This window comes from Magnolia sinica, chromosome 1 (assembly GCF_029962835.1).
Source record: "Magnolia sinica isolate HGM2019 chromosome 1, MsV1, whole genome shotgun sequence".
Lineage (NCBI taxonomy): Eukaryota > Viridiplantae > Streptophyta > Magnoliopsida > Magnoliales > Magnoliaceae > Magnolia > Magnolia sinica.
Window position 1 is genome coordinate 138,509,064 of NC_080573.1, and position 57,812 is coordinate 138,566,875.

At 41.1% G+C, this 57,812-nt stretch overlaps 4 protein-coding genes across 4 annotated transcripts; 2 read left to right on the forward strand and 2 right to left on the reverse strand.

Moving 5' to 3' along the window:
- The first annotated feature begins 11,337 nt into the window (after positions 1 to 11,337).
- Positions 11,338 to 17,967, forward strand: LOC131249795 (3,9-dihydroxypterocarpan 6A-monooxygenase-like). The gene is made up of 2 exons (XM_058250557.1): positions 11,338 to 12,225; positions 17,296 to 17,967. The coding sequence occupies exons 1-2, from the start codon at positions 11,338 to 11,340 to the stop codon at positions 17,941 to 17,943; spliced, it is 1,536 nt and encodes a 511-aa protein (XP_058106540.1). The 3' UTR covers positions 17,944 to 17,967.
- A 1,884-nt stretch (positions 17,968 to 19,851) lies between these two features.
- On the reverse strand, positions 19,852 to 20,509 carry LOC131220633 (histone H3.2). Its single transcript, XM_058215439.1, has one exon. It carries the CDS (start codon positions 20,437 to 20,439, stop codon positions 20,029 to 20,031), a length of 411 nt encoding a protein of 136 aa, XP_058071422.1. The 5' UTR covers positions 20,440 to 20,509; the 3' UTR covers positions 19,852 to 20,028.
- Positions 20,510 to 26,531: 6,022 nt separating this feature from the next.
- On the forward strand, positions 26,532 to 28,004 carry LOC131249802 (uncharacterized). Its single transcript, XM_058250562.1, has one exon. The coding sequence runs from the start codon at positions 26,841 to 26,843 to the stop codon at positions 28,002 to 28,004; it is 1,164 nt and encodes a 387-aa protein (XP_058106545.1). The 5' UTR covers positions 26,532 to 26,840.
- A 10,054-nt stretch (positions 28,005 to 38,058) lies between these two features.
- Positions 38,059 to 45,501, reverse strand: LOC131220645 (uncharacterized). The gene is made up of 4 exons (XM_058215443.1): positions 44,625 to 45,501; positions 41,390 to 41,673; positions 39,437 to 39,661; positions 38,059 to 38,989 (listed from the first exon to the last, which is right to left on the reverse strand). Exons 1-4 carry the CDS (start codon positions 45,064 to 45,066, stop codon positions 38,513 to 38,515), a joined length of 1,428 nt encoding a protein of 475 aa, XP_058071426.1. The 5' UTR covers positions 45,067 to 45,501; the 3' UTR covers positions 38,059 to 38,512.
- Between the last annotated feature and the right edge of the window lie 12,311 nt (positions 45,502 to 57,812).

Consider the following 57,812-nt stretch of genomic DNA (forward strand, 5'->3'; position numbering starts at 1 on the left):
CAACGGTACCTACCACAGTATCGTACGGCAGCACCGCAGAACTTTCCTACCCTGCAACTTTTCAACCCTGCATCCTTGTAATGATCTGAACCGTTCATGTTGTCATTGCTATGATATAGAAACTAGGATCTGATAATCACGCTTCATTCATGATCTTAGCCTTTGAACCTGTGTTTTGAATCTAAGCCATTAAATAGTTTCTTCACACAATCACCGATTAAACAAAGAGCTTTTTCCTACTATACTCCTCACTTATGAGCCACGCACCTTACTAAGCCCTTCCATACTTACCTTCCAAGAATACTCCTCTGCTACACGGACGCCTTACTCACAGGACCAAAATGCCCATGCTTTATCAATTTCACTCCATTCTCTCCCTTGCACCCAAATATACATCCCAACTCATCTCTATCATCCATAGTCCTTCTTTTCACCCATTTTCTTCATTAAATCTCCATAGAATCTTCATCCTACTATCACATTACATGTTCCATCTTCCATCTTACTCAAGGCTATCTTCATTCTTTTTACGAGAGAACGTGGATGCATTGATAAACATAAAATCTTGAAGGCTTTTCTTCGAAGATTGTGTTTCACATAAACGCACTCTTCTTCTTCTTCTTCTTGAACACGGATTTCACTGATACGGCAGCTATGAGAGGTAAGGATGTTTAAAATCTGAAGAATTTACTTAGAATTCACAGTCAATTTCATGCACTTCTAAGTCAATTTCACGCAGTTATCTATGAACTTAGAGAAGTTCGCAATCAATTTGACAAAGTTTTGCGATAAATTTCATGAAGTTCGCTGTCAATTTGATGAAAATAAATTTCATGAAGTTCTCGGTCAATTTTACGCATTTTACTATCAACTTCAAGAAGTTCATGGTCAATTTGACGATGTTTCGTGATAAATATAATGAATTTCACGGTCAATTTCATGCACTTCTCGATAAATTTCACACATTTATCCGTCATTTTTATTCAAATATGACTGACTCATCGGTTAGTTCACTCAATTCGCGGTTCAATTTCACTCACTTCGCAGTCAATTTCACTCACTTCGTGGCCAATTTCAATCAGTTTATGCTCAAGTTCACATAGTTCGCGGTCAATTTCACTCAGTTCGCGGTCAATTTCAATTAGTTTGCGCTGAAGTTCACTCACTTCATGGCCAATTTCACTCACTTCACGATCAATTTTAATCACTTCGAGGTCAATTTCACTCACTTCGCGCTCAAGTTCACTCACTTCGTGGCCAATTTCAATCAGTTTACGCTCAAGTTCACTCAGTTCGCGGTCAATTTCACTCAATTCGCGGTCAATTTCAATTAGTTTGTGCTCAAGTTCACTCACTTCGTGGTCAATTTCACTCACTTCACGATCAATTTCAATCACTTCAAGGTCAATTTCAGTCAATTTGCGCTCAAGTTCACTTAATTCGTGGTCAATTTCACTCAGTTCGCGGTCAATTTTAATTAGTTTGCGCTCAAGTTCGCTCACTTCGTGGTCAATTTCGATCACTTCACTATCAATTTCAATCACTTCGAGGTCAATTTTAGTTAATTTGCGCTCAATTTCACTCACTTCGCGGTCAATTTCACTCACTTAGCAATCAATTTCAATCAGTTTGCGGTCAAGTTCACTCACTTCGCGGTCAATTTCACTCCGCGGTCAATTTTAATCAGTTTGTGGTCAAGTTCACTCACCTTGTGGTCAATTTCACTCACTTCAGGACTGAGAAGTGAGAGAAAATGAATGTGAAGTGAGTGAAAATCACCGCGAACTGAGTAGGAATACATTCTTGCAATTGATTGATTGAGAACTTCAAATTTTTGACCAATAAGTTGATCATACTTGACATAGTATAATGGTGGATTTCCTACTACTCAGTCAAATCCACCTTATACATGTGAATACTAAATAAGTTATATTATTGTGTTTGTTTTCAAAAAATGGCTTCGATAATCATCCTATGCTCATATGGTGGGGAGTTAGTAAGCAAAAACAATGGATGGGTGTACAAGGGTGGAAACTCGAAAACGACTGCTGTGGGCGTCGAGAATACATATGATGAGCTTCTATCTAAAATGTATAGGATTGTGAAGAGTACGCTTGAGGATTATGATATTAGGTTGAAAACATTATACCCTTGCTCAAACCAATTAATCCTTCCGACTATAATTGAAGACAACGAAGATGTGAGAATGTTCTTGGCAGCACAGTCGGTGCATATGGATCACTACATCCCTTTATTCATCGAGACACTGCAATGCGTTAATGAGATAATACCCGAAAACCCGATGGCCTACAGTGGTTTCGAACATGACGCCCCAGCAGTTGGAAGTTTGGGTGAGGAATATGGCGTTAAATATGAATATATGGGATCACCTTCACAAGTTCCTCTAAGCAACACTCCAGCACTCGAGCCAGCGCAAACATCAAACTTCATGACAAGTCAAGTGAGTGCGTCGACTGACTTCAAGCTCAGAAGTGAATATACGGCATCACCTCCATCTACAAGAGTAGATTTGCCTTCATCATCCAATGCCAGATATGTACGTGGAAGTGACATTCCATTGCCTGAGCAGGCTCAAACACCAGACTTCATCACTGGCCATGCCATTGTGCCTTTCGAGGATGTGCATTCACCAATGCAAACCTGTTATTGCATTCATATCCACCTGATGACCTGATTGATATAGTCGTTGGACAAATGTTTAAGAACAAGAGCCGGTGTAAGTATGTTTTGAGCCAATTTATAATTCGTAACAACTTTCAATACAGGGTCCTATATTCCACATACATCATGGTGGGGCATGTGGGATGCTTGGCTAAGGTTGACTTTCACGTAGTTTTTGAGATGAATGCATTCTAATGGAATGCGTAAGATTAATGGATGGGATGGCAAATATGCCCCACCATCGACCCCACAATCTACCCAATTTCAAATGTGAGCATCCCATTTAAACTATTGTCATGGTGGCGGCGTTCAAATTACATGGAAGCCGACTGTGGGGTCAGGACTTTATGGGGCCATCATAGTGTATGTGTTTTTTCCACACCGTTCATCTGTTTTTCCAACTCATTTTATAATATAGGCTTGAAATTGGAGCATATCCAAAGCTCAAGTAGACCACACCAAGGGAAAGAGTGGAGAATGAACACTTGCAATTGAAAACTTCTGAGGGTCAGGGAAGTTTTGCCAACTCATATAAGTTTGTGTGACCTCATGAGCAAGTTGAATGACAAATAAACATCACTGTGACCCTAGAAAGGTTTCAATGCTGGGCGTCATTATCCCTACAATTTCCTATAGTTTGGTCCACTTGCATTTTGGATATACTTCAATTTTAAGGCCATGCCCTTAAATATCAGCTCAAAAAATGGATGAACTGCCTGGATAAACACATGGATCCCAATAAAGTCTTGACCCCATGTAGCTAAATGGTGTTGGGGTTCCCACGGTCCCAAACTCGGCCGCGTTGGGAGGTATGGAATTTGGTTGAACGTCGCAATACTATCAGAAATAGACCTGTACTTGTAGGGGTGTCAACGGGCCGAGCTATGGCCGAGCCAAGTTCTGTCCAAGCTTAGCCCACATTATTTAAAATAAGTCCTAACCTAGCTCGGCCCATGAAGGTTCAAAATAGTCCAGCTGGAGCCTTGCTCAGAAAACGCGAACATGGCTGTCGATCTCAAGCCATTAACTGCCTCGCCACCTCCTTCAATCCCAGTTGTCAGATCTGACCCAGGCCACCCTACTCCCTCTCTAGATTCTGACGATGACAATCTCTTCTCCCGCCTCAAATCCCTTCAAAGCCAGATCGATTTCATTGACATCCAATAGGAGTACGTCAAGGATGAGCAGAAGAACCTAAGCCAAGAGATCTGCTACAGACCTAGGAATAATTGAATCAACACCAGTCAGTCCAACTCCCGAGAGGTAAGATACGGGACAATCAAGATGGATCATATAACTTTAGAGGTAAGATACGGGATCCATGTTTAGAGGTTGGAGAGAGATGTAGAGGCGAGGCATTAGATAAGGGGCTTTTACAAACCTCAACCCCTTTTAAACATATAGTCTAAGCTCGGCCTGATTTAGAAAGCTCAAACCTAGCCTTGGACCTGATACTTCATTTCAAGCCCAGATGAATGTAGGCCATGCACTTAAGCCCAATGGGCTAACCCGGCCATTGTCACTCCTACGTACCAGACCTAATAACTTACATTGGTATGTGGCCAATCAAATCTCACCGTGTCCGCACAATCCTTGTCCAAATTAGAGAGTGGCAAACCTAATGGCCGGGATGATCTCATCACATGCGGTCCTTCCTTCCGACGTGTGAACATGCAAGTGGCACAATCGTTCTCAAATTTCCCATCACGTGCCGCCTCTACAATTGGGTAGTTGTGATTCTACGCTATATACGTTCTGGGAACACAATCCATCTCACGAGGCACATAACCTAACTCTTTTAATAAATATTGCCATGCCCATGCTCAGCTCTCCACACAAAACCCATGTACCTTTTTGTAATATAGCAATGGCTCATATATCCTATGCCATTCTCTTCCTTATCTCCATCATCTCCATCCTTCCTAGCTTGATTCTCCAAGACCCGAGCCCGCAACCACCACCTCCAACCAGGCCCATTAGCCCTACCTATTATCAGCCACGTGTTCATTGGTTCAAGCCCCCACCATGCTCTCTTCAACCTTGCCCAGCTTTTCTTATCAGATGTTTAAAATTTGTCGGTAATTAGGCCATCGACAGACCACTTGATCCCATCAAGCAGCTGTCGATTCAATCAACAGTCTAGCACTCAGTCTTATTGAGAAAATCCCGATTTATCCCTTTGCTTGCAAAACTACTTTTGGATCCAAATCGATATAATCAACCCCATCAAAGAGTCTTTGATGGTTGTCAATCCCATCAACAGAAATGCACGGTTTTGCAGAACTGTCGGAATTGTTTCCCTTTCCAAATGCGAAACTATATATGTGTGTAACTATGGGATTATGGTTTTCTTTTTTTCTTTTTTTTTTTGACCTTTTAAAACTTAGCCCAAAGTCAAACCTTTTTTTTTTTTTTTAAAGCCACAATTTCTATTCATAATAGAAAACCTTTACAACCAGCTATACATTCAGGTACGAGTGGAGACCAAATCCCCCACCGGACCTATCATATGACGCAACAAAAAGGAGGCTGCATGCCGACGAGAAGGAACTATCTCCTGGGCGTGCCCAGACCCAACCTATCCAGGAACATGAGGCCCTTCACTTCTCTTGGAATGGAGCCAACATCGAGAAAAAACTTGGATGATTGAGTTGCGCTCCCCAGCTTGTCCATCCTGTCAGCCGGCTTGTTCCCCTCTCTCAAAATGTGCTGGAAGGTCACCTCCCCCATTTCCTTCAACCCCTGAATCCTGCCAATCTAGTACTTTCACTTCCAACAGGGGAGGCTGTTGAGGGAAAGGAAGTTAACCACCAGCAGCGAATCAGATTCAATAATAACTTTGCGAAGGCCCCTATCGTAACAGTGATGAAGACCATCGAGAATAGCCCTAATCTCAGCCCGAGTATTGGACGCGACCCCATACCCTTCACAGAAACCGAACAGGAATTCCCCCCTCTTGCCTCTGCAAATACCTCCCCCACCTACCAGGCCCGGATTTCCCCTAGCCGACCCGTCCACATTCAATTTAACCCAACCCGAGGGAGGCCTACTCCATTTAACAACCTGAACTTTCGAAGACGGGGCGTTCGGCCTGCCAGTCCTCAGCCCCAGCTGCTCGAGGGCCTTGTTGTGTGTCCCCGCCTTGGCCGACTGAGCGGCGCCCCAGATGTCAAAAATGATTCGCGCCCACCCTTTGATCCAGGCCACTTGGGTCTAGATAGAGAACTGTGGGACTATGGTTAATTGCAATGTTTCCTAGGCTATTCAAAAGAAGGCAAAATGTTTTTGAGTGCTTGAGAAGTTGAAAGAGGGTTTTACAGATTACTGTAACTGATTCCATTTCTTGTATTTTTACTTTTAAAGTGATTTGATCATTTTATGTCGTGATTTTTTTTCTCATAAGATTTCTTCACGTAAAATCATGTGCACTTTGTGATTGTTTGTTTATGTTTGCTTAATCACATGATATCTAAATTGGAGTTAGTTACCGTGTATTCCCAACAGCTTTATGGTCCAATCATTACATGATATAGCCAATCCTCCAAATTTACATCATTGAATGATTCACTCTCCCACTTTCTCGAGATATACACCTGAATTTACGAAAGAAGACAATCTCTTCATATCATTTTCATTGCTTCACACTGTAATTACAATACTTTGTAATTACAATACTTCTACAAAATATATAAACTTATAAATGATATTTAATTGTCTGAAAGCCCTTTCTTAAAGTGTTAAATATAAGTCCCAAAGCCATCTCAATCAACATCTCACGTCCTGCTCGTATGACATTTTCTGTTATCATTGTAATTTCTCCAAAGTGGTTATACTACTTCGAACAAGATACTGTCATTTCCAAAAGCAGTATTCTAAGAAAGGACAAAAACCATTTCTTGTATATTCGTCATGTTATGAATTCTTCTCAAATCTTGTCTTATGTCGGTATGGCTAACCCAATCAACATTATTAGTTAAATGAAATTCTCTAATAAATCATAATGGGTGATTTAAGGACACTTTTCTTATTTGATACTTAAAAAGTATATATTCAAAAATATATTTTCAAGAAACAAATATCCTTGGACAACCAATTACATATTACAATTCCTTTACAAATCACATTTTTAGGCCGTACTTACTGACAGTGATTTCGAAACTATAGTCCACTCAAACAATTTTACTTGGCCAGAGAATTATGTAATTAAGTTTTGGATCGAGTTGATATTTAGATTTTTTTTTTTCCTTCATTTAGGTCTATGTGATCTTATGAACAAGTTGGATGGCAAATAAACATCAAAGTGAGCCTAAGAAGGTTTCAGCAGTGGACATCATTATCCCCGCTATTTCCTATGGTCTGGTAGACTTGAGCTTTGGATATGCTTCAATTTTAAGCCCATGCCCTAAAATGAGCTCACAGAATCGATGGACGGCGTGTATAAACACATACAGCACAGTTATCCCAATAAAGTCTTGACACCCTATAGCTAAGTGGTGTTGGCGTTACCATTGTCCAAAACATTGTTGCATTGGTAGGTGGGGGAATTTGATTGGCCGTCATGTTACTGTCAGAAATGGCCCCTATTAAACCTAACAGGGAGTGGATAAGGTGAGACCCTGGTCCCACCAAAGATGGTGCGGACCTTACCATGGGGCCCACTTTGATATATGTATTTTGTATCCACACCATCCATCTGTTTTACCATATTATTTTAGGGCAAGATCCAAATCTCAGGTGGACCATACTCTAGAAAACAGTACTGATTAAACACCCTACTATTAAAAACTTCTTAGTAAAAACCTTAATGTTTTCTTAGTGTTATATTTCCCATCTAAATATCAGCTTGATCTAGAACTTTTATGATCATTAATAGCCAAACATGATTGTTTCATATGTTAGGATTTGCTTATTTTTTGGACAATGCCATAAAACGATTTGGAAAATGGATGGATGGGGTGGATACATAATACATATATCATGGTGGGCTCCACGGTAAGGGCCGAACCATCTTGGGTGAGGCCCGGTTCTCACCTAATGCCCTCCCAACGTAACAACTAACAATGGCATGTGGCCAATCAAATCTTGCCACGTCCGCACAATCTGTGAATTTAGGTCCCATATTGCAATTTAAAGAAAAAATTACTAATTTTAGAAAATCTTATTTTTATCGTATTTTCTTATTCTTGCAAGTTTAAAATTTTCATATATTTGTTTTAAAATTACTTACAATAATGTCAAGAAAGTTTCGATAAGATTTATTTGGATTTTTATTTTTTAGCAACTTAGGTTATATAGGAGTTTTACTATTTTGGATAATTTTTGAATTAAGGTTTAGGCTTTTTTTTATTAGTGGTATAATCAAAAAATCTCACACACATTATTTAATGAAATACTCTTCTTTTTTTTCGTTTTATTTTCTTGTGGATTCAAGAACTCACTTTGTATATTCAATGTTTTAATCACTCAAGTAAGACAATCTCTCTTTTATTATTTTACACTCTTCCCTACGTCACTCTTCTATAGCAAGGAAATGTGATTCTACACAACATGCTAGCTAGTTCATATTTGTAAAGTTTTCTACATTATAAGTGAGCAGTTGATTTTTTATGGTGACAATTAGGCCTCAAGAGCATATAAGATCTCTACAGAAAAATAGTTTTGTTACGAGTTCTTCTCAAATCTTATGGCAAGTGGTTTCTCGAAAGCGGACTGCATGGAGTGAACCTCAGTGGCGTGTTGAAGTTACCAAGTTCTATAAGCTCCACCATGATGTGTAATATTTAGATGGTCTAACCATTTCACAAGGTCAAAGTTGTAAATTTTTGACGGACCAGATCCATTGTAAAACAAATTAACAACTCACTCGGTCGGTTGCATAGACGGTAACTGTTTGTCTCCAAGCAAAAATTAAACGACGGATCGAATCCGTCGAACTTTTGCGACGGATTCTACCCGTCACAAAAATGACATCTCTATGGAACAATCCACCAAAATTACTTAAAATTTTGCAACCGATACGGTCTGTATCTGAGCACAAGAGAAGAAATGGATTTCAATTCCGTCATCGATTTTTGACTTGTTCAGAAATTAGCGACGGATTTGGTTCGTCGATAAAATTTCTACAAAAAAATCACATTTAATAAATTAATACTAAAATAATCTAAGAAAAATAAACTACTGAAATTCTATTAACAAATACATCTTAAGCTAAAATAAAAAAACAAATTTCCACCATATTTTACACAAAAAAAGATGTAGGTAGGGGCAAAAGTAAATTAGAGACGGACTAAAACCGTCGTTAAAGATAATAAAATCTGTCGTCAAGGGTTCCAACAGTTTTTTGAGCCGTCCTTTGCGACGGCCAAAATCCGTCGCAAAATATCAATTTACGCCGGAGTAGATCCGTCGTCAATTTCATTTTTGCAACGTATTTTGTACCATAACTAAATTCTGCCACTTTTTACCGCCATAATTTCATGGTGGGCCGGACATTTTCCATTAGCGACGGATTACGCCCATCGTTAAACCAAGCTTTTTAAATGGACTGTACCATAGAAAGCAATGAGAATTGATGTCTGCTATTGAAAAATTTTTGGGGGCCACAAGTTTTGGATTGATCAAATATTTGTGTTTTTGTGGGTCTATGATATTATGAACAAGTTAGATCGCTGATAAATATCATGGTGGGTCTTAAGAAGGTTTCAACATTGGGAATCATTGTCCCCACTAGTTTGTGGTGTGGTCCACTTAAGCTTTCTATCTACTTTTTTCATATCATGGCCTCACTAAATCAATGGACTATCAATATAATAAATACATCATGGTGAAGCCTACGGAACTTGGTGACATCAACACACCACTGAGATAGGTGGTGTGTGGCACACCATGCAATCCACTTCCCGAATTGTGGGAGGATGGCAGTGTCAGTATGCAATCGCAAGTGGACCACATCACAAGAAACAAGGGTTATAATGATGCCTTCATCATAACCTTCCTAGGGCTGATTCATAAAGTCTAACCGGTTCATAAGGTCACATAGACATCAAGGGAAGTGAAAACACAAATATCAGTTTGATAAAGAAACTTGTGCCCCTCGAGAAACAGTAAGTGTTCTATCTTCACTGTTTTCTATGGTGTAGCCTAGCTTAGATCTACCTCTATTTTGAGACCGTGCCTTTAAATGATCTATTAAAATAGATGGAAGTTGTTGATAAAACACAAACATCATGGCAGGCCCACGGAGCCCCTACCAGGACCGACTGGGTAGGACAATCTGCGTCCCTACGTGAGCAGGCGATTCTAGGACGGGGATTGCATACGTGACACAGCACCTGTCAACTGGATGGTATTCTGTGGGCCCCACCATGATGTGTGTTTTATCCAGGTGGTCCATCTATTTTTTTCAGCTCATTTTAGGGTAAGTGTCCAAAAATGAGGTAGATCCAAATCTCAGGGCTACCACACCACAGGAAACAACAGTGTTGGATGTCCACCATTAAAGACTTCCTATAGGCCCACTATAATGTTTATTTGCCATGGATGAAGGGAAAACACCGATATCAGCTTAATCCAAAACTTTTGCACCCCCAACAAGTTTTTAGTGGTTGGTGTTCAATCACCACTGTTTCCTTTCGCAAGTACGCTTAATAGTTGAATCTACTTCATTTTTTGGCTCATGCTTTAAATGATCATGAAAAAATTTGGACGGTAGATAAAACACATACATCATGGTGGAGCCCACAGAGCAACGTCCAGTAGCATGCAATCCGCGTCCATGTTTCTGACCGTGGTGATCCCAGTGCCAACAACCCGCCTGGTGTTAGGACTCATTGGGGCCCATTGTGATGTATGTGTTTTATCCGGACCATGCATTCATTTTGTCAATTCATTTTACGCATGAGCCTGAAATTGAAGCAAATAAAAAACTCAAGTAGACCACACCTAGGAAACAATGGGGATCCAATGCTTCCGTTGAAAACTTCATAGCGGCAGCTGATATTTAGGTTTTCCCCTCGTATGTGAACAGGTTGGATGACAAATGAACATCACTATGACCATAAGAAAGTTTCAACGGTGGATGTCATTATGGGACCATTTCCTATGGTCTGGTCCACTTGAGCCGTGGATATCCTTCAATTTTGGAGATATACTCTACAATAAGCTTAAAAAATAGATGGAAGGCGTGGTTAATTAAACACATTACTACGGGGATCCCAATACAGTCTTGTCGCTGATATTGGTGTTTTCTGTTAGAAATGGCCGTACCAGACCTAGCAACTTACGGACGCGGACTGCCCACATAGAATACGGAGTAAACTATGTGGGGTCCACCGTGATGTATATGCCTTATCCATGCCGTCCATCCGTTTTACTAGATCATTATAAGCCATTATATATAGTCAATACAGTCTCTGGAAGGGACTGTATTGCATCCAGACCTAAAATGAATGGTCAGGATCATTAAAGAAGTATGAATTTCACGAGAGTTGCAATACAGTCTCTGGAAGAGAAGAATAATAAAAAGAAAAGTAAACAATCAAGACATATTTGGAAAACCATCCATCTCAGGTGGCCTGTATCCTCCCTTTATAAATATGGCCATGCCCATGCTCACCTCTCCTTACACAAAACCTGCGCACCTTGTGCAGTGTAGCAATGGCCCTTCTATCCTACACCATTCTCTTCCTTATCCCCCTCATCACCACCTTCCTAGCTCGAACCTTCTTCTCCAAGACCCGACCCCAGACCCGTCACCTCCCACCGGGCCCACTAGCCCTACCTATTATCGGTCACATGCACCTCTTTAGTTCAAGCCCCCACCATGTTCTCTGCAAACTTGCCCAGCGTTATGGTCCGATCATAAGCCTCCGCCTTGGGTCAGTCCCTCATGTCGTTGTCTCCTCCCCAGAAGCGGCAAGAGAATTCCTTCGGACCCATGAGCTCGCCTTCTCGTCCCGTCCTCAAAGCTTCACAAACCATTACCTCGGATATGGTGGCCATGGCTTTGCTTTCTCTCCCTATGGCCCCTACTGGAAGTTCATGAGAAAGCTCTGCATGTCTGAGCTCCTGAGCGGCCGCAGCCTCGGGAACTTGCTGCCCATAAGGCGGGAAGAGATGCACACGTTCTTGCTATTGCTGTCGAGAGCTTCAGATGGTGTCAAGGCAGTGAATGTCAGTGAAGAACTTAAGCTGATGGTGGGTAATGTGATATCTAGGATGTCGATGAGCCGGCGGTGTTATGGGACGGAAGCAGAGGGGGTGGAGATCGGGGGGCTGGTTGATGAGGTGTCTAAGCTGCTCATGGCACTCAACGTCGGGGATTTTATCAGATTGTTCCGTGACATGGATTTGCAAGGGCTGGGGAAGAGAATGAAGGTGACCCATAAGAGGTTTGATGAGATCATGGAGGAGATTGTTAGAGAACATGAAGAAAAGAAGGAGAAGGATGGTGTGAAGGATCTGATGGATATTTTGCTTGAGATATCCGAGGATGAGAGTGCAGAAATGAAGCTGAAGAAAGAACACATCAAGGCTTTTATTCGGGTACGTAATGCTGGTATCCGTTTTTCCTTGTCGGGTTTCATGCTCATCCATGTCAAAAACTCCTTTAACACTCTTACCTATGCAAACAAGGAATTTAAGAAAAGATGACACTCTTAATTAAACCTTATAAAGAAATATAAAATTTACAAATTGTTGATGTTCAAATCTGGTTTACCCTGCCTCACCTCCTGTGAGCTGCTGAGTATATGCAATTTAAGGAAAACACGAGAAGACATTGGGGGCACCAATTAAGGTCGGAGACCCTCCGATGCCTAAATCAGGCGTATAGATTCACAATAGGCATATGCAATTTAATGAAGAACAAAAGAAGACACTGGGTGCCAGTTAAGGCCAGAAACTCTTCGATGCCTAAGTCAGGCGTACAGTGGGCGTAATAGAATCGAGGTCAGTACCTGAGGTCGGGTCAGGGGCCAAAGTGACAACTGAGGCCGAGGTACAAAGTAGCCGACACCAAAGGTCGGGGTGATTTTTCTGCACTCAAGCAATAAAAAAAATCACCGAGTCTCGATGCTCGGCTCATCTGTCTCATACATTTGTTTAGCTCCATTTTACCCATAATAGTGGCCCTCATACTTCTGAGCTCTATACTTTATGAGCTCGAAAAATAACTTTTGAACTAATGTATGAGCGATGAGTCTTGATTATTTAACTAGAAAAGGTCATCTCATTCCATGTATATTCCTCAATTTTGTTGCCCAATGATTAAGGCGGGAATTAGAAAAGGATGGCGCATGTGAATTAGTAGATACAATATTTAAATATATAAATTGATAGTCGACATGTAGATTTTTAGTCAATAGTTGAGCATTGATTTTTAGTCGTGAAACCAGTAAACAAGATATTAAGAACGAGGAACATTTTTCCTTCAAACTGGGGAAGGTTCCTCATGATCGAACGTATAAGTCACGAGCATAGTATGAAAAATCGTAAGAACAAGAAAGAGCACCTTCATCTCTTTAACTGAGGGAGGTCACTCACAGTCAAGCATGTAGATAAAAACGGTAGATAAAATAGTAGAAATAAATAGGAGAACTTTCTTCCCTTTGACTGAGGGAGGTTTCTCATAGTCGAGCACGAGTAGCTTCTACCAAGGCAATCAGTTAAGTATTTCACATGTCAAAGTTCCTTATGGGTAGTAGATATTTAAATGTTCAGCGTCTCATGGGTGAGGTAAGAGCTTACCGTCCATGTCTTCTAGTTGATATGTCCCTCGTAACGCCTTCATGTCTTCTAGTTGATATGTCCCTCAATACCTGCGGTCGAGGTCGATACCCTAGATTAAGATTGGGGTTTTCCAATGAGCCTTATTACCAAGCTTGGTTGACCGGTTCAGATCCGGCTTAGTGTTCAAGGGAGTGTACCAATGGAAGTGACTTTCTGAACGTCGGTTGGTACGCTAGCCTTGGTTTTGGTCGTCCTCCTTTCTTTTGGTGGTAGGGATAGAGGGCTCCCCTTTCTTTCTTTTGCTTCTTATCCTTAGCCGAGTTGTTTCTTCCTTGAGTAGCTTTTCGTGAACTAAAGATCAGTTCATCGGCATTGGAATATTTTTTAGCTCGGTTAAGTAGGTCGGCAATGGTAGTCAGGGGGTTCTTTCTAATAGAGAAGAAGAACTTTCCTTGTTTAAGGTCGGCTACCAAGGCGACGAAAGCTATCTGGTCAGAGTAACCATCGACATGGATAACTTCATCATTGAAATGGATGATATAGTCTCTTAACAACTCGTCCTCCCTTTGAGTGATCATAAGAAGTTGAGTTGATGGATTTCTCCTATCTTTCCCACCGATGAACTAAGTAATGAAAGTCTTGCTGAGTTGAGTGAAGGAAACTAATGGATTTCGGCTTCAAGTGTCTGTACTATTTCCGCGCAGCTCCTGACATTGTCAAGGAGAATGCCTTGCACAGTGCGGCTCCAAAAGCATCATGGAGCTCCATCCAAGCTCTGAAAGATTCTAAATGTTCGACCGGGTCTTTCGACCCTGTATATGGGGTAATTTGGGGCATCCGAAACCTATATAGCAATTGAGATCTCATGATGTTATTCGTGAATGGGGGCTCGGCTTCCTCTAGAAATGCATCAATGGAGGCAGGGGGCCTTCGCTCGGTATGCCTGCTGGATGTCTCTGAGTTAGTCTCAAATCTGCATCAGCTCTGCTTCCCATGGGACTTCGCTTTCTTCTGTGGCCTCGGGAGCCTTTCCACGTCTCTTCTTCTCTAGGGCGTGGTGTAGATTGGACTTAGAGAGCTCAGTTGCTTCCACGGTTTGCGCAGGGATTCACTTTCTTCGTGTCGGTCGATCCTTCATCACATACGAGTCGCAATGCAGTTGTAGAGGTTAAGGTTGGGCGGAAGCTACTCCCAATGTCACGCCCTGGTCGGGGAGGGGGTATTGTCGTTCTAATATACGCATGATTCGATCGACATTTTTGCACAGGGCCTCGACTTGATTTTCTAAAGAAACTAGCTGCCCTCCTCGATTTCAGGACCTCTGCGCAACCAGTGGTGAAGGGAGGTCAGGCTGATCTAGGCTAATCTTCTGGTACGAGTATTGGCTTAGTAATGTCAACCAAATCCTTTTTCTTTCCTTTAGTTATTAATGAGTAGATGAAAGGCTGATGATTCTCTTGATGTAAAGGGAACTTTTAAAGTGGTTTTGTTATTGTTTCCACATACGGCACCAAACTGTTAATACTCAAAACTAGTCAATCTTGCTTCACCTCCTGCGAACCATTGAGTATCTACAATTTAATGGAGAACAAAAGAAAACATATGAGGCGTCGGTTAAGGTCGAAGACCCTCCTATGCCTAAGTCAAGCGTATGGACTCACAATAGACGTAGTAGAATCGGGATAATTTTTTGTACCTTTTTCTTAGGTAAGATGATGTATTTATAGGTTAGCTAGGCAGCTTACATATCTAAGTAGATCTGTAAGATATGTTGGAGAGGCCCGCATTGGAGTCAGGTTATTTTTTGCTATCCGACTTTACATCTATCGGTGTTATTTTTTGCTAAAATTTGGTCGGATCGATCCTATCTTTATATGTTGCAAGATTCTCTCTAGATATTTCTATTCCGAGGTCGAGGTCGGTATCTGAGGTCGAAGTTGGTACCTAAGGTCGGGTCGGGGAGCCAAAGTGACAACTTAGGTCAAGGTAGAAAGTAGCCAATACCAAAGGTCGGGGTGATTTTTGGCCCTCAAGAAATATATAAAATCACCGAGTCTCACTGCTCGGCTCATCTGTCCTATACATTTATTTGGCTACATTTTTCCCATAACACAAATAATAATAACTTTTGAATTATGGTGGTTTGTATATAGCTTACTAAATATAACGTCTTAACCAAGTATTAAACATAACTGTGAGTAGAAAATTCAAAACTCATAAAAAAATCATTATAATATTAGCAAATAAATTTTCAATGTATATTATGCGCACAATTTCAATGACTAATTATAAAATTAGAGTTGTTAAAAGTTATTGTACACATTGCCTGATTTCTTCCTATTCTAACCCTTCATAAATTCACTCATAACATGTCCTGTGTCATACTCGCATATGGATGCAGTTTGGCTAGCGATGCTGCACTAGCCAAGTGGCTAGTGGTCTGGGCTTGATCTAAAAATGAGATCTAAATCTCAGGTGGGCCACACAACAGATTATAATAGTAACCGGAATGACCACCGTTAGAAACCTCCTAAGGTACACTGTAACGTTTGTTTGACATCTATCCTATCCATTGAGTCAAAAATTTGGATGAATGGAAAACACAAATATCAACTTGATCCAAAACTTCTTTTGCCCTTAAGAAGTTTTTAGTGATGTTCAATCAATATTATTTCCTGTGATGTAGTCCACTTGAGATTTATATCTACCTCATTTTTGGGCTCATGCCATAAAATGATCTAGAAAATGAACGGTCATGGATGAAACATGTACATCATGGTGGGGCCAATAGCACCAGCCACTAACATTGGCCTATGGCAGGGTCACTACCCAATCCATGTCCCTTGCAATTACTGGATTGTGTTTGTGTCGCTGGGATAAACGGACAAACGAAAGTCATTCCAAAACTAAGATGGGCCTAGCTAATACCTATGTTTTAGGCCTAACTCAAATGGACCAATCCATGTGAATACATATGTTTTAAGCGTGATTGTACATTCTCACATTGCTCCATGTGGTGTCCCACCCAAGCTTTTGGATTGAGGAGATTCTTCAAGTGTACGGTAAACCAAATTCACATGTCTAATCTACAAATACATCATGAGTGAGCCCCACAAAGCTAGAATACCATTTGTGATCATTCCGCATGTCTTGGAGATTGATGTGTTCTAAATCTAGAAAAGATACAAAGAAACAAGATGTGAGTCTCCGCATACGGGACCGATTGGTACATGTTTTCATATTTAAGCTACGTGATTATGGGCCTTGAAATAGAAATTTCATTTTCGAGAATCAGGGCCGTATATTCATCAGGTAGACAGCCATGTTGAGCATAGACCATTAGTGTTTTTCTTTTTACTGTCCACTTTTCTCATTCTACCGTGGCCTAATACGAGTGTGTTTTGGCCCAATACATGAGACGATTGATATGGATCTAGCAAACGCAACGTGTGCATAAACGTGTACCGAGATTCACAAACTGTCTTGGACACTCCAACCGCACAAATTGCTTGTTATCTACGTCCAAGAGTGGCACACATGAGCGAGATCCTATCCGCTCAGCTGGGAGGCTCCACTGTATGCACCATGGCCCAATTCAAGTACCACTCATATATCTCGGATGGTCAGGATTATCAATGGGTATCATGAACCGTCCATCCGATTAATGGCATTCAAACCGGACGGTTCAGATGTATTTCTAGTTAAATGCGGACAACTTTCTTTATTTCAACCGTCTATTCGAGTACCACTAATCCGATGGCCGGGAGTATCAATGCACAATCATGGACCATCTGTAACGAGACCCACCAGATGGAGGGTTCAGATCATCTGGCAAGGGATCAAAGCCCATGCTTGAAAAATAAATATAAATTAACGACCATGCAGGACATCTTTGTGGCGGGAACTGCTACAACAGCACTGGGAATGGAATGGACACTGTCAGAGCTCATCAAGAATCCAAGGATAATCAAGAGAGCAAGGGATGAGATCGATTCAGTCGTTGGAAAGAATAGGGTGGTGGAAGAATCCGACATCCCCAATCTCCCATACATCCAAGCAATAGTAAAAGAAACACTTCGATTGCATCCAACTGACTCGATAATCCTAAGAGAATCAATCGAAGACTGCAAGATCAATGGCTATGATATCCCTGCTAAAACGGGCCTCTTCATCAACATCTGGGCCATTGGAAGGGACCCCAACTACTGGGAAAACCCGCTAGAATTCCTTCCAGAGAGATTCATCGATGATAACGGACGGGCCCAAATAGACCTCAGGGGCCAACATTACCATTTCTTGCCATTCGGAAGTGGTAGGAGGGGCTGTCCAGGCAAGACCTTGGCTGTACAGCTCATCGTGACGACGATTGCAGCGATGATCCAATGCTTCAAACTGAAGATCGACGGTAATGATGAAGAGGAGGGTGGCCCGATTGATATGACGGTGGCACCAGGGCTGACGCTCTATCGGGCCCAGCCGTTGGTTTGTATTCCCGTGGCCCGCCTAGATCCATTGCCACTTGTTGCTTCATGAAAAATGATAAGATGGGAGTCCTGATTCACGTTGTGTTGTTTTCAGGATTTGCACTTTAATGCAATATGTTATCGTGCATACAGTTTTTTTTTTTTAATGTTATATGGGAGTGTGCAAGTAGCATATATGCATGTACTCAATGATTATATATTTCACCGTATTCTTATAAATAATATGTTATCTGTTGTTATTTTATTTTAAAAAATTTTACAAAATAATACCTCAAAATTTTAATCCACTTATTGCCGCAACTTCCGTTAGTTTAAACTATGATTTTTTTTTCTAAAATGGAAAAAGTACCCGCCTATTATATTCTCAAATAGATAGTAGAAGAATTTTATTACTGAGATGTTATTATTAAAAAAATATTGGAAAAAAAGTTTTTTCTTTATGTCAATTGCACTGTAGTAATGATGTGACTAATGGGTACTTTATGAGACCCACCATGATGTATGCGTTTTATCCGCACCAGCCACATGACTAATGGGTACTTTATGTCATTTTAAGGCATAGGTTCTCACATGAAGGAGATCCAAATCTAAGTCAGACCACGCAATAGAAAATAGTGCTGCCATATGAAAGTGTTGATTGAATGCCCACCATTACCATAGGTAATCATAGTAATAATAATTTTCTACCATTGGAGCCTTGCTAGGGCCCATAGTGATGTTTAGTTGTTATCCAACCTATTCATAAGATCACACAGGGATGAAGGGAAAACACAAATATCATCTTGATAAAAAGTTCCTGTGCCCTCCCAAGAATTTTTTAATGGTAGACATTCAATTCACATTGCCTCCTATGGTGTGGTCCACTTAAGACTTGATATGCTTAATGTTTTTATTGAAGCCATAAAATTAGCTGATAAAATGAATGGAAGAATTGGATAAAATATATAAATAACGGTGGACTCTACAGTTGATTCAGTAAGCAATAAGCCTTAGACCACGAGGTTCGTGTAGTCGGAAAAAATTGTGTATCCAACAGATATGCCTGTCACAAATCCACACCGTACATCAGTTTTGATGTACAGTAAAAAGATAAGAACCTAAAAAATAAGGCACATACAAGACTCATGTGGGCCACACTACATGAAACAGTGGGAACGGAACGTCCCCATTGATACCTTCCAGGAGACTACCATGATGTTTATAAATGATTCACAGGGTTATAACGACTCAGATAAACTGCAGGCATAAATCTCATCCCAAAACATGAGTTACTAGAGGTCCATAAATCTATGGAATCAAATCAGCCCATGCCAAATCATGTAATTACAGCTTTAAATGAGTTCAAAAAGAGCTCTTTCCAAGCATATACTATGAGCTAATAAAATACCCAAGATACAATAAATCCCACAAATAACTCTTATTTATCTTCTGTTCTTCCCGAGACGTTCCTATCATTTGGAACAGTCTAGTCTCTTTACAACTATAAGAATTTGTATCAATAATCATACCCATACATTTGATATCTATAGCGTTGCATAGAAGTTGATCTAAAGATGGTAACGGTTAGATCCATCCATCCAATGTAAGTTTGTTTTTAAAAGAGGTCAATAAAGAATACTTTCCACGACCTGGCCTGTCCCATGCACGGGCCTAAGTAGACAACAACAAATGTTATTTCTTAAACGGGCCAGATTTGCTGTTCTGGCCAGAGTATAAAATGCTCGGTCTGGGCCTCAAGCCGGATTTTGAATTTCTAGGCCCAAGCCCAGCCCGTTGACAGCCCTGTCTTTGGATAGTACAAAGCCAGCAGAGATCAGCTCCCATACATCATTTAATCAGACCCCATCTTACGGAAAGTATAGATCAACACGTGTGCCATGTTGGAACACATACCTCTTCCCATTTTCATAGAGAGGCGGAAAAACATGAGAGAGAGAGAGAGAGAGAGAGAGAGAGAGGCGCCTAACACTTGAATAATCCATTTCACCGTAAATTTCAAAAGGGGTTACGAAAGAAGAACGCATCTACATCCACATCCAACACTGCCACAAGATGTAACAAAGAAAAAGGGGATAAAAACTAAGAAAACCCTAAAAATTTCAGAAGCTTTGGAGAAATCACAACCGTTAATCATCTAAGCCCTCTCACCACGGATCCTACGGGCGAGCTGAATGTCCTTAGGCATGATGGTGACCCTCTTGGCATGAATGGCGCAGAGATTGGTGTCTTCGAAGAGGCCTACTAAGTAGGCTTCGGATGCCTCTTGGAGGGCAGCGACAGCACTGCTCTGGAACCTCAGATCTGTCTTGAAGTCCTGAGCTATCTCACGGACGAGCCTCTGGAAAGGCAGCTTCCTTATCAGAAGCTCTGTGCTCTTCTGATACTTTCGGATCTCTCTCAGGGCCACTGTCCCTGGCCTGAATCGGTGCGGCTTCTTCACGCCTCCCGTCGCTGGAGCCGATTTCCTCGCCGCCTTCGTCGCCAGCTGCTTACGTGGAGCCTTCCCTCCCGTCGATTTCCTGGCCGTCTGCTTCGTGCGAGCCATTGATCTCCCCTTGGTTTTTCGCTCTTTCACACGCTTCGAGGTTTGAGAAAGTGTTTTGCAATGAAACGATTCGGGGGCCTTTGGGGGTTTTTATTTGTGAGAGCTTCTACTAGGCGGGAGATGAAAATTTCTCCCTTGGAAATTTGGGGATTCTCGAGAGCCGTCCGATTTGAAATACAATGAACGGTTGAGATTCACCCGACCAGAGGCACACGGATTGCAATCCTTGAGCAGACAACGCGCCAATCGCTGCTTTCCTTCTCGGTGAGTTATTTGATACTGTGCTGAGTATGACGCTTGATACACAGGCACTCATATAATGTGGAACCCACGTGTTTTTTTTATATTAAAATTCCCAAAATTAGATTTTTTGAACAATTTTAACCTCTGATTCGTGCCAACTTGTTTGTTGTAATAGGAGCAATGGATGTTTTTCATTTCCAACCGTCCAATAAATGTCCAGAAATCCGATAATCGGATGATCAAATAAGCGTCGTTTTTTGTTTATGATACATGGCACACATAATTTGAATATTAACTAGAACTACTTATATGAAACCTATGCAATTTAATGAGTAATTTCTAAGTGCCTGCGTATCATCCTTCGCACTCAGCCAGAGTATCAAAGTTTTTTTCGAGTCTCTTGACTGGAGAAAAACCTTAATACGGACATTGGAATGGTTAGACGCGGGTCTCCCTGATTGTGGAGCCCACGGTGATGCATGTGTCTTATATCCACGCCGTCCATCAATTTCGCCAGCCTATTTTAAAGGTTGATCCTAAAATCAAGCAGATCTGAATCTTAGGTGGATCCCACCACAGGACAAAGTGGAGAATGACCATTAAAAACTTTTTGTGGTCTACAAAAGCTTTGGATCAGGCTGATATTTATATTATCCCTTCATACAGGTCTGTTTGACCTTATAAACAGGTTGGATGGCAAATAATCATTCCCATAGCCTCTAAGAAGTTTTTAATGATAAGCATTCAATCACCACCGATCCTGTGGTGTGGTTAACATCAGAGCTGGATCTGCTGCATTTTTGTGCTCATACCTGCCGAAACAGATGGTCGCGGTGGATACAAGACACGTATATCACGGTGGGCTCCACCGAAGAAGCCTTCGGAATGGTTGAAAGCGGATTGCGTACTTAGTAAACTCTGTGGACCTCTCCATAATGAATGTATCCTATCCACACCGTCCATCCGTTTTATCAGATCATTTTAGGGCATTTACCAAAAATGGAAGCATATCTAAAGCTCGAATAGACCACAAAATAGGAAACAGTGTGAATAATGATGTCCACGTACTCGTACGGAGCCCACATGAAATGGGAGTAGTTGGGCCCTTGAATGTGATCACGCACCCTGTCCATCAACGGCCAGGCATACACACGTCTGTCATGAGTTCCTATGCATGAAGTAGGAGACTCTCGTTTGACACTTGTCACGTGCAAACTTTTCATGATTCACTAATAGTAGCCTCACACGCGCGTCTATCAGATGGGTCCCACGATGCGGATGACCTTGGCCAGATTCACAATCCGGAATGAGTTATCAGGCGTAAAATATATGATTTTGGGGTAAAACGAGCTACTTTAGCCAACCAACCCTGCTACGTCGGGTTGCACAAGCCGAATTTGCAAAATAACCCTGGATCGACGGTCATTTCCCTGTTTTAATTTTGTTTTTACTATAAATAGTAAGTTTTAATTTGATTATAACTCTTCATCCGTCGGGCCTTAGGAACCAACGTGAAAAGAGCTTAGAATAATTAGGAGAACGGTTTGGTGAAGCCAAATAGGACACTTACTATTTTTGGCCGAAAACCTTGCGCACTAGTAGACATCACAACCATCTATAAATAGTAAGTTTACTATTTATGGTAAGTCGCGGATTCTAGGAGTTTTAGTTGTAGTTTGATTCTGATTTCTTTCCCATTGCTTGGTCCCCCTATTTAAAGGGTTGTGAACTCATTTTTATTCATCAATTAATCAATTTTGAATTTATTAGAATTTATTCCTATTTCATGCTTTCTTTCCTCGTGGATTCGAGAAGTCTCTGTGAGGAGTCTAGAGAAGCTCCGTGGATTCGGAGTTCCTATGCATGAAGTATGAGACTCTCGTTTGACACTTGTCACGTGCAAACTTTTCATGATTCACTAATAGTAGCCTCACACGCGCGTCTATCAGATGGGTCCCACGATGCGGATGACCTTGGCCAGATTCGAGCCTATATACTGGTCAGTTGAGCTACGGGCGTACGTAACAAATGGACGTCTTTACTGATCATCTTGCGTGTGGCCCACCTGAGTTTCAGATTAACCTCATTTTTTTTGCCTTATATTCTCTTGGTCAAGCCGGGATAATGGACGGAGTGGATTTAAATTATTGTTAGTGGGACCCACTATATCTTAAAAATTAAAAAGAAAATAAAAATGAAAGTTATATCTTCCGCACGGCTAAACCACTTTCTCCACTTTCCTTCCGTTTTGTACGGTAATGGCCGCCAAACCCTCCCACGAAATGAAACTGCCCACATCTCCCACTCTTCCGCCTCTTTCCTCATATCCATTAAAAAGAAAGGAAAGATATAAACAAGTTTCAATCGTATCATAAAGGGAGAGTAAACCGGATAGATCAAGAGAGAGGGGGAGAGAGAAAGCTCTGTAGATCAAGAGAGAGGGAGATTAGAGCGGAGGCGGATCGTCAAACTTTAAGGTAGGTGATCTCTCTTGAGATTTAATATTTTCAGTTAATTATTATGTTTATTTTTTTGGAATATTATTATCAGTTGATTTTTATGTAGGAAATCCTACCTATTCATGAATTTATATTTTATTTTTATTTTTATTATATATATATTCCTGATATTTAATGTTGAAATAATAATTATATATATATATATATATATATAATAAAATAAATTTACCGAATAAAATAAACCAATTATCTAAGTTTATATTTTGATTTATAAATTCTATATAAAAATAAATTTGCAAAATAAATTTATATTTGTGTTATCATATGCCTCATTTGCAATTTCAGAGTGTGTGCATGTCAATCGTCGTACTCCACCAGAGTATCAAATAACTCCTCATGAAAAGTCAGGAGATATACCATGAGAAACTACTTTAATGGAGAATGTTTCAAGTCCATCAAGCTGGACCACAAGTTCGGTCCACCTAGCAATAGATTTATGACATATTAAGTTCATTCAAAATCCAACCCTTTCAATTCGTTTAAAACAACATGAAGAACATTTATATGAAAAATCAATCCTATATACTAGTCAGGATATCCACCAAAAATAGAAAATAACTTATAACTATTGATAAATAGTATTATCCATTTAATGAGTGAATGTAAGTGTTTTCTTGTAAGTGATCCTAATAGTATAATAAACCTATTGAATGGGTTAGATTTTACTTGTAAATTAAAGGTTAGAAGTTATTTACTTGATGGACCGTAATGTTTCCAACCAGTTGAACTGGAGATCTTCTTATTATAATGGGACCTTGCTAGTGCAGGATAGGCGAGTATGACTACAATCTTACTCGTCTCCATATGCGAAACATAGCACACAACTGTAAGTCTGAGAAATCTACCATGCAATCCACATCTTCAACGTGCCCAGATAAATATAATAAATAAATAAATAAATAAAAGAGCACGGTCTATCCATTTTCTTAGGCACCATGAATAAATGAAAGCTAACAACGTTCCTTATTCAACTTGCAAGTATGGTCCACCTATTTAGTTTAATTGCTAAATTTTCAAGTAATGGGAGCATAGAAAACATGACCTCTCAGATGAATGGAATAGATATCACACACGTGTCTTGTGTGGCACATGACCCACGAGTAGGATTCAAATCCTACTCGCGCGAGTAGCTTTCCCATTTTCCATGAAAAATTGAATGGTGGGGCATTGGAGTTGCTGCATGTATTCTAGAAATCAACCAACGGCTTTGGATTTGTGCAAGTGGTCATGACCCCTCCAGCTCTGTAGTGTATACATTCATCATATACCTGCATTTTTAATTATTACTTTGGGATACACCATTTACTCGGTTTGTTGTATGGATTTATTTCCACAATCTGCCTCTTTATTAAATAATAATATCATGATAGTTTACTGCCATTTTTAATATGGTGGTGACTCCTCAACCGTCCACCATGAAATGTTGGTATGATAATCAGACTGTCCAAATTGCCGAACCAACTTTTGATGGTGGGCCACAAAAATAAAATAAATAAATAAAAATATTTGAGCTGAGAATGCGAAAGTAACCATGAATTTTAGTATGCCCTTCCACTCAATGTGAGATTTATTACTCAAGGGTGGAGCTCGTATAGAACTTGATATTTTAACAAATTTATGTACCTCATATAGAACTTGCATTATAGTGTAGAAATTGAATTTATTAAATTATTAATCATTTATTTTTGTTGATATTAGAATTGTTCATGTTATTCATGCTTATCTATTGATTAGTTAAATTGTAAAAAAAAAAAAAAAAATGTATATATGGTTGTATTAGCAAGTAGGGCGATCGTGTCCCTTGGGTGAGAGACCCTAAAGTCAGCAAGTAGGGCAATCGTGTCCCTTGGGTGAAAGACCCTAGAACCCATTGGATCCTTTGGAGTCTCCTTTGTGTACGGCGTATGAGTACAATTGTGTGCGTGGACATACGTCAGGAGTACAACTGGAGCAGTAGTCTGACCAGCTAACGTATAAATGGGTCCCTCACCATGAGGTACCAGTGCATGGGCGTTAATGCAACGTGACCATCCACTTGGATACGGTGTTGTAAGAAATAATACAAATGTTAAGAGTATTCATGAAAATATCACATGTATTGCATTTTATAAATTCTGTTGTTAAATTTCATTATCTGTTTTCGATTCCTTCTTTTAAAATTGATATTATCTGAACATGTTAAATTTTGGGTAAGAAACGACCCTACTGGGCTGTTATGCTCATCCTACTAAAACAAATGCACAGGTGCAGAGCTGGAATATTACGAGCAGGCGGGTCTCTACTATTAGCTTTATTTTTATTTTTTTTTAATCAGGTTTAGTTTTAATTCAAATCATTTTGTTATTAGGTTTAGTTTATGTTCAAATTTCGATGTAGAAAGGGTTGAATTAAATAAACATTTCAGTTGTATTTCCTTTTAGATGATGTTGAGTGTTGATTGAATTTAATTAAATCAATTAGATTGTAATTAATGTATTATATTTAACTCACACCTTGAGATTCGGGTCCCGAAGACCTTATTCAGGTACTCGAATTTCGGGGCGTGACAGCTTGGTATCAGAGACAGGTTAGATTAAAATTGTGGACCTAGGGTTGTCTTTAGAATTAGTAACCCAAACATAAATCCCTTTACTTTTATGATAAAAAAATAGAGGTATAAATTTAGGGCATTACATTATGTTGACATCATATATAATCTTATTTAGACTTAACACTGAACTAATAACCAAATCTGGACCTAAAGGAAGTTTTAAAGATTTTTAGCATATTACGTTAAATTGGACATCAATAGTAGGCGGAAATTACTTAACTTACAAAAGTCATAACTAATTAATTAAAACTCCTTTTAAGTTGATTCAAAATCTCAGTCGTATATTAACAAGTATAGTTTCATTAAAAAAATAATTTAAAAATATAAATATATGCTTATCCTTTACCAATATTAAGTTATGTGTATACTAGTTAGAAATCGTTTGTTTCTGTACAGACCTAATTATCCGAATTTTAGAAATTTTTGTAGACTTTGTATTAAGCTAAAATTTTATATAATTATAGTAGACTTATATATGTATCTTCATAAAAAATTTTAGATCAATCCGACACTTATAAATACCAGAATCATTAGTGGGAATAGTAGCATAAGAATCTGAATTTTCTGCACTACAATTTTGATATATGTTATTGTCTGAATTCTCTTAATCTTCATGTATTAATATTTTATATCATCAAATCTTTCTTACAATCCAATAAATTTTCATGCTTCTATGGATGTTAAATAGTATGCATTCTATTAATGATACGCAGAATTCAATTTAGTTAGTACAACCTACCTTGGTTGTCACACACTAAGCTTATATGTTTAATTAATCGTAGATTATGGCGGATCAAAACATTGATGTCGGAGCCACATCAGGAGTTCCTGGTCCTGATACCACTGAAAATGGGTCACTTATGGGTGGAATTCTTAGGGCCATAGGTGATCTTACAGCTCTTGTGGGCTATCAGATAAGACAGACTCAAGCACAAGGTCAAACCCAAACTGTTCATGTAGCTAACGAAGGGATATGAAGTTTATTGGAAAGGTTCAAAAGACAGAGGCCGCCTGTATTTAAGGGTGGGCCTGACCTATCTGAGGCCGAGATGTGGAAGAAACAGATTGATAAAATATTCATGGTTATGAAGTGCGATGAATACCAGAAAGCGGAATTGGCTATTTACATGCTAGAAGGGGAGGCAGATCATTGGTGGGACTCAGTCATTAGGATGAACCCGAGAGTTGAAGTCTGGACCTGGGCTCAGTTTTGTGAGAAGTTTGATGATAAATATTTTCCTTTGTATGTGAAAAATCAAAAGGCAGGAGAATTCATGAAATTAGAGCAGGGTGATATGACGGTGCGCCAGTATGATGCTAAGTTCACGGAGCTATCGCGATTTGCAACTTTTCTGGTGTCCGATGAAACCCGTAAGGCACAAAAATTTGAAGAAGGTCTGAGAGCCTCTATTCGTAGCCGATTAGCCCCTTTCGTACAGAAGACCTATGCCGAAGTGTTGGAGCGTGCCTTAGCAGTGGAGAAAGACATCAACGAATATTGGAAGAATCGTGATCAGAGGAGGGACGTAAAGAGTGGTGCTAGAACTGCAACACATATATCTCCAGCCCAACAAGATGCAGCTAAGAGGCAGAGAACAACATCGATATCGATGGCCAGACCGACGACAGTACTTCCTCCACCACGATTTTCAGGATTTTGCTATAATTGTGGACTCGAAGGCCACACTTCTCGTTTTTGTTCCAGACCACAGCGCACACAGTATCCACAAAGGTCAGGATCTTCACATCAGTCTTTCAGGCCTCCCCAGCAACAGACGCCGCCGTCTATGTCACAGCGACCTCCACTACATCCTTCTGCCTCACAGCCTTCATCGAGACCACCTCAGCCATATCCACAGAGGCCGCTACAGTCATACTCGAGGCCACCACAGCAAGGACCTTCATCGGTATATCAGAGACCACCGCCACAGGTTAAACCTCAGCAGTACCAGCAGTCAAGGCAGGGAGTTCATGCACCACGACCACAAGCTCAAGGTCGAGTCTACACCCTAGTACAATCAGGAGACGACACAGTGCAGCTGTACAAGAACTTGGCGCAACAATATGAGGGCCCAATTCAAAGTTATGATGTTCCAGCACAGTCTGAGGATGGAGCGACCCAGATTTGTGATGATGCCACACCCTTATATGAGGATCCAGCATCGCCAAAAATGACATTATTCAGCTTGACATCGAGGGTAGCAGCGATGTAGTCGAAGGTACCATCGTCATTTATTTATCCTTAGCTAGAGTGTTATTTGACTCTGGAGTATCATATTCATTTATTTCTTACTGCCTTTTATGCTCGCTTGAGTTATCTCCTACTCCCTTAGATAAAAACTTAACGGTAGCAAACCCCCTTGGTAATTCAGTGGACCTAAGTCAGATTTGTAAATCCTGTCCGATCACTATCGAGAACGTAAATTTATCAGCTAATCTCATAGTTATGCCGATGCGAGAATACGATATTATATTGGGGATGGATTGGTTATCTTTATATCGGGCAAAAATCGATTGTTTTAGGAAAATGGTCATATTAAATATCGATGGGCGAGCACCGTTACAATTTCATGGGACGCGAAGGAAGGGAGCACCGGTTAGTTTGTCAGCCATCTCGAAAGTTGAACCTCAAGGAGTGGAACAAATTTTGATTGTTAATGAATTTTCAGAAGTATTTCAAGATATCCCTAGATTACCGCCAAAGAGAGATGTGGATTTCACAATCGATCTGGTACCTGGGACTGCACCAATCTCCAGAGCACCATACCGTATGACACCTGTTGAATTGAGGGAATTAAGAGAGCAACTTCAGCAGCTCCAAGACCAAGGCTTCATTAGGGCTAGTACGTCGCCGTGGAGTGCACCGGTATTATTTGTAAGAAAGAAGGATGGTTCTTTGAGGTTATGCATCGATTACCGTCAACTTAATAAGGCGACTATCAAGAACAGGTACCCGTTGCCGAGGATAAATGATTTATTCGATCAGTTGAAGGGAGCTAAATATTTTTCAAAGATAGACCTACGGTCTGGATATCATCAGTTGAGGATTAGAGATGATGATGTACCCAAAACTGCCTTTAGGACTCGATATGGCCATTATGAATTTCTAGTGATGCCCTTCGGACTAACGAACGCTCCAGCAGTATTTATGGACCTCATGAACAGGGTCTTCAAACCGTATTTGGACCGATTCGTGATAGTGTTCATAAATGATATTTTAATTTACTCCAAGACGCAAGAAGATCATGCTGAACACCTTCGAATAGCTCTTCAAACTCTAAAGGACAATCAGTTGTATGCCAAAGCTTCAAAATGTGACTTTTGGAAGAACGAAGTAAAGTTCTTAGGGCACGTGGTATCGGAAAAAGGAGTGTCAGTAGATCCATCGAAAGTCGAAGCAGTGTTAAATTGGGAACAGCCCACCAATGTGACAGAAGTGCGCAGTTTTCTCGGATTAGCTGGATATTATAGAAGGTTTATTGAGGGATTCTCTAAGTTAGCAAGGCCATTGACTAACTTGACCAAGAAGGGCACTTCTTTTAAATGGAATGAAAGTTGTGAGCAGGCTTTCTCTGAATTGAAGAAGCGATTAACGGAAGCCCCAGTACTTTCTTTACCAGCAGAAGGGGAAAGATTTGTAGTATATACTGATGCATCTTATCAAGGGTTGGGATGTGTGCTGATGCAAGGTGGTAAAGCAATAGCATTCGCGTCAAGGCAGTTGAAATCTCATGAGCAAAATTATCCCACTCACGACTTAGAGCTTGCAGCTGTAGTGTTTGCCTTAAAAATTTGGAGGCATTATCTTTATGGTGAGCAGTTTGAACTGTACTCGGATCACAAGAGTTTAAAGTATCTTTTTGATCAAAAGGACCTAAATATGCGGCAAAGGAGATGGATGGAATTCTTGAAGGATTATCATTTCGATATTTGCTATCATCCAGGCAAGGCGAATGTTGTAGCTGACGCGTTAAGCAGGAAGGCGCGCAAGCTGGTGGCAAGTTTAATGATTAAAGAATGGGAGATGCTTGATATAGTTAAAGATTTTGAAGTCAGACTACGTATCGATGAACCTCGGGCTTATATCAGTAATTTAGTGGTGCAACCCACTCTGGTTAGTAATTTCTAAATTATCCATTTATATTAACCCTTTAATTCTTATATTAGGATGTAGTTATTCAGAACTTTCTTTTCTAGGTGCGACGAATAATAGAAGCGCAGAAGAATGATGCATGACTACAAGAGAAAATAACAGAAGAAGCGGGAAAGGACAAGTCGGAGTGGCGAGTAGGCTCTGATGGTGGGGTTAGATTTCAAGGGAGGTTATGTGTTCCAGATATATCTGAATTGAAGCAAGAAGTCTTAGATGAGGCGCACCGTACAAAATTCACCATCCACCCAGGAGAAACCAAAATGTACCATGATGTATGACGTCAATATTGGTGGAGTAATATGAAGAGGGAGATAGCCAACTACGTTGCAAGGTGTCTTATTTGTCAGCAGGTTAAAGCGGAACATCAGAAGCCGTCAGGACTTTTACAACCGTTATAGGTCGTAGAGTGGAAGTGGAAGCACATATCGATGAATTTTATTGTCGGACCATCGAAAACAAGCCATCATCATGATGCGGTATGGGTGATCGTGGATAGGCTAACAAAGTCAGCACACTTCCTTCCTATACATATTTCTTCATCTTTAGACGAGTTAAGTAAACAGTATATCAAGGAGATCGTTAGGCTTCACGGCATTCCTGTGTCCATAGTATCCGATTGAGACCCTAGGTTTACATCACGCTTTTGGAAGAGTCTTCAAAAGGCATTGTGAATGACGCTAAACTACAGCACGACTTTTCATCCGCAGACTAACGGGCAAATAGAGCGGGTAAATCAAATCCTAGAAGACATGCTTCACAGCTGCATTCTTGACTTCAAAGGAAATTGAGATGACTACCCTATTTAGTAGAATTCGCCTACAATAATAGTTTTCAGTCCAGTATTGGCATGGCGCCATTCGAATATTTATATAGAAGACCTTGCAGATCACCAAGTTGTTGGACCGAAGTAGGTGAAAGAACATTGTTGGGACCGGAACTAGTGCAAGAGACATCCGAGAAGATTGCCATCATCAAAGAACGTATACGTACTGCTCAGAGTCGCCAGAAGAGCTACGCCGACAATCGCCGAAAGAACTTGGAGTTCGCTATTGGAGACCATGTGTTCCTTAAGGTATCCCCGATGAAAGGAGTTATGCGATTTGGGAAGAAAGGAAAATTGGCACCACGTTACATTGGACCATTCGAGATCTTGCAGAGAGTAGGCCTCGTAGCCTACAGACTAGCCTTACCTCCTCAACTTTTTGGCGTCCACGACGTATTTCATGTATCTATGCTTCGGAAGTACGAAAGAGATGCATCGCATATCATTGACTGGGAGCCGCTGGAAATCCGTGAGGATGTTTCATACATAGAGCAACCGATTCGCATCCTCGACAGGAAGGAGCAAGTACTTCGAACAAGATCGATACCACTCGTGAAGGTTCAGTGGAGGCATCATGGCATGGACGAAGCTTCGTGGGAGCGAGAGGATGAAATCCGAGAGAAGTACCCTCATCTCTTCATATGATAGGTATGTTAAATTTCGGGGACGAAATTTTTGTTAAGGGGGGTAGAATGTAACAACCCAATTTTTTTTTGTGGGAACTAACCCCGCCGTCCATTTGCGTGTGGCCCACCTGAGTTTCAGATTAACCTCATTTTTTTTGCCTTATATTCTCTTGGCCAAGCCGGGATAATGGACGGAGTGGATTTAAATTATTGTTAGTGGGACCCACTATATCTTAAAAAAATTAAAAGAAAATAAAAATGAAAGTTATATCTTCCGCACGGCTAAACCACTTTCTCCACTTTCCTTCCGTTTTGTACGGTAATGGCCGCCAAACCCTCCCACGAAATGAAACTGCCCACATCTCCCACTCTTCCGCCTCTTTCCTCATATCCATTAAAAAGAAAGGAAAGATATAAACAAAGTTTCAATCGTATCATAAAGGGAGAGTAAACCGGATAGATCAAGAGAGAGAGGGAAAGAGAAAGCTCTGTAGATCAAGAGAGAGGGAGATTAGAGCGGAGACGGATCGTCAAACTTTAAGGTCGGTGATCTTCTCTTGAGATTTAATATTTTCAGTTAATTATTATGTTTATTTTTTTTTTGGAATATTATTATCAGTTGATTTTTATGTAGGAAATCCTACCTATTCATGAATTTATATTTTATTTTTATTTTTATTATATATATATTCCTGATATTTAATGTTGAAATAATAATTATATATATGTTTATATATATATATAATAAAATAAATTTACCGAATAAAATAAACCAATTATCTAAGTTTATATTTTGATTTATAAATTCTATATAAAAATAAATTTGCAAAATAAATTTATATTTGTGTTATCATATGCCTCATTTGCAATTTCAGAGTGTGTGCATGTCAATCGTCGTACTCCACCAGAGTATCAAATAACTCCTCATGAAAAGTCAGGAGATGTACCATGAGAAACTACTTTAATGGAGAATGTTTCAAGTCCATCAAGCTGGACCACAAGTTCGGTCCACCTAGCAATAGATTTATGACATATTAAGTTCATTCAAAATCCAACCCTTTCAATTCGTTTAAAACAACATGAAGAACATTTATATGAAAAATCAATCCTATATACTAGTCAGGATATCCACCAAAAATAGAAAATAACTTATAACTGTTGATAAATAGTATTATCCATTTAATGAGTGAATGTAAGTGTTTTCTTGTAAGTGATCCTAATAGTATAATAAACCTATTGAATGGGTTAGATTTTACTTGTAAATTAAAGGTTAGAAGTTATTTACTTGATGGACCGTAATGTTTCCAACCAGTTGAACTGAAGATCTTCTTATTATAATGGGACCTTGCTAGTGCAGGATAGGCGAGTATGACTACAATCTTACTCGTCTCCATATACAGAACATAGCACACAACTGTAAGTCTGAGAAATCTACCATGCAATCCACATCTTCAACGTGCCCAGATAAATATAATAAATAAATAAATAAATAAAAGAGCACGGTCTATCCATTTTCTTAGGCACCATGAATGAATGAAAGCTAACAACGTTCCTTATTCAACTTACAAGTATGGTCCACCTATTTAGTTTAACTGCTAAATTTTCAAGCAATAGGAACATAGAAAACATGACCTCTTAGATGAATGGAATAGATATCACACACGTGTCTTGTGTGGCACATGACCCACGAGTAGGATTCAAATCCTACTCGCGCGAGTAGCTTTCCCATTTTCCATGAAAAATTGAATGGTGGGGCATTGGAGTGGCTGCATGTATTCTAGAAATCAACCAACGGCTTTGGATTTGTGCAAGTGTCATGACCCCTCCGGCTCTGTAGTGTATACATTCATCATATACCTGCATTTTTAATTATTACTTTGGGATACACCATTTACTCGGTTTGTTGTATGGATTTATTTCCACAATCTGCCTCTTTATTAAATAATAATATCATGATAGTTTACTGCCATTTTTAATATGGTGGTGACTCCTCAACCGTCCACCATGAAATGTTGGTATGGTAATCAGACCGTCCAAATTGCCGAACCAACTTTTGATGGTGGGCCACAAAATAAAATAAATAAATAAAAATATTTGAGCTGAGAATGCGAAAGTAACCATGAATTTTAGTAGGCCCAGCCACTCAATGTGAGATTTATTACTCAAGGGTGGAGCTCGTATAGAACTTGATATTTTAACAAATTTATGTACCTCATATAGAACTTGCATTATAGTGTAGAAATTGAATTTATTAAATTATTAATCATTTATTTTTGTTGATATTAGAATTGTTCATGTTATTCATGCTTATCTATTGATTAGTTAAATTGTAAAAAAAAATGTATATATGGTTGTATTAGCAAGTAGGGCGATCGTGTCCCTTGGGTGAGAGACCCTAAAGTCAGCAAGTAGGGCAATCGTGTCCCTTGGGTGAAAGACCCTAGAACCCATTGGATCCTTTGGAGTCTCCTTTGTGTACGGCGTATGAGTACAATTGTGTGCGTGGACATACGTCAGAGGTACAACTGGAGCAATAGTCTGACCAGCTAACGTATAAATGGGTCCCTCACCATGAGGTACCAGTGCATGGGCGTTAATGCAACGTGACCATCCACTTGGATACGGTGTTGTAAGAAATAATACAAATGTTAAGAGTATTCATGGAAATATCACATGTATTGCATTTTATAATTCTGTTGTTAAATTCCATTATCTGTTTTCGATTCCTTCTTTTAAAATTGATATTATCTGAACATGTTAAATTTTGGGTAAGAAACGACCCTACTGGGCTGTTATGCTCATCCTACTAAAACAAATGCACAGGTGCAGAGCTGGAATATTACGAGCAGGCGGGTCTCTACTATTAGCTTTATTTTTATTTTTTTTTAATCAGGTTTAGTTTTAATTCAAATCATTTTGTTATTAGGTTTAGTTTATGTTCAAATTTCGATGTAGAAAGGGTTGAATTAAATAAACATTTCAGTTGTATTTCCTTTTAGATGATGTTGAGTGTTGATTGAATTTAATTAAATCAATTGGATTGTAATTAATGTATTATATTTAACTCACACCTTGAGATTCGGGTCCCGAAGACCTTATTCGAGCCTATATACTGGTCAGTTGAGCTACGGGCGTACGTAACAAATGGACGTCTTTACTGATCATCTTGCGTGTTTCATGTAATTTTGGACGCCATATGGCTCAGTAATCCAGACTGTTGATCTTATGGGCTCCACCGTCGATGGATCATGCACCGAGAATCAATAGACATGACAATCTTGATCCTTTGATCTTGGGCTGCTAATGGGCAAGGCCCAGGCCAAACCAAAAAGTCTCAACAGGGCCAACCGTACAACCAGTTAAAAAGCCAGGTGAAACACAACCCACATGCAGGCACGTTGGCGGTCCTAGTTCAATCACTACTACACATTTCAAAGAGAAAGAAAACATAAAAACACTACTACACATTCAACAAAAAGGAGGGCAATGATTCGATGGGTGTACAGGACTTTCTGGGAAGATTTTCACCTTAGGCATGGTACCTCGGCAGCTGGGTCTATCAGATCAATGGACTATATCACCGAACAATACTCCCTAACCATAATGATTAGGGATGGTTTGGTGGTTAGGATTTTGAGTCCAGATCCTGTTTGGCACGTTAGATTTCGGTAGATTTTCAAGTCCACTTAGGATTTAAAATCCTCAAAAGGAGGTCTTTTTATTTTCTCTAAAATGTGGGTTATTAAATTTGAAGTTTTTCAATCCTCTCCAATGGGCATTACTGTTCTCGCCTTGATATAAAGCAGTCTTTTTAGACAAAATTTTTACAAAAACAAACCTACTTAATTAACATGATATTTAAATTCCAGTACCATTTTCAAAAAGATTTTTAAAAAGTTATCTCAAATCAATTTAATTATGGTTACATTATCTTCCATTGCATATCTTTAATGGATAGTTGAATGGACGAGTAAATGGTTCAACCACTTGAGTAAGTCCCACTTCTTTTTTACTTCTTTTTTTTTTTTTGGGTTAGCTTGTTAGTACACACCCATGTCAGTACACACACTCCATGTTAGCCACCCCCGCTGGGGATCGATACCAAGACCTCGAGTGTTGAAACAAGGTATCTCCACGCCAATTGAGCTAGGATTTGGGCGTTGAGTTAAGTCCCACCTAGATAGCACCTGGCTAGTTGGATGGACGAGTAAATGGGTCAACTACTTGAGTAAGTCTCAAATAATTTTAATTATGTTTATGATGTAGAGCGGGTCGCAGACAATTTCATGTCCAAGATGGATCAGAGGAGGCCCGATCAGAGGTAGAAGTTATCAAGACCATTAGAATCTTAAAACAGGTATATCTCACAAACCAGAATGAGTTATTAGACGTACTATATATGATTTTGGGGTAGGACAAGCTACTTTAACCAACCAACCCAGCTATGCCAAGTTGCCCACATCGAATCTATGAGACTCCATCAAATCGACGGTCGAATTCCATATTTATTTCCATTTTTATTATTTATAGTAAGCTTTGGTTTAAATGTAACTCTTCACGTAAAGCCACATAGAACACTTATTATAAATTATGAATTTTAGGGAGTTTTAATTGTAGTTTAATTCTGAAACTTATTCTACGACTTGGTATCCTTACTTAGAGGGTTGTAGACTTCTATATTTCATTCATTAAGCAAATTACAAATATTATAGAATTTATTTACATTTTTCTTGCTTTTTTCCACGTGGATTCAGAAAGTCTCTCTGAGCAGTCCAGAGAAGCTATGTGGATTCAGAGTAGTTATCCTTGAGGAAGATGACGATCAACCTCATCACGTTCATCCCTGCTTCAATTTATGTTATATCCAACCAGACCATTAGGTGCATCACCTCAGGGTAAGCCAAGGGCCCAAACTCACCTCCATTTATGATTCAAGTAGACCATATAATTAGAAACAGTGTACAAGGCAATGTTTGCCCTCCACATTATTTGTGTTGTTATGGCTCATTCAAATTAGAGATGGGCTTGATTTTTAGGCCTGAAACCTAAAACCTAAAATTTGGTGTGACATCTGATGGTTGGAGAGGATTTTATATAATCATCGCAGTGGGCCCTGAAAAAATTAAGAATGGTAATCATCCTTCGAACTATCTTCTTTGGTGTGGCCCACATGAATCACAAGTCAGCTTGATTCTTTGCTTCTAATGATAGAGTAAATTTCACATATACCTTATGGTGGACCCCACCAAAAATCTATGGGATGCCACTCTTGATTTTGATGGACTCCACTGTGAAATTTATGTAAGATCCACTCGGACTATTAGATATTTAATCTCATATTTAGGCCTAAAGACAAAATTCAGGTTGATATGTAGGCCACACCAAATGAAATGATTGAGAGAGAATCAACCACCCTTTGATATTTAAATGACCTGATGAAATAATTATATGAAATCCTTTAAAACCATTAGATTCCACACACCAAAAAAAAAGAAAAAAAAAAAAAGCTTATGGCCCAAAAAATTACACCCATCACAATTTAGGTGGGCTATGCCAATCGAAATGGTTTGGACGGCAAGTGTTGTCCTGTATGCTTTTTTCAATAATGCAATCCATTTTAATCACAGATAGAGCTAAGTTTTGGGCTCATGATCTACCATTGGGTGACATGTAGTGATTGGGGGTGAATTTCACATAAACACCACAGGGGTTCACTCGAGCCAGGTAGGGAAGGTAGGGGATGATAATTATATTGATTAATGAGTTAGCTTTTTTTTTTAAGGTACGGCGATATAAATTCCATATTAATTAAGTTTTTTTTTTTTTTCTGTAAAATTCTTCTCCTTTTTTCTTTTCTTCTTCTTTTCTTCTTTTTTTAATCCAAGTCGCCAAACATAGTTTTTGGATTTTGTAGGATTAGAAATCCAAGTGTAGATGCCAAACGACTCCTAACGAATCAAAATTTTTAAAGCCCAATCCTTTTTTTTTTTTTTGGTTTCTTTCTTGACATGGGGATGAATGTGATGAGGTCCAAATCCATGAAATTTCTCTAGACTCCTCACGGAAGCTTCTCAAATCTATTAGAAAGAAAGCAAGTAAAATAGAAAATAAATTCTATAAAATTTGAAATTGATTAATGAATGGAATAAACGATAGAGATACCAAGCACTGAGAGAGAAATCAGAAGCAAACTACAACTAAAACTCTTAGAATTCGCAACTCATTATAAATAGTAAACTTACTATTTATAGACGATCGTGATGTCTACTAGTGTGCAAGGTTTTCGGCCAAAAATAGTAAGTGTCCTATTTGGCTTCACCAAACTATTTTACTAATTATTCTAAGCTCACGGATGAAGTTATAATCAAACTAAAACTTACTATTTATAGTAAAAATGGAAATAAAATAGGGATCCAGGGGTATTTCACAAATCCGGCTTGCGCAACCCGGCATAGCAGGTTGGTTGGCTAAAATAGCTTATTCTATCCCAAAATCATATATTTTACGCCGGATAACTCGTCCTAGATTGTGAGATACGCCCGATCTAAGGTCTGACAATCCAAATCACTTCTGTCATCAACCGGGCCTTTTCTGATCCATCTTGGCCATGAAACTATCTGCGACCCGCTATACATCATTTCTTCGACCATATATCAACATAAAAGGAGTGAAATATACTCATTTTATTTCAAACAATCGTATTCTCAAACACACCAGCATCCTAAAGTCCTAAATATAGGAGAAAGCTACTCCACAAGATCTCATCTGTACACTAAGAGAAGAGCCACGGCAGTCCGTGCGTGGAGAGATTGAAGATGATGATCAACAACACACGTGCCAACACACACATATCCGTGACATCAGGTTCATTCATCATGCAGGGGCCGCACGGAGCCCCACTGAACTTGCCATGGCTCAAAGTCAGGTTTCTCCATTCACGTACATAAGAAGAACGGAGGGTTACAAAAGAAGTGATCCAATGGTCTCATCAGATGATTGGCCTTCTTGAATTCCAGGCCAGGGAGAGTTCGCAGGGCCCACCATCTGATGAGTGACCTGGATGCTGAACTCCTAACCACGTTGGCACATGTTTTTTATGTGAAAACCAGAAATGGAAGTTCACACCCAATTGTTCCCAAGAGAGAAATCATGGAACCGAAAAGATAGCTCGCCGGCAGTGTCTCGTTCAAGCCTGAGCCCCGACCCGTCAGTAGGAGCTTGGCTATCATTCGGCAACCGTGGAAAATGAGTTTCTGGCGGCACTGGCATGATCAGTGGGGAGACAGCCCTTGGTCGGGCAACACCTTCGCTCTGGGCGGCCAGTCCCCTGTCCCACAGGAACACATGGATCTGGATCGGCCGCAGTGCGTGGCGGTGCAAAGACAACTTCTGGCTGAGTGAGACGGTGTCGAAGCATCGGATAGCCCCAGTGGATGACACCATCCAAGGAAGGATTTTCTCATTGGCCAGTCTTGAGATCACCAACAGCTTAGATGCTCTCACTGCTTCCCTGTATAGCTCCCTGAGCCCTGATCGGGATGAAGCGGTTGCCTCCTTTTCATCGTCCTCGATCACAGAAGAAATGTAGATGAACCCCTGCCATAAGAGGAGAAGAAGAGAAGATTGGGTTGATAGGAATTCCCAAGTAACAACATGAAACAAATTTTCTAGTTTCAAGACATTGACATGAATTTCCTTTCTCAACACCTTTCAAAAACCATTGTGTTGTAATTTTCAGCATCCATTATGAAGGAAAACAAATGGCTTTTCAAAAGAGAAGTGGGCCAACATGGGAATCCATTCAGTCACCTTAATTCAACTGAGCAAGGACCTAAATAAAACAAGGAGAAATTCGTTGATAGGATGGCTACGTTTTCCATACTGTGAGCATCCACAGTGGGCTCACCAGATTGACCATGTAATCATGTGGGCCCATCCATGGCTGGTAAAGGAAAGAACTGGTGCACGCATCAAATGCAAAACGTTATGGATGTTGAAAATTCGGCTGAAATAAGTGTTTAACAGCAAGGGAAGGAATGAAACCTCTTCAGTGCGGCTAATGGCAAACCCGAGTCTTGAATCGCCTTCTTTTAGTTTGATCTCCACAGGGACTTCCACAATCGGAGCAAACCATAGGCGGACCGCTCTCACCACTCCGATGTCGACCCCATGGTAATCTTCAAACCCGTAAAGGCTTGCGTTTGCGATGTTCGAAAGGTCAGACAACGATCCTGCATTGACAGTCACAGAAGTTGTCTCTCCGGAGATCTGTTACAAGAAAGATAAACGGTTGAGTTCTTATGCACAAACCGAAATACAAAAAACCTTCAGCAAAAATACGTATGGGGACTCTTGGGTCCCAGCCCAATATAAGCGTAGATCAGGCCTTAATTGAGGCCCATGTGTGGATTTGAAGCCCGATTGACAAATCATTCGGGCCGGGCCAAAGTTGCAAAATTTTCGATTAGGCCTGATTTGAGGCATAGAAAAAGACCCGAAGTAACTTCGCCCAATTAATTATCTGGTTGGGCTTGGGCTGACTGTTGCCCAGCCCAGACCCTCACAATCCGCACCTTTCTTTTTTTTATTTTTCACTCATACCACAGTCACGGTCACAGTCGGATTTCAACACTGTAGGTAGTCGAACCATGACCTCGTGTTGAAACTATTGTGAGTCCATCACGGATGCATGAGTAATTTGAAACTGTTGTGAATCCACCACTGATGGATGAGTAATGACCCATGTTGATTGGAAATTAGAATTGCTTTGTATTTACGAGAATCGTCTTTGAGCAATGCTCGTGTGAATGGACTACATACCTAGACACTGCATCTGGACCGTTCAAGAGTTGCACCTGCCTACTGATCGGACGCAGCTTCGGTGAATCCCTGTGGGGCCCACCATGATGATGCATGTGCCTTGCATCCACGCAATCCATCCATTTTGACAGCTCATTTTAAGGCATGATCCGAAAAACAAGCAGATCCCAATCTCAGGTGGAGCATGCCACAGGAAACCGTGGTGATTTGACCCCATTAATGGGCCACAAACGTTTTGGATCAAGCTGAATTTGTGTGGTCCCTTCATCCAGGTCTTTGTAACCTTATCATCAGGTTGGATGGTAAATAAGCATTCTGGTGGCCCCAAGAAAATTTCAACAGTGGGAATTCAACCACCACTGTTTCCTGTGGTGTGGTCTACCTGACATTTGGATCTGCTTCATTTTTTCATCGTGCCCTAAAATGAGCTGCCAAACGGATGGATGACATGGATGTAAGGCACATACATCAAGGTGGGCCCCACAGTGAGGGATACACTGAAGCCGCGTCCCTACTGATCCAAGTCAGAATGGACATCTCTTGGATGGGCAATAACCCAAAACGTTGTACTTGTACTGACCATATTCTCCTAACCATCCGATCTTTGGGCTCTTTTGTGGACCGTTGCCATAGCCTTCACTGACCATCTAGAAAGCAAGGCTGTTGCTTCCATGGTTAAGAACATCCGGTTAAAACTAAGACGTGGCCCGGTGACGATCAATAGTCATGTCCGCTGGTTTAGATGCGTGTGCATCTACTTGAGTTTTGACTTGTGGGCTCGTGGGTTAATATGCGTGCGGATCAACTGAGTTTGACTGGTCTACCAAAATTCTTTACGGGACATGGGACCTCTTAGGCACCATCACCCCTACAGGTTGTGCTAGGTTATTCACCTGCGCAAAATCCACGCCATACATCATTACGACCCAGGCCCAGAAACAAGATGACGTGGGCCACAGGCGTACCAGAAAAATGGACGGTAAGAAAAATAGGAAAAGCAAACGATCACCATCGGTCTATATTTTTCAATAAACCGACAGCGCATGTCCATGGTGGGACCCACTGGATGAATTGGCCAGACCCGCGACCGCACATGTTCGCAATATAAGCATTTTTGTATTTCTTTTAACATAACATGGATGCCACACCCCACGAAGTAGTGTTCATTCATATTACCTTAGTGAGGAGGGATTCAGTCTGCACGTTCATGAAGACAATGGGGACGCCGGACGCCTGAGAGGCATTGAGCCATGCATTAGCCCTGGCCAACGTATCTTCAAGGTCATTGTAACGGGAAGTAACCCGATCTGACGACTTGGGAAGGACTAGAAGAGAAAAAAAGCAGCTGGAATTTGGAACCGGCAGCGTCTCCTTCATCTTCTTCTCCCACGAATACGATACATATCCGTCTTGAAGCTGAGCCTTGCTCAGCGCGCACGCTACCCTTGAGCTCCTCGAACCTATGTTCATCAATCATCACAAATAAGAAAAAAGCATACGCACGCCACCATTTATTCTATGTTAGACAGATGAAATGATACGGCAAGAAAATACCCTATATCCAACTTGGGTGTATGTCGCTTTCATGACAAATGTGCCTCGCACCATCACTCAGTGTGTGTGCCTTTCACGCGATATCAATCTGGACCGTAATCGTCCACATATATGGTTTTAAGACTCGGACGTCCCATGTGACTCATCCCACTTGGGAATCTGTAAGACGTAATCTGGTTCGACACCATGAGTCACCCCAGCCTTGGCCAAGTCGGGCGATTCTCCTGTGGCTCGAGCTAGTCCTGACTCAACTTAACACTAGATGACTCGATCCAAGTTGCTGGGTGTTTTAACCATGGTCCACAACACCAGTTTAAAACACCTGAGCTCTGTGGGGTCCATTATGGTGCTTATGTAAAGTCCACTCCATTCATCGGATGAGAACCTACGTACAAACACCCATTAAAAACTCACATGGATCACACTAATGGAAACACTGTAAAATTGCTCCCAACACTGCTAGTTCAGATAGTGTGCACCCGAGAGTTTGTTATGAAGCCGACTTTTTTGTCTCTCTCTTTCTGTCCTGGTGAGTTAGACCTGATTAACGGGTTTGATGAAACTACACCACATGTAGTCCCGCAAACAAACCTATGGTCGGCATCCCATTCCTGCTGCAGGATAGAAGCTGACGCAGAGAGTAGAGATTCCACATACTCGAGTGTTTTGAGACCGGTGCTGAGAATGCCGGTCCTGTCATTCATCATTCGCACGGGTGTAAATGGCCCATGCTACTTTAGAAAGAAAACACGCACTTCTATAAAAGAAGTTTTGGGTAAGGTCTTGACTTTGGGTGGTTTGTCGCACCCAAAGTGCGCACCGCGTTGTAGGGCCTAGTTTCCATTTAAACTATGTAGCCAACGATAACGGCGGTTCCGTTATAAAGACTTGAAAACACATTGATTTGATTCTGGCCGAAACGTACAGCAACGTGGCTCGTGATTGATTTTTCAAGATCACATCTTTGAAAAAGGAGGGGAAAAAACTATGCATCTTCCCGCAACACTCAGCTGTTTGGGGCCCACCGTGATGCCTGTGTTATATCCACTCCGTCCATCCATTTCACAGGATTATTTTAAGACATGTAGACCAAAAATGGGGCAGATCAAAACTCAAGTGGGCCACAGTACCACATGAAATAGTAGGGATTGAACACCCACAATACAAAATTGCAGCAGGCCCAGTAAGGTTTGGAAGTTGGGCGTTTCCATCCTCACTGTTTCCTGTGGTGTGGCCCACTTCGAGTTTTGGATCTGCCTCATCGCTCATGTCCTAACAGATGGACCAAGTGGATATAAGGGAGACATCAAAGTGGGCTACACAGAGCTTGGGGTTACAGGGATGCCGTTTACAGGAAATTAACGTTTGAAATGGATACGCTGTTCACATGGGTGGGGTCCAGCGTCCGCCAGCAAAAGGCGCATATCAAAGACTTTTAAATAAAGAGAAGACAAAAAAAAAAAAAAAAAAACCAAAAAGGACAAAACCTCTGGAAAAAATAAACTGATTATCATTGGGCCGACTGTATAGTTTTTCTTCAGTTTTTCTATCCAGAGAAGATATGTTAAGGGGACGCAGATTGGGAGGTGAGTGCCTCTCCACCCACCTCGGTGGAAGGAGATGTGGTGAGGTGTGATTGGTGGGGCATTATGCTGTCAGAGATGGACCAGGTACTCTGAAAAACCTCAAAAAAGGGCCAGGCCCATCCCAGACAGCTCACAGCCCCACCAATCGCATCCCGCTCATCTTCACTAGCGAGGCGGGTGGTGAGGTAGGGGTTTGTTCATGCACACGTGCCAGCCTGTCAGAGTCATGGGATCGGAGCAATTCATCAGGTGGGACCCACCAAGAATGTGACTTGGACCAAAGACTCTAGCTGTCCACTTGTCACATTGGTCGAACATGTGCATTCAATATAGGCAGGCTGGTTGGCTTTTTTCCTCTTTTTTTTTCATTCACTTAATCACATGAGGACTTATCACCCGTAACAAGCCCTGCGGCCCATTTTTACAGCACTTTGCACTTGAAAATTTTTTACTGCTCAGTGGACACTAAAAATCAGTGCAAACATCTCCCACCGTACGTCCGTAAAGGTGGGCAGGAATATTAACATACACTGTAAGATGTATTTCAAAAAATCAAAATTTTGACCTCTATTGGATTCCTGCCTATTGCCGACACCAATTCCCTGCTCAGGAGATATGGTACGACAGAGTCGAAGAAAACTTTGTAAATGAGGGCAGCGTGACTGGCCTTCACTACTAAACATATGGAACATGTTTAAAGTTATCAGGGGCATTCATACAGCAGCCAGGGATCATAAGTTGCAGCTACGAGATGATCTTAACGTCCGGTTCTACATTTGTGCTCAACCATTAATAACATCCATTTGCAGGTCACTGATCAAATGTCTGAGATAGCCAACAAGCATGGAGTTTTAGGCCACAGCTCATCCACTTGTGTTAGGGTTAATGTATCAGCAATCCCAATAACTATAAACATGTCCCAGATGTACTGTGGAGGCGGTTCAAGTAACCTTTGCATGGCTTAGTGGTCACAGGTGGTACAGATCATAATAATCACAATGTTCAATAAGGAGGCAAAAGAACAATGGCCCTAAAAACAATGAAGAAAGAGAGAGATTCCAAAAAAAAAAAAGGCTCAGTAGTTAAATTCAAGCAAAGTTGTGTTGGCAAAAGTTGTCCTTGGCAAGTAGCTTGTCTATGGTTCATCTCATCGTCTGAAAGGATAATGGCATTAATGTAAATATCCGAAAGGTGGGTAATACGCATACGAACCGACCCAGAAAGGGAATTAAAAAGGGGTGGGTTTGTGTAGAGCAGAGAAAGGAGATTACCTTGCAGAGCGAAGCACTCGCCCTCCGTCCGATCAACGAATCCAACCGCGTAGTTCGGGTCTTCGATCGACCGCAGCATATATTGCTTCTTTCCGGCCGTCTCGATCGGTACGATGCAGGCCTGCAGCTCCACGAACTCGTCTCGGCCGCGCCTGACTCGAACATGGATCGATGTCTCGTTTTTCTTGAACGATCCGTGCAAGAGCTTCTGGACCCCGCTCTTTCCGTTCTTGAACGGCGATCGCTCGCACAGGAAATTCCCGATCCTCAGCTCCTCCACTATATCGCCCGTCTGCAGCATGTCGCCGTTCCATTCGTCGGCTTTCGAGCTTCCCGTCAGGCACTCTATCGCCACCACCGGAGCTCCTCTCCCGTCTCGACTTTCGGATGACTGAGTTCGATCCATTCGCATCTTCATATGACTCCGATTCTGAAATTTCATATAAATCCAACCATCGAACCTCTCTCTCTCTCTACAAAACTCTCTAAATTCCAGAAATCTAGAGAGAAGGGGGGAAACAAGAACGGAACTTTTCCGAAATTTGCGAGAAAATTCGTGCGGAATCGACGATTTTTCTAAATGTCAACTCGAATTTAGCGACGAGCTTCTGAAATACGATGGAAGATCGGAAATTTTGAACGATCTGGAGAAAACAGTGTTTTTTCTTGGGGAGAAAGGAGCCCTATAAGTCAATTCCGTAGAAGGAGATCGCGCAATGCGATTCCTTATTTTTTAAATGAGGAAGACAAAAGCGATCCTGAAATCCCCAAAGATCGCGAATAAGAGGAGCGCTATATCCTTTCTTTGAAGCCGAAGATTCTGAAATTACCGAGTAACAGCCAATCCGCTCCCAAAAAGGACCCGACGGCTCAAGGCCTCAGTACCGCGTGCTCGTTTACTAGAAGCTTCGCGCGTTGAAATTTCCGACGCGTCCACACAAGATGAATTTATGTTACTCGCGCGTTTATGATACTCGGCAGTCTGCTGCCTTGTTACAAGTGCTGCGCGTGGCCATGATCGGGTGATCCGAACCGTCAGTGACTCTTACTACGGGAAAACCTCAAAATGATCCTAAATTGCTAGCACCCGGCGATCTGATCCCGGTACGGGATCCTTATCGGACGGTGATTCCATACCATTGGAACACGTGTGACAAATTGACTAGATTGAGACCGTTCATTCTTTATAGGTCAATCCTAATAATTCAATTGGTGGTATCAGCAATGGCTCACATTCGATCAAAAAGAGTCCAATTAGATGGTTGGGGACAGATACTGTAATCCTTTTTATTGTTATAACTTTTACAGCTTTCGGATAGGGATCAGGGGTTTACGTGGTCCCTTTTGAGAATTATACCTGGGGCCAATCCGATCGACGGCCTGGATTATCGGATGGGTGCACCACTTATATACACACAATGCCCCGGTAGACATGAATACCATCCTCCACCGCGCATCATATGGTTCTTAATAAATGGTAGGCCCACGTGGTGGAGGCAAGCAAAAAAGCGAGTTCGGTCTCCTACCCAACCGTTGACGTTCGGCGGCTGAATGGGTGGCCTACCGGGTTCGCCGAGATTAACTGTACTGATTGATCGTGACTCAACAACCGTCAATCTAGTGGGCCATCACATGACAGAAACCATGCTGATTAGTAGCTGGCATCTGTAACTTCAGCTTGTAGCCCATGGGTTGCGGAAGGGTGGACTGTAGACTACTTTGGATACTTTAGAGGATTCTAGCCGTCCATCCCATAATGTTAAGGTTTGCTTGAAGGATGCAACAATAGATCTATAGGATTGCATGATAAGCAAGGGTAGGTCGACTTAGATGTATGGTCTAGATTTTAATGATCCTACGGCAGCATCTATGCAGCTGTACCGGGGAGCTGAGATGAACAGAAACAGTTCCTCGCAATGAGGAACCTATATTCTACAAGACGGCCAAAATACCCAATGCCCGGGAGATTCCTGCGAAGGAGAGGGAGGGTGTCGTTTGTGGAACACGAGTAAATGTGATACACATGTGAGAGATCAGAACCGTCGTCAGGCCATTCCCTAATTTATTGCTCCCAAAATCATGGTTCATGGATCAGGACCAGAAGCTTGCTTGAAATACGGAAGGTTGATCTTTTTCTCTATCCATCAATTTCGGCATTCTCATGTGGTCCACTTGAGGAGCGAGCGGGACTTATCCCTCTCCACAATCTGATGGTTTGGCTTCACGTCGTGGATCTAGGGTCCCCCCGCAGAACACACGCGGGCTAACCAGCAGGTGAGATCGTGTGATCCTCGACGGACAAGCACGTCCACCGAAAACGAACGCTGTTTGACTAGTGACGCCGGCATGTGCTCTGTGGGCCCAATATGATGTATATGTTTCATCCACGCCGTCCAATCATTTTTCGAGATTATTTTAGTTGCTGGTCTTAAAAATTAGTCCGATTTAGATATCAGGTGGGCCACACCACAGGAAAACAGCCGTGATTAAATGTCCAACATTAACAACTTCATAGGGCCCACTGTGATGCCTATTTGACATCCAACCTGTTGATTAGGTCATACAGACATGGATGAAGAGATAAAAACAAATATCAGCTTGATTCAAAGCTCCTACTAAGTTTTTAATGGTGGAAGTTTAGTCGGCACTGTTTCCTGATATGATGTGATCCACTTGAGATTTGGACCTAACCCGTTTTTGAGCTCATTCAATAAAATAATCTGAAAAAATGGATGGACGGCGTGGATGAAATACATAAATCGTAGAGGCCCTACGAACACCGACCAGTGGCCGCGTCACTGTCCAATCCGCGTCCGCCGAAAACATTACAAAGGGGCGCGGTTTGGGTGGATCCCCGAATCCACCAAGGTCAGTGGATACCCAACTGCGAGGCCCACTTTGATGCATGTGCCTTCATCTGCACTGTCTATCCATTTTGAAAGTTCATTATTGGGCATCTTTCGAAAAAGCTCCCAAAGATCTGGATGAAGGAACGGTACAAATATCAGCTTGATCCAAAACTTGTGTGGCCCAAGAAAAGTTTTTAATGATTGATTACCACTGTTTCTTGTATTATAGTCCACCTTGGATTTGGATCTGCTTTATTGTTGGATTCGTGGCTTAAAATGGGCTTTCAAAATGAATGGATGGCCTGGATATAAGGCACATATATCACAATGGCCTCATGGTTAGGGTCGGCTCGTAATTAGGGGTGTACATCGAGTTGAACTGAGTTGAGCTTCGGGTTGAACATTGGTTGACCTTAGCTCGAACTCGGCTCAGCTTGATCCTCGAGCCTGACTGGCCAGCTTGGCTTGGTTCAGTCAATAGCTCGGGCCAACTTGAGCCGAATTCGAGCTAAGATTGAGCCGAGTTTGCCATTGAGGCATTTTTACAAATACTTGAACCGCAACTTCAAAAACCCAATGTTTTGTAAATAGAGGCAAAGGTTTTACATATGTTTTATTAAACACCTTTTAAATCACATAAAAACCAAAAAAAGAAAAATCAATAAATAATTGTTTAATGTACATACCTTGTTTGCCACCAGCGTGAGCAGCACCAAAGGCAAAGTAATCGAGTCACCAAACTGGTTCGATCGGAGTTCAATTCGAGCTGGATTCGATCTGAGTCAAGCTGAGCTGGGGCGGCTCAAACTCATTTTCAAGCTCAAAAAATCAACTCGGCTCGGCTCGAAGTCAGCTTCGTATAAGCTTTTTCAACCCGAGTAGAGCGAGCTACCCAATCTAGCTCGGTTCATGTACACCCCTACTCTACTCATAATTAAGGCACATACATCACGGTGGCCCCACAGTCAGGGATCCCACTCACCTCGGTGGATCTGGTCGCGCCCATCTCCATCGTCACCATGTCTCCTCAACACCGAGGTGGTTCCACACTACCCAAGCTGCGTCCATCCTCGACCTAATGACATACACGAGGTACTTGAATTTTCAGATTGTACAAGTGGAGCCACGATCTATTGATCCAGCCCCTTCGTCTGTTGGACTCTATATTCATGGACCGTGGGCAGAAAACTTCCAAGAAAGGAGGATCATTTTCACCCAATCTCTGCCCTCCATCTTTCTTGACCGTTAGTTTTAACGCTTAGGACTGTCCCAACGAGGAGACTTTGCTGCATGCCCTGAACCCTCAGTCGCAGATAATAATTCTCGTTCAAATCAATGTCTATGCAGAGATTCTAGAATGTTGATTTGGGAATCTTGAGAGACATGGTCACATACAGCGGCTGCAAGCGGGACTCGCATTTGGTAGTGACCCCTATGGTCCCGAGGTAGGTTATCAGTCGGTGCTGTGGGTCCCATGATAATGTATGTGTGTTATCCATGCTGTCTATCCATTTTTTCAACTCATCTTAGAGCATTATCCAAAAATTGAAGTAGATACAAATCTCAAGTGGACCACACTATAGGAAAGAGTGGTGATTGAATGGTCACCATTAAAAACCTCTTAGGGGTCACAAATTTTTTGGATAAAGCTGATATTTTTGTTTTTCCTTCATCACGTCTCCGTGACCTAATCAACCGATTGGATGGAAAATAAACATTAAAGAGAGATCCCTATGAACTTTTTAAAGGTGGGCATTCAATCACCATTATTTTCAGTTGTGTGGTCTACCTTATATGTATATTTACCTCTTTTTGGGACTAATATTTTAAAATGATCTAAAAAAATTAGAAGGACAATGATACAATACATGCATCATTGTAGTGCCTGATAGAGCTTTTTCCGCACGGATTTCAGCATTGGTAGGGTCACTACCGAATCCGAGTCCCTGCATGTGCACCTTCAACAACATCGATTTCTTTACAGCAAACGTGCCACATACCGTGGAAAAAGGGCAACGCCATAATGATCAGTTATGGCCTACCTTTTGCACGAATTAGATATTCTACGCATGTGAAGCATTGAGGTTATAAAAATGGCCTGTTTTGGAAAGTTCACGTACATAGGTGGGGAAACGGATTGGCTATCCCCTGACACCAGCCCCATGGCTGGTGGTCGGTGCTCTGTGGGCCTCACCATGATGTATGTGTTTCATCCATTCCGTTCATCCATTTTTACAGATCGTTTTATAGCTTGATCCAAAAAAATGAGAGGTATATAAATCTCAGGTGGACCACACCACATGCAAACAATAGTGATTGGATATCCACCGTTAAAATCCTCCTAAGGTCCACTGTACTGTTTATCTGACATCCAATAAGTTGATTAGGTCATACAGGCCTAGATGAAGAGAAAAAACAAAAATCAGCTTGATCCAAAACTTTTAGAGCCCCAAAATGTTTTTTAATGGTCGATGCTCATTCAACACTGTTTCCTGTAATGTGGTGCACTTAAGAATGGGATATACCTTATTTTTGGTCTGATACCGAAAAATGATCTGTAAAAGTAGATGGACGGCATGGATGAAACACATACATCATGGTGGGGCCCACAGAGCACCGGCCACCAGCCATTGGTTGGTGACAGGGGGAGTAGCCAATCCGTTTCTAAAGTTCACGTGTAAACGGTCCAAATAGTCAGCCCAAACATGGATAGTCCATGTTTTAAAAGTCTCACCTGTGAGACAACCGTGGCCCTTAGTTTTATACACTTTGTCACATTAAATGTTGACCGTTTACTAATTCTAATTTGGACCGTTGGTTTGAAGTGGGTTCACGATGGGTAGCGTCACCTGATGTGTTTATCGTTAATTATTAGACAACCATTGTAGGGTCCACTGGATGAAAGGTTATGATTGATATTTCAACATGGCGTGTGTACTCTGGAGAGATGGCACTACCATACTTGGTTCTTCTGGCTCCGATGTGTCATGCCATGTGTCCCATGCTAAATTTGATGGATTGGTTGAAGATCCCGGCATCTGATTAATGGACACTTTTCCACTTTCATTTCAACCGTCAATTAAACGTCCACCCATCAAATATTTTTGTAACCAACTCAGTGCAAATCGTATAATCTATGATCCATATTACAGTTTTAGATTACAATTACTTGCGCCTTACCTGTACAATTTCTTAATGCCTGCGTATCAAAACTCATACTATGCTAGAGTATCGAAGTTTTCTTAAGGACGACCGCGGATTCGGCGAGGCAAGAAAACATGGAGTTCCGATGTCCTGACGTGGCGAGATTTGATTTGTCCAGCCCGTATACTGAACCAAAACACTTTCAAACGGGAGTGGCCTCGGTGGATCCCTGACCATAGGGCCCTCTGGAACGCTTGTGCCTTACCTCCATGCCGTCCATCCATTTTTACAACTCATTACAGGGGATGATATTAAAAATGAAGCAGATCCGGATCTCAGGTGGACTATATAGCAGGAAACAGTGGTAATTGACATTAAAAACTTCTTATTAGCCACAAGTTTCCGATCAGGCTAATATTTGTGTGGTCCCCTCATCCATGGTGTGTTGACGTCACCAAATTCTGAGGGCTCGGCCATGATTTAAGCTTTATATCCGCACCGTCAATCCATTTTCTGAGATCAATTTTGGGCATTACCCAAAAAATGAGGCATATCTAAAGCTTAAGTCAACCACACCACAGAAAGCAAAGCAGTGGAGACAATGATTTCTACCTCTGAAACCTTCCTGAGGCCTACCATGATATTTATTTGCCATCAAAAGGTCACACGGACCTGAATGAAGGGGAAAAGATATCAGATTGATCCAAAACTTCTTTGAACCTCTGGAAGCTTTCAATGATAGAGATTCAATTCCCCCTGCATTCTGTGGTGGGGTCCACTTGAGATTTGGATCTAACTCATTTTTAGGTTCAAGCTCTAAAAGTATATCTCCAAATGGATAGACGGTTTGGATATTACATATATCATTCTGGGGCCACACAACTTGGTGGCGTCAACACACGAGGGAGGTAAGCACACCACGCAATCTGCTTTCCCGAAATGTGAACCAATCTCACCGACTCCGTTTTTCTCTGGACACACCGAATCCGGTTTCGTGGGATACAGGCTAATGTAAACAGACTTATCTTGCCTCACCGAATCCGGTTCCGTGTGGTACAGGCTAAGAAATGCTTAAACGACCTGATTTTATGTCGGTAACCTTTTGAGCTTGAGAAGGTGCGACCCCGGTTCAAGCCATTGGTTAGGACCCGGACCGTAGGGTCACCTTGACGTATGTATTGCATGGTCATTGAACACCCACCGTTAAAAACTTCCTTCGACCCACCGTAACGTTTATTTACCATCCAACCTATTGACAAGCTGACAGAGATATGGATGAAGGACAAACACAAATAGCAGCATTATCCAAAAATTTTGTGAGCCCAAGTTCTTAAAGGTGGAATAGTGTGTGGTCCACTTAAGATTTGTATGGGATACTGTGTGGTCCACCTAAGATTTGTATCTGCTTCACTTTTGGAACCATGCCCTAAAATGAGCCGGAAAAACAGATGTGTCGTGTGATATGCAACAAATACATGGAGGTGGGGCCATTGTCAGGGCCACACTCATCTGTCTAGACCGGGGATCATATCTAATGCGCATCCTAATCTTTTGACTAATCATGCACGCGAGTATCTTGTCCATCATCAAAATGTATCTTTTCCTCTTGGAGAGGATTCCACATGTTGATGCTAAAATCTGGTTCACCCTTCGCTAAACTCCGAGCACTAGAACTGTGCCCTATCTGCCTATATGAGAGAAAGACAAATGAGACCTTGGCTATACCGATGCCAAAGGTAGGCTAGGAGTTTGGGTCTAAATAGTATAGCGTAGGCTGAGGGTATCAGATATTGCGTATCTGTTATTATAGATACGTCTCCCATTTATACCTTTTGATCAAAGTAATTGTGCCTGTCATTCTCGATATGATCTCTGATAATAGGAGGGAGCGACACACATGCTGATGTTGGCAGTTACCTAAAGATCATGCGCCGAATCTTACTTCATGCGTGCGTTACTGGTGCAAATCTCTGAGCATGACCATATGCTCCATTTTTGTCCGAGTCAACCCTATAGTCTAGGTCTATTTTCTAACGGTCCGAACTCATACGCAAGTCAAGCCTGGCCATTGGTCAGTAAAGAATGGGTCGGAGCCAACAGTGGGGATGTATAATGGCTTCTTCCAAGTTCCAGATTGATGTGAAAGCTCTTCAAAAGAACTTAGAGGCTGAATTTTGGTTACAACCGGACCGGGTTGGATGAGCTATCATTGACAAGCCGAGGTTTTGCTCATCAGCCTTAGTCATCCGGCCTGCTATGGCGAGTTAGCTTAATCAACCGAGCCGAGTTCGTCTCTTCCGAGCTCGGCCCATATTTTCCCACAATACCGTACATGTGGGACTATGGTGCAGTAATCAAAACCTTTGGTCATATATTCTACTATGTGGATGTGGGACGCACATGAAAGTTTAGGATCGAAAGATCCCAATTGTCGAAGGTGGGCAGCCAATAAACAAACGGCTAAGATAAAAGAAATATACAGCAAAAGGTGTAGTTTCAAGAGAAAAAGGGAAACGATCAAACATGGACTGTTTATCAGCCATCCGGTTAGACCCATCTGATCAACTTGCCGTATCACCAAACCATGAGCACATGCACTAGTTTTCAGACAACTATTTATTTCTTCTTTTTTTTTTGTTAGCTTGTTGGTACACCCACTGTCCGTTCACACTTAACTGTTAGCCACCCCCACTAGGGATTGATGCCAAGACCTCAGTGTTAAAATGAGGCATCTCTCACTCAGTCTATCACAGTCTATCACTAGAGCTATGGATCAGGTTGTTATTTTTTTATTTTTTTAAATTTTCTGTTAGCTTGTTAGTACAACCCCCGCCAGTTCACACTTCAGGGTGTTATCTAATTCCCCTCTCATTATATCAGAGAGCGAAAGAAAACGGTTTTCATTTCCAGGAAGTGAGTGGTGGTATGCGGAAAAAGTACCTTCATGCGCATCATGATTCCGAGTTTCAAACATTCCTGCCGCAGGTTAGGTGCGAAATTGGATTGCCACCTGAGTTGCTCAGGACGCTCTTATGGTAACGAGCAAACTCAGTTGGGCCCACCTTGACTGTATGTAGTCTATCCACGCCGTCCATCCGTTTTTCCATCTAATTTAAGGGGTTGGATCCAAAATCGAAGCATATCCAAAAGATCAAGTGGATATACCACAGCAAACAGTGGGGATAATTATTTCCATCGTTGAAACCTTGCTAAGCCCCACGGTGATGTTTATTTATCATCCAACCTGTTCACAAGATTATACACACATGGATGAACATAAAACACAAATATAAGCTTCATCCAAAGCTTCTGTGGCCCCCAAGAAAATTTCAACTGTGGATGTTCAATTCAACTGTTTCATGTGGTGTTGTCCATCTGAACTTTTTATATCCTTCATTTTTAGGCTCAAGCCCTAAAATTACCTGAAAAAATGGATGGATGGAGTGGATAAAATACATAAATCATAGTGGGCCTCACAGAGTTTACTCAGTACGCTATGCGTAGTGAGTAACTCACTACGCAATCCGCTTCCGCTAGTTGCGGTTTTGGTTTCTCATGTTTGAATTCCCCCGTTGATTGAGCAGAGGTGGGGAAAAAAGGGAGCCAACGTTAGTCATACTCGCAGGAAAGGGATCCTCTGCAAGACTTGTAGGAAGAGCGTGAAACACCCGTATCTGTGGGCCCACCGTGATGTGTGTGTGACATCCACTTGATCCATCAGTTTTCAAACCTCATTTTAGGATCTGGACCTAATTATCAGGACGATCAAAAACTCAGGTGAGCCACACCACAGATAAAAGTGGTAATGAGAAGCTCGCCATAGGAACCTTCATGGGGCTACATGCTTCTTTATATGCCATCCAACCCGTTCATCAGGCGAGCCTCGACAGGATGAAGATAAATCCGAAAAATAAGCTTGATGAGAAACGTACATTGGCAAAACTCAGTGAGTTTAGAGGTTTCTAGCGTGATTTTGCATTGTTACCTTGGGGTGGTCCACGTGTGTTTTGGATCAATCTTGTTTCTTTTAATTACAGTGAACATGAGGTGACTCAACTGATATGCGGACTGGATGTTCACACGCATCACATTGGGTTACAAAAATCTCAAGTGTTGCACGCGCTTTCTACAATAGGTGCTGTAGAAAATGTCGGTCCTTACTCCCCCATCCTTGCACTCCTCAAACGTGTGGATAGAGTGCGAGATCCGACGTCCGAGAAGATCCTTAAATGGGCTCCACGATGGACGTTTAAGGCTTAGATGATGAAAATGATGGTCAAACCCATCACGTAGACCGCTTGATAAGTGGCAAGGATCTCTCGCACGTGTTTGCCCTCTCAACACGGGCGTCCGTTTGGTTTTGTAGAAAGATAAGTTGTTTTTTTAATTAAAAAAAATAAAAATAAAAATTGAATAAACAGAAGTAGACATCCAACTCTGATTCTTGGAGTCTGCGTGTGAGATCCAGATCGTCTAGGAGGTTGAGCCACCATTCAACGTACACGTGTGGCTCTCCTGATGACCAGATTGCTCTGATTTTCAAGATACTGTACTTAAATGGTTGTTATTACCTGATGAATGGCGTCGATCCCTCACAAATGCGACAAATTGGCACGTGTAGGGAGATTAGGGCTCACAAGATCATGTACATTCGATCAAGAGCACGGGGCATGGGATTAAATGGATTTAAGTGGGATGTTACTATATATGAGGCAGTGTGGCCTCATGCCTTGGAGGCTATCCCACTTCATGTTTAGAAACGGATTGGCTACTCATCTTGCCAACATCGGTCAATGCTTTGTGGGCCCCACCTTGACGTATGTGTTTCATCTAACCCATTCTTCTACGTCATTTTATGGTATGAGTGCAAAAATGAGTTTGATCCAAATCTCAAGTAGACGGCACAATTGATCCTAAGGAGGTTTTTAATAGTGTAATTCAATTACTATTGTTTTCTCATATCATAGGCCACTTAAGATTTATATCTACCTCAATTTTTAGGATCAAGCTCTAAAATTATATTTCAAAATGGGTAGACAGCATAAATTAAACACATACATTATGATAGGGGCTATGTAGCATCAACCAATAATCACACGGAACTCGAAATAGGATTGCAAAAGCCCTTACTTACCTAATTCTGATTCCAAAAAAGGGCTTCCCAATCCATACCTTGCATGAGTTCCAAAACATTAGGGCGTGTTTGGGCACTGGGATTAGAAGGGATTAGGTGGGATGGAATTGCATCTGGTCCCGTGCCAATTCCACTCCATGTTTGGGGAGGATGGAAAAGCTGTCGATGGAATTGCATTGGGTCCCATGCCAATTTCACTCCATGTTGGCAAGTTGTGTAGGTCCCACTATGATGTGTAGGTTAGATCCACACCGTCCACCCATTTTTTGAGATTATTTTAGAGCATGGGCCAAAAAATCAGGTTAATCTAAAGCTCAAGTGGACCCCACCATAGAAAGCAACGGGGATTGAATACTTACCGTTGAAAACTTCAATGGGGCTATATAAGTTTTGGATCAAGCTCTAAAATTATATTTTAAAATGGGTAGACAGCATAAATAAAACACATACATTATGATAGGGGCTATGTAGCATCAACCAATAATCACATGGAACTCGAAATAGGATTGCAAAAGCCCTTACTTACCTAATTCTGATTCCAAAAAAGGGCTTCCCAATCCATACCTTGCATGAGTTCCAAAACATTAAAGGTCATGTGAAATCCTGAAACCCACCCTCACCTAAGTCCTAATCCCGTTTAAACCCGAGCTCCAGCCGCCCCCCTAAAGGTCTTTATTTCATTTTTCCACCAAGAAGCGTGACGTGGCCCGTGAAAGGAGAATGACGTAGCTGTCTAGAGAAAAGTATTTTTGGGACGGTTATTGCATACTCTGGCTGGCATTGACGCTTAATACGCAGGCGCTTAGAAATGGTACACGTGTCATTTAGTAACTCAAGTTAAACCAATTAAATGATGAAACCCACTGTCTCTAAGTTACCATACAAAAATCACACTGAGTGAAAAATCCGTACCTCTGATTGGTAGGAACTTGTCTATTGAAAAGAGACCATTCAATATCTTTGATTTTAACCATCCAATAAATATCAGAAAATCTGATATTAATATAAACAAATATATATTATTTTTTAATTTCTGTTACATCTAAGATGGAACCCATAATGTGGACGGTTTAACTTGAATTAATCATATGCCACATAATGAAATTTAAAGTAATTACTAACTGCATATCATTCTCACAGTCCGCAAGAGTACCGAAGTGTTTCTCTTTTTATTCTTCCTTTATTTAATTTCGCAAAATCGTGATTCGCGCTAAAACCGGAATTCGGGTTTCGTCAAGACACAACTTATCACCCTCTAAAAGATTATACGGCGGAGTCGGCAGAACAGGAAAGCGATAGATCTATCTCGCCAAAGTAACACAGGAAAGGGTACTGTGTGGATCGGGACCGTCCATCTAATGATACCTTGACTGGATGAAAAATGATTTCGAAATACACTTAGCTCAGACAATCAAAGTCTTTGAAAAATTGATGGACAGGATTGTCCGATGGGTGCTATTTTTGAAACGTGAACCATCCATTATAGGTCCCACTAGATTGTTGGTCTAGATTTAATGCAAGTTTCCCACGTGTACTACCTTGTCATTACCCCGCCCTCTTTTTTTAATGAGAGAAACTTTATTACTCTGGCGCCAGACGCATTAGATGGTACGTAATCAGTTAGACATTATTTAAAAGTTAAATTAAATAAATATTATGTGTACTAGCTCATATATATTGTAAACCAAAATTATAATTATTTGTTATCTAATGCATGTTTATTGAACAGTTAAATTAAAAATACGCAAGTGCTCTCTTGTAGGAATGAGAAAAAACTTTAATACTCTTCTAGAGTGTGATTAATGATAAATAAGTACTTTAAAAATTATATGTGTCCGGTTAGATGTATCAAGAACCATAAATTTTAATTATTTGATCGTTGCACTCTTATTGGACGGTTAAATGAAAAATAAATAAATTACACACCTGTCCTCTTTTCACACTTTAGTCCGTTTGCTTTGAGCTTGTATGTGCCACGTCTACTATTTTCTAGTCCTCCCACATCAAGCGTTGTACGGAACCCGCCCATCTAATAACTATCCTTTCAAAATTTCAAATGGC

Coding starts and splice junctions, on each gene's coding strand:
- LOC131249795 (XM_058250557.1), top strand. CDS start 11,338: ATGGCCCTTCTATCCTACACCATTCTCTTCCTTATCCCCCTCATCACC. Junction 12,226..17,295: donor ACATCAAGGCTTTTATTCGG/GTACGTAATGCT, acceptor ACGACCATGCAG/GACATCTTTGTGGCGGGAAC.
- LOC131220633 (XM_058215439.1), bottom strand. CDS start 20,439: ATGGCTCGCACGAAGCAGACGGCCAGGAAATCGACGGGAGGGAAGGCT.
- LOC131249802 (XM_058250562.1), top strand. CDS start 26,841: ATGTGGAAGAAACAGATTGATAAAATATTCATGGTTATGAAGTGCGAT.
- LOC131220645 (XM_058215443.1), bottom strand. CDS start 45,066: ATGAAATTTCAGAATCGGAGTCATATGAAGATGCGAATGGATCGAACT. Junction 41,674..44,624: donor CGAGTGCTTCGCTCTGCAAG/GTAATCTCCTTT, acceptor TGATGAACATAG/GTTCGAGGAGCTCAAGGGTA. Junction 39,662..41,389: donor CTGAATCCCTCCTCACTAAG/GTAATATGAATG, acceptor TTCTTGTAACAG/ATCTCCGGAGAGACAACTTC.